This window comes from Adiantum capillus-veneris, chromosome 22 (assembly GCF_014529385.1).
Source record: "Adiantum capillus-veneris isolate H3 chromosome 22, ASM1452938v2, whole genome shotgun sequence".
NCBI classification, from domain to species: domain Eukaryota; kingdom Viridiplantae; phylum Streptophyta; class Polypodiopsida; order Polypodiales; family Pteridaceae; genus Adiantum; species Adiantum capillus-veneris.
Genome location: NC_140952.1, coordinates 71,189,437 through 71,261,525, shown reverse-complemented (window position 1 = coordinate 71,261,525; position 72,089 = coordinate 71,189,437). Strand labels below are relative to the sequence as shown.

Below are 72,089 nucleotides of genomic sequence, written 5' to 3'. Positions count from 1 at the left end.
ACCAGCTTACAAACTACAATATGACATTGAGCTTGCTACTATAAACTTGAAGCCATAAAGAAATTATCGGCATCATCAAGAGAAAGAGGCAAACACTTGGAGAGGATATTTGCCCACAAGCTAAAGACGATATTGTGAAGACACAAGGAGTACAGGTGCAATCTAAAGAAGGTGATGAAGCTATGGTAGAATGCTCCCAATCTTCTTGGAAGGTAAGACAAGTGAAATTTGTTGATAATAAGGAAGAAGCTCAAATAATTCCTAGGAGCAGCTACTACAGAGACATTGGTCAAGGTAGGTGATCTTGAAGAACCATTTTTTGCCCTAATTGACCATGGTTTTAAATAAATGTAATGTCAAAAAGTCTCTACAACAAATCTAAAATGTCCAATGGACATAGAACATGGTTGGATGGTCAAAGTGGCAAATAATTCATCAAGTGAATTGTATGCAGCATGTCCAAGTGTAAAGGTGACAAAAGGTGATGTTAAGGTTGAACAAGATTTCTTTATATTGGACACATCTTTATATTATCTTATGCTCAATAGCATCACCCTCGTTGCAACCAAGTTTGAAGAATCTAAAAAATATTGGACACACCATCACAAAAGGATTCTTTTGAGGAGTTGCATATTGGTTGCAAGGAGTTTCTAACATAGGAGGAGACAAAGTGCTTCAAAGAAATGTTACCATATACATGTGGTAGTGATGTGTGTGAACACACTAGGACCGCCGGGGCATTTTTTCCCTCTTTAGGAGGTTTTTTCCCCCGTGCATTGTATATACGCCCATCACTCTAGGGCTATCTATCTTTCCATTGCACACTAAGTAACACACTCTCTATTGTGTGCCTTGAGCTTCCTTCGTCTTCTCCAAGCTGTGTGTGTTTCTCTGCAACCCTAATTCCAACAATTGGTATCAGAGCAGGTCACGTCCTCTTGGGCTTAGTCGCCAGCTGCTCCAGCACACGCCTGCTCACTTTCTCCGATTTCAGTGAGCTTTGGCAAGCGTTCGCAGGTCGACAAATATTTTGGGATAGCTCGAAGAGCTTGGTCTGCTCAGAATTTTGATTTGAGCTCATTTCGGCCTCCGTTTCCACTACGGGCAGTACTGCACAGGCTATTTCGTCATTTTGTGCAGATTTTCTGTCAGTGCCGTTTTCTTCATAACAGGTGCCTTATAGTCTTCTACGGTTTGTGCTATATAGCACAAGTTGTTCCCGCTCCATTTCTCCTATTTTCGGGCAGTTTTCACATCAGGTGCAGCATTTACCATGGCTGACAACAACAACACAGATGTGTTCAAGATGTTTGCTGCTGAGGACAGGTTGGATGGGGACAACTACCCTATGTGGGCTTATATGATGCAACACGTTCTTGTGTCAAAAGGTGTCTGGAACATTGTGCAGGGCATTGATGTACGTCCTGGTTCTGAAGATGTAGGCGATATTGAGGATGTTGCAGGTCTTGCTGCAAGGATTGCAGCTGTTAGAGTTGTTTTGCCTACAGCAGAACAAGCTCGTTGGGATGTTAAGGATGCGCAGGCTCATGCATTGATTGCGTTGTCTGTGAAGCGAACCATTATTCCTCACATCCGTTCAGCAAAATCTGCAAAACAGGCTTGGGATATTCTAGCAGGTCTTTATGCAAGCCGCAATGAGGCTAAAATTGCTTTGCTGCGTAAAGAGCTAGAGTCGAAGATTATGCATGAGGAAGATGATATGGACACTTTCCTTGCTAGTGTCAAGGATATCAATGAGCAACTCATTTCTGCAGGTGAAGTCATTTCTGACAGTTCCCTTGTGCAGACTGTTCTTGATGCCTTACCAGATTCCTACCAGACTTTTGCTAGTACTTGGAGACTGATGACCCAAGGAAATCCTGAAGTTGTCAAGTTTGATGCATTATGCACATTGCTGTTGCAAGAGTCACTTTCTAGAAAAAACAGGACTAGGCAGCGTGCAGTTGAACAGGCTTTTATTGCTTCTCAAAGAAAGGGTGGTAACAGTAATGCAGCCACTTCTTATGGTTCTGCTGCGAGTGGCAAAAATTCTGTTCCTAATGCTTCTGCTGGCAGCACTTCGTCTGGCAATTCTGGTGATAAGGGCAAAAAGAAGATGCGTTGCCATTATTGTAAAGCCAATGATCACTTGATCAAGTCGTGTCCTAAGTTGAAGGCCAAAGAGGCTAAGAAGAAAGAGGGTAGTTCCACTGCAAATGCTGGTTCCACTACAAATGCAGCCATTGTTGAGTCTTCTGTGAAAGGAGATTGTGATGTTGATGTTGATGCAGAATGGGCTTTTAGCGCAGAGTGCACTTACAATCCTGCTGTCCATGATGCATGCTTGTCAGTTGCTGCAGATTCACATGTGTGGTATTTCGACAGTGGTGCTACAAAGCACATTACCTCACATCGTGAATTGTTTACCTCTCTCGAGTCTGTCCCTCATGGGAATTCAGTCACTTGTGCCAACAACACCTCTTATCCAGTTCAGGGAGTTGGAAAGATTGTGCTCACTGCTGCTAATGGCAGTTCCTTCACACTTGTTGATGCACTTTATGTACCTGGGATCAAGAAGAATCTATTGTCTGTATCCGCACTTGCTAGACTTGGACTTGTAGTCAAATTTGTGGATGATAGATGTACAGTTCATGATCTCAGTTTTGGTGATGAAATTGTTTCATCTGGGCTTTTGTGCCGTGGGCTGTATAAGCTCACTTTGTATGACAAGTGTGGACAAAATTTTGCAAATGCTGTTGCAGATTCAAGGGCTATTTCAGATGCAAAACTTTGGCATGCACGTTTTGGTCATCTGAATTTTGCCAGTTTGCTGCGTTTGCAGAAATCTGATATGGTTGCTTCTTTGCCGCCTCTTGAAGCACCTATCAAACATGTTTGTGAAGGCTGTATTCTGGGTAAAATGCAGCGTTCTAAGTTTCCAAAGGATGGTTCAGTTAGGGCCACATGCAGGTTGCAGCTTGTGCATAGTGACGTTTGTGGGCCCATGCAAACTCCGTCCTTGGGCAATTACCTGTACTTCGTGACTTTCATTGATGATTACTCCAGGCATGCATGGGTATATCCGCTTAAAGCGAAGTCCGAAGTTTTTATGTGCTTCAAACAATTTTTGGCTATGGCTGAAAATGTCTCAAAATGTACTATGGGCACCCTCCGTTCCGATCGAGGGGGGGAGTATATGTCTCATGAATTTAATGCATTTCTGGCTAGTCGTGGGATAAAACACCAATGTACAGTGCCTTATACACCTCAGCAAAATGGTGTTGCTGAGAGGAAAAACAGGTCACTAACGGAAATGGCACGATGTATGGTCAAAAGTCAAGCTTTGCCGCATTCTTTTTGGCTTGAGGCCATCATGTGTGCCACTTATGTACTTAACAGGTGTCCTACGAAAGCTTTGCAGTCTATTACTCCATATGAAGCATGGCATGATAGAAAACCTTCTATTGAGCACATGCGTGTTTTTGGCTGTTTGGCATATGCTTTGGTGCCACAAGTGCAGCACAGAAAATTGGATGATAAGGCTGTCAAATGTATTTTTGTTGGTTATAGTGCTGAAAGCAAAGGTTACAGGTTGTATCATCCGCAAACAAAACGTATTCTGGTTTCACGGGATGTAGTGTTTGTGGAAGATTCTGTTCAGCCCTTGCTGTCATGTACTAGAGACAGTAATGTAAGCTCACAGGACATTTATGACACTTTGTTGCCTCTTTTCAGTGGTGGAAATACGAATGTAAGTTCCAATGAGGCAAATGTATAGCCTATGGGGGTTTCTGAAAATGTTTTAGAACAGCCTATTACTGATGCAGATGTACATGATGTACTTGATGAGGAAAGGGCTGAAAATGAGCAGGCTAGAGGTATGCCAAAATGGCTGGTGCACACTTTGCGTGACAGTAAATTGGATGCACCTTTATCTAGTCGTACTCGTTCAGGCTCTCGCCATGCATCTTATGCATCAGATTGTTATGCTTTGGCTGTGTCTAGTTTACATGATGTTGAGGAGCCTCTGTCTTTTGATGAAGCACAGAATTCAGAAAAATGGATTGCTGCCATGAAATCAGAATATGATGCACTTATAGAGAATGACACATGGACTTTATGTGATTTGCCTCCTGGCAAAAAGGCCATTGGTACGAAGTGGGTTTACAAGTTGAAACGCAAGCCGGATGGTGAGATCGATCGCCATAAGGCTCGACTTGTTGCAAAGGGTTATGCACAACAAAAAGGCATAGATTATGAAGAGACTTTTGCTCCCACTTGTCGTATGACTACTGTGCGTTTTCTATGTGCATTGGCAGCTCATTTTGGTTGGGATGTACATCAATCAGACATTGTTACTGCTTTCTTGAATGGTGACATATTTGAGGAAGTTTATGTAACGCAGCCTCGCGGTTTTGTCATAAAAGGACAAGAGGACAATGTGTGCAAATGTAAGAAGGCTTTGTATGGGTTGAAGCAATCTCCTCGTGCTTGGTATGAGAAAGCTGACACTCATTTGGTTAAACGAGGCTTTCGTAACAGTCCAACAGAAAGCACATTGTATGTAAAGCGTGAGGATGATGTATTTCTCATTGTGGTTCTTTATGTTGATGATTTGCTGATCACTGGACCAAATGAGAGACATATTGCTGAATTTAAGGCTGATTTGAATGCTACTTTCAAGATGAAAGATTTGGGGCTGTTGCATCATTACTTGGGTATACAGTTTAAGCAGTGTGATGGTGGTATTGCCTTGTGTCAGAAAAGCTACATAGAGACATTGCTATGTAAGTTTGGACTTGAGGATTGCAAACCTATTGCCACTCCCATGGAAACAGGTTTGAAGTTGAGTCTACATGATGCTGGCGATCCTGCTGATGTCACTCTTTACCAAACTGCTGTTGGCTGCCTCATTTATGTATGCAACACGAGGCCAGATATTCAGTTTGCAGTCTCGCAGGTCAGCAGATTTATGCATAGCCCAGGGTCTAAGCATTGGCAGGCTGTCAAGAGGATTTTCCGCTACCTTAGTGGCACTTTACATCTTGGCTTGTTTTATCCCAAGGGGGGATCATTGCCGCCAGACTTACATGCTTTTTCGGACTCAGATTGGGCTGGTTGTTTTGACACGCGAGTGTCCACAAGTGGTTTTTGTTTCATGCTTGGCAGTTCATGTATATCATGGTTGAGCAAGAAGCAACCTACTGTGGCCACTTCGAGTTGTGAGGCTGAGTACAGGGCAGTCTTCACAGCTACGGTTGAGTGTGTATGGCTCAGACGCCTTATGGCTGACTTGGGTGTTGGACAGGACACTGCCAACACTATCTACACTGACAGTCAGAGCGCATTGGCAGTTGCGAGGAACCCAGTTTTTCATGCTCGCACAAAGCACATTGAGGTGCATTACCACTATGTCAGGGAGAGGCTCTCAGCAGGAGAGATCAGCTTGGCTTATGTGCCAACACAGGACAACCTTGCAGATCTTTTCACAAAGGCATTGTCTCGTGAGAAGCTTGAAGCTTTTCGCAAAGCTTTGGGCTTACTCCCCTTTGTGGACTGATCCTGTCCTCAGGGCATGGCACTTCCCTTTACTCATGTGCCAGCTCTCGTTCACCGCATCACTCCAGGGGGGATTTGTTACCATATACATGTGGTAGTGATGTGTGTGAACACACTAGGACCGCCGGGGCATTTTTTCCCTCTTTAGGAGGTTTTTTCCCCCGTGCATTGTATATACGCCCATCACTCTAGGGCTATCTATCTTTCCATTGCACACTAAGTAACACACTCTCTATTGTGTGCCTTGAGCTTCCTTCGTCTTCTCCAAGCTGTGTGTGTTTCTCTGCAACCCTAATTCCAACAAGAAATGCTTTCAAAGCATGGTAAGGTTTTTGCATTTGAGCCACATGAGATAGGATGTGTTGATCCTTTTATTGTAGTTCCTATGGTAATTTTTACAATACCTCATGTACCTTGGAATCTACAACCTATTCCGGTTTCAAAGGCTCATTTTCCAAAGTTAGTAGAGCTATTAAATGAAAAGATCAAAATGGGGATTTTGGAGCCTTCTTGTGCTCCATACTCAAATGGGTGGTTCAGAGTCCCAAAAAAGAATGGTGTTTTACGCTCCATCCAAACTATGCAACCAATGAGCAAAGTGACAATTAGGAATGTAGGTACACGTCCAATTGTGGATAAGTTTGTAGAGGCATTTGCAGGGAGAGCAATCTACTCAATCAAAGATCTTTACTCAGGGTACAATTAATTTCAACCTGCAATTGAAAGCAGAGACTTGAAAACCATGATGACACCTTTTGGTTTGGTAAGAATGTGTACCTTGCCGCGGGGAGCAACCAAGTTACTCGGTTGCACATATGATATATAGGATGAATAAGGTCTTACATGACTTTATTTGTCAAGTCACAATGCCTTTCATTGAGGATTTTCCTATCAAAGAATGTGAAAAAAAGGTGAGAAAGATGAAGCTTTGAATCTCAGGGGGTGTGCCACAGGTTTGTGGAAAATCACATAAATGAACGTGATAAATTTTATTTAGGTTGGAGGAAGTGAATCTTACTTTGTCAAAGAAAAAGTTTACGTTTGGTGTCAATGAAGTGCTCATTGTGGGGCACATGTGCAGGCCATATGGTAGGAAACCTTGTCCAACAAAGGTAGATACCATACAAAGAGTGTAAAAAATAAGCTCGCATTAGCATCACCGAGATTAGCAGGTTTCTGGGAGCATGTGTCTTTTATGTTATTTGGATTCCACATTATGCACATGTAATTGATTCTCTATCAATTTCTTAGAAAAAATCAAAAGTTTAAAGGGAAAAATGCACATGTAAAAGCCATGAAAAAGCTAAAGGAGTCGCTTCAGTTGGCACCAACTTTAAGAAAGGTAAACTATGAGTGTAAAGGGCCAGTAATTGTGAACTGTAGACACCAATCCTACAGGAATTGGATGGGCAATAGGGAAAAATGATGAAGAAGGACACAGGTATGGGGTGAGATTTGGAGCAAGGGCACTAAGTGCCAAAGAAACTATCCACAGATAAAGAGAGAGTTGTGGGGTATGGTTATAGCTTTGAAAAATAGAAAAGAGTAACTAATTGGTGCATGTGTGGCTGTAGAAGCACATTGTCTACCACTTCTTGGAATGATTACACGCAGCTCGATGCCAGAAATTGCGGTGGATTGCCTACATTAAGTCCTTAAATCCTAAGTTTAAGCACATTGCAGATAAAGACAATATAGTGGAAGATATGCTATCAAGGGCAAGGTATGAAGATGAGTCACACATGATTGATGAGGGTGAACAAAGTTCTATTCCATCTCTCATGTCAAAGTTTCTTCTGCAAAATTGTAGATCACATCGAAACGGAAGGGAACAGCAGGCAAAATTTCCAAATCTGTATTCTACAAGGAAAAAAACGATCTGCAAAATAGTGTTACTGCGCGCACACTGTTTTTATTGTTGGGAAATAAGACGTAGCTAGATAGATTTTTGAGTAGATTACTTAATGGAGAGAGATAGATTTCATACACAAGAGATTATAGAGTAGAGAGAGAGAGAGAGAGAGAGAGAGAGAGTACACACGATATACGTGGTTCACCCAATGTGGGCTACGTCCACAGGAAAGCAGCCACTCAATGGCTTTAGCACTTCAAAAGAAGAAGTAGTTTACAAAGGGATTAAACCCTTGATAGAGCTCCCGCCTTGCTTCACTCTCACCACCTCACACTCACCTTGTTGCATCAACTTCACACTATGAAATGTGTGTAGAAATGGCCTCCTTTTATAGGCCAAAAGAGCTGCCCTCTCTTATGAGAGACAGCCATGTGTAGCCGCCCTTGTGCGAATAAGTCCAAATCGGACCCTCCAATCCACCCATGTGTGGCCGCCCTTGAGAAGACAAGTCCGCTTTTGAATTTGGCCACCGGCCATTGACTTCTGACCACCGGCCATCGGCCATTGACTACCGGCCACCGTCCAACCGACCGGTTGTTTTCCGACCACTTTCCGGCCGCCGTCCGGCCATAATATTCCGGCGAAAAGGAATATTCCGGTGGAAAAAAAGTTTCCCCTGATTCTTGTCAGTGAAAATTTTGGTTTCCGGTAAGTGATTTTCCTTCACGCACGATGGCTTCTCCTCATAATGGGGGCCTTACAAATGTGCGCTTTCACCACAGAAAATTACAAGGGTAAATCAGGCTCCATACTTAACAATCTCCCACTTGGAGACTGATCTCCAAACCAAACCTGTGACTGCTTTCCATTCTGGCTTCTTATCCTTGAATGCCGATTGAAGATGAGAAAAAGCTCAACTTCTCCTTGTTGACCACCTTTGTAAACATGTCTGCAGGATTTTCACTTGTATACACCTTTCCTAGCTTTAGTTGTCCCTCTTCCAAAAGAGTGCGTATGAAGTGATATCTCACCTCAATGTGCTTTGTCCTTGAATGAAAGGCTGAGTTCTTCGCAAGATGGATAGCGCTTTGGCTATCACTGTACAAGACACAATTGTCTTGTTTGAATCCAAGCTCTTCTAAGAATCTGTGAAGCCACAGAATTTCTTTGCTTGCCTCCGTCATTGCTACATACTCTGCTTCCGTGGTAGAAAGTAAAACCACTTTCTGCACCTTTGAAGCCCAGCTTACTGCTGTGCCTCCAACCGTGAACACATAGCCAGTAGTGCTCCTTCGAGTTTCTTTGTCACCTGCCATATCTGCATCAGCATACCCTTCTAGAAAAATATTAGTTCCTCCAAAATACAAAGCATTTGGTGTTGTCCCTTTTAGATACCTAAGTATCCACTTCACAACTTGCCAATGCTCTTTACGTGGGTTGTCCATGAACCTACTCACAACTCCCACTGCATGTGTAATGTTTGGCCTTGTCCAGACCATAGCATACATTAGAGAACCTACCACTGCAGCATATGGAACTTTAGACATATAGGCTATCTCCTCTTGTTTCTTTGGACACATATCCTTCGTTAGTTGAAAATGACCAGCCAAAGGTGTAAAAACTGGTTTTGCATTTTGCATTGCAAACCTTTCTAGTACCTTCTTGATGTAATCTTCTTGAGATAGCTTTATTGTCTTCTTCGTCCTGTCCCTTGATATTTTCATACCAAGTATCCTCTTTGCAGCACCTAAATCTTTCATTGAAAAAGATTTGGACAGCTCCTCTTTTAGGTCTTTAATGTCATGCATGTTAGCACTTGCAATCAACATGTCATCAACATACAACATTAGGATGATGAATTTCTCATCTCCCAAATTCTTCGTGTAGACGCAGTGATCCAAGTTGCATCTTGTGAATCCATGATCCAACATCCATCGATCAAACTTCAAGTACCATTGTCTTGATGCTTGCTTTAAACCATACAAGCTCTTCTTTAATCTGCAAACCATTTTCTCCTTACCTTTTACTTCATACCCCTTTGGTTGAAGTATGTAGATTTCCTTCTCTAAATCACCGTGAGGTAATGCCGTATTTACATCCATTTGCTCGAGATTTAGATCATGAGCAGCCACAAGGCTTAAGACAAGCTTAATTGAGTTCATTTTTACAACAGGAGAAAATATTTCATTGAAGTCAATACCTTTCTTTTGAGAAAAACCTTTTACCACAAGCCTAGACTTGTACCTTTTCTTCCTACCTTCTTCTTCCTTCAGCTTGTACACCCATTTGTTTTGAAGTGCCCGCTTACCTTTAGGCAACTCAACCAACTCCCATGTTTGGTTGCGATGTAGTGAGTCCATCTCCACTTGCATGCTCTTCGTCCATTCTTCTTTGGATTCATGTTGCATAGCTTCTTCGTATGATTCCGGCTCTCCAGAATCTGAGATCAAGAGACGGTTGAAGGAAGGAACAAACCTTTCTGGAGGTCTACTTGCTCTTGTAGATCTTCGGGGAATAGGTTGAGGCTCCTCATTTGGTTGACGTTGTTGCACATTGTCACCGTTTGCAGTCCTTGAGTCTTCACCGTCCTCAAGCTCCATGTACTCATCACCTGTTTCTTTTGTTTGTTTTCTTTCCAAGTAATCTTTGTACATATTTTGTTCGTTAAAAATTACATCCCTACTCCTTAAGATTTTACCATCTTCAGGATTCCATAGGCGATACCCAAAGTCTCCTTCTCCATATCCAATGAACAAACACTTTTTGGACTTTGCATCTAGCTTTGATCTTAGGCTTCTATCTATGTGCATGAAAGCCTCACAGCCAAACACTGTGAGAAATGCATAATTCACCGGTTTACCTGTCCATGCCTCTTCTGGAACTCCCCCATCCAATGCCGTTGAGGGTGACCGATTGATTAAGTACACAGACTTACTTACAGCTTCCGCCCAAAGCTCAAGCGGTAGGCCTGCATGTAGCCGCATGCTTCGTACTCGCTCCATGATTGTCCTGTTCATCCTTTCCAAAATCCCATTTTGTTGAGGTGTCCTTGGGGTTGTCCTTTGCCTCCGAATGCCATTGCTAGCACAAAAGCTTTCAAAAGCTTGGCTACAATATTCACCTCCATTGTCGGATCTGAGGCATTTAACCTTGGTACTTGTTTCATTCTCCACAAAGGCTTTCCACCTTTGAAATATGGAAAATACATCGGATTTATTCTTCATGACATAAACCCTTGTTTTTCTAGTCGCATCGTCTATGAATGTTACATAGTAAAATGAGCCACGAAGTGATGGTGTAGTTGCAAGACCCCAAACATCAGAATGAACCAACTCAAGTTTTTTATTTTATTTTTCATCTCCTGATTTTTGAAATTTTTCCCTCTTTTGTTTACCATAAACACAATCTTCACAGAACTCTAAGTCCACTTCTTTCAAACCTGGTAGAAGCTTCTTTGTTTGAAGGATTTGCATTCCTTTGGCACTCATATGCCCAAGTCGATAGTGCCACACCGCACTGTCAACTTCTGTAGTTGCTGCACAAGCTGAAGGTTGTGTGCTAACAGTACACAAATAAAGTGTACCGACTTTTTCTCCCTTGGCAACCACCAAAGATCCCTTTGAAATCTTCCACCGTTTGTTTCCGAATGCAATGTTGTGACCTTCATCGTCCAATTGTCCTGTAGAGATAAAAATTTTGTGAAGAGAAGGAACGTGCCTAACATCTTTAAGCTTCCATTCATTTCCGTTAGTAGTTTTGACAGAAACTGTACCTTTGCCGACAATCTCACAAGCTTCATTATCTCCCAAGTATACATACCCAAAATTACCTTTGGTGTAGTCTTGGAAATGTTGCTTGTGTGGTGTCGCATGGAATGAAGCCCCGCAATCTACTATCCAGGAATTAGACACATTGTCTAATGAGAGAATTAGAGCATCTTGCTCTACTTTACTTGCCACATTGGCCTCCGATGTTGGCTTGTTGTTTTGAGACTCTGTCTCCTTCTTCTTCTTGGACCAGCAATCCTTCTTGACGTGGCCCTTCTTACCACAGTTCCAACATTCAAGAACTGACTTTGTGCATGACTTGCTTTGCCTTGAGCGATCACGACCCTTTTGGTTTTTGAACCTCTCCTTAAGCTTCCTCTTGTTTCCACTGATAGTGCAGCACTTGAAGATTCTCTTGTGCTTCTCCTTCGCATTTCCTCGCTTAGGAGAACACCCACAACATCATCAAACTTAAGAGTATTCGTGCCAGAGATAGAATTACTTACAGCCATCACAAGGCTGTCCCAACTATCCGGTAGAGATAATAGTATAAGGAGAGCTCGTACTTCGTCATCGAAATTGATTTTCACTGATCGAAGTTGACTTATGTTTGTGTTAAAGTCATTTAGGTGTTTTGCAACTGAACCATTCTCTGCCATCTTTAAATTGAACAAGCGCTTCATAAGAAATACCTTATTGGATGCCGATGGTTTCTCGTAGAAGTCGTCAAGTGACTTCATCAAGTCCTCCGTGGTCTTCATCTCCGAAACATTGAAGGCCACCGTTGACGCCAAGCTTAACCGGATTGTTCCCAGTGCCTTTCGATCAAGGACAATCCATGCTTCATCTGCCATTGTTGCGGGCTTCTTCGCAAGACCGCCTAGTGGCAAATAGAGGTCCTTCTGGTAGAGATAGTTTTCAATCTGCATCTTCCAATGTTGGTAGTTTTTGCCGTTGAACTTCTCAATCTTGAGCTTCCCTTCCTCCGCCATAACTCCCACTCAATTCAAAGAATCCTTTCCTTGAGATAATTTAGCTACGAGCAAACCTTGCTCTGATACCAGTTGTTGGGAAATAAGACATAGCTAAATAGATTTTTGAGTAGATTACTTAATGGAGAGAGATAGATTTCACACACAAGAGATTAGAGAGAGAGAGAGAGAGTACACACGATATACGTGGTTCACCCAATGTGGGCTACGTCCACGGGAAAGCAGCCACTCAATGGCTTTAGCACTTCAAAAGAAGAAGTAGTTTACAAAGGGATTAAACCCTTGATAGAGCTCCCGCCTTGCTTCACTCTCACCACCTCACACTCACCTTGTTGCATCAACTTCACACTATGAAATGTGTATAGAAATGGCCTCCTTTTATAGGCCAAAAGAGCTGCCCTCTCTTATGAGAGACAGCCATGTGTAGCCGCCCTTATGCGAATAAGTCCAAATCGGACCCTCCAATCCGCCCATGTGTGGCCGCCCTTGAGAAGACAAGTCCGCTTTTGAATTCGGCCACCGGCCACCGGCCATTGACTTCCGACCAACGGCCAACCGACCGGTTGTTTTCCGACCACTTTCCAGCCGCCGTCCGGTCATAATATCCGACGAAAAGGAATATTCCGGCGGAAAAAAAAAGTTCCCCCTGATTCTTGTCCGTGAAAATTTTGGTTTCCGATGAGTGATTTTCCTTCACGCACGATGGCTTCTCCTCATAATGGAGGCCTTACAAATGTGCGCTTTCACCACAGAAAATTACAAGGGTAAATCAGGCTCCATACTTAACATTTATGACAGCACCTGCACATACACATTATTATCTACATTGTCTTCTGAGCTTCCACAAGAGCATGGATCACTCTCTTTTGAGCTCACATGCTCCCATTGCGTTCTCACAAAGCTTCTAACCTTTCTTGATCTCTCCACCATATCGAGAACAAGCAAGCTACCACCTCGGAGCTCTTGACACTGCCATACTCTTCGTCATCGCCATGCGCTCTGATACCAATTAAAAAAATGTGCGAATGTGGTGCGTGGAGAGATCAGAGAGAGAGAGAGAGAGAGAGAGAGAGAGAGAGAGAGAGAGAGAGAGAGAGAGCAGTGTGGAGTGGAACAGAGTGGCTTAAAGCAGCACCCACTCCTTATTCTCTATTTATATAAAGAATAACTGAGCGGGTTAGTGAGGTCAGTGGACGACGGACACTGGACGTCCATCCTGGGGCAAGACACATGCCGCCTTTACTTCAATAGAATTTACAAAATGCCGCCAATATTTCCAAATTCACATCGGTCCGCACTTACAAGATCATGACTCCCATATATTTCAAAGAGCACTCATGGGTGAAGTGGTTAGGGCACCAGGCTGACATCCCAAGTTCAAGATCTTTAGGGGTGAAGGTCTTTAAAGGGGCGGTGGGATGGTGGTGGCAGTGATGTTTTTTTCTTTTGGGGGGGGGGGGGGGGGGGGGAATTTTACAATTTTTCCGAAAGTTACAAGGCTCATTTGAATCTACAAAAGTGCATTGGACGGCACTCACACTCTCAACAATTGATCCCCTCCCCTCATGGCCATGTGAGAGTGTTGTGGGTGAACACATGCAAAGACCTTTGTTGAATTTTTATTGCTAGACTCATATCACGCCATAGCCTCACACTCATATTTAGTGGCACTGTGAAAGATAGCATTATACTCATACTTAGTGGCATTCTTCAAAACTTACAAAAGATCACCTTATTTGTAGCTACAAAAACCAAATTTGAAAGAAGCTTTCAAATATTTCTCTCTTTGTATACTCCTTTACAATTTTTCAGCTTTGTTAATGTTGAATGCCTGTAAGTTCTTTTAATAAGCCAGACAATGGTGAAAATCATATAAAAACAGTATTGTGCATGTTTGGCCATTTGGAGTGCATGAAGACATTTTCATTGCAATGGAAACTTCATCTTGTATGATTGTGAGAATCAATGACTTGAAGTTTTTGACTTCATAGATATCAGAGAGACAGAGAATTGAAGACATTCATAATGCTTGTTTTGGCAAACCCACACCTTCCATATATCACCATCAATTTGTTTAGGGTTCAAAATTTGACCCGATAGTCGCAACTAGACATGGACGCTGGGCTTATAGCAGAGAAAACTCTCAAAATTTTCCAACCCTCAGAATTTATTAGAATGCTTGGCACCTGTAGTAAAGCTTGGTTTTGAAATGCTTATTTTGGTGATATAATGCACTTTGAGGTTTGCTTTTTTCTTCCTGCAGAATGGCATCATCATAACGAAACCATTGAATACTGTGCAAGATTATACCAAAACTAGTTTTAGGTGAGTTTTAAACAAATGCACGAGTGATGACCACCTAACGGCGGGAACTTTTCACACCCATTCGTAGAGCTGGTTGCTTGATAAGAAAAGACCAGGAGAAAGTCAAAGTCATTTTGTGGTTAAGAATAGTTTGTTTTTAGCACATGGACATAAGAATGTCGTTTATTGTCATTATTTCTTGGCGTCAGTATGTATACATTAAGGCCCACTACATGGAAGAGGATTTTGTGCAGGTATTGAAACCCATTGGACACACACCAAGGTGTGCATCATCGGACACCCACATCTTGGCTCCATCCATCAGGGGCAAATATATGCTGACATGATCTTCTCATTGTGACAATTTTGGCTCACTTGACGCACAGAGTAAGACACGACATATTTCCCTCCATAACTTATCAATATATCAGCTGCTATCTGCATTCTGAGGACTCATATGGACATTGTGTACAGTATTTATCAGCAAATAGCAATCCCCAAGGGCTGCCAGCACATTTCATCCATCGTCGCACTGATCGTCATCATCGGTGGGCACATCACAAGAGCATGGAGCTGCATCCTTAGTTCCACAACAAGCGATAGCATTTCATCACTTGGATTCTCTCTGGCATCAATGAGGGCTGCCACATACTTCTTCCTTATCTCCTCTATGTGCTCCTCTTCCACGCCATCGATGTCATGTGAATGCATGTCATCGGCATGCCTGTCCACCTGCATTACCGTCACCAAGATGAAAACCAAAATTCTCAGGTGTATTTTGACACAACATGACTATAAAAGTATCTTTCAATGGTGGGTTTCCCCCATATCAAATAAAAGTTCAAAGCAACCATCGTTTCGTGCAAACTAGTTGAAGGAGAGTAAAGACTTAAAACACTAGAAAACAACAGTACTTGCTTGAGATCCACATTTGTAGGGAAATTGAGAACCTCATACACACCAGACTTCATAAAAACTTAAGACACAAAAAATATCTAGAAATGCACGCATATCACCTCATAAAGATAGCGGTCCATAAGGAAATTTTTTCAAAAAAAAAATTGATTTATCGAAATTGGACTTCTTTATTAGAATGTGACAATTTTTTCTTATTTTGAAGCTATGTAGAAACTTGTGTGTGTGTGTGGGGTGTGTGTGTGTGTGTGTGTGTGTTGTGCATGCGAACGCGCGTGTTTGGAGGAGCATACAGTATAACTTAGTCATATAAAATACTAATGGCCTCTCATATGACATTCATGGAATGTTGTAATATGTATATACCTTACGCATGTGATGGAACCGATGTTATAGATGGAGAGCCGGAGCTCATGTGTCTATGGAAGCATGCAATAAACCCTAGTTCTACACCAACTTAAGGCCTCTCATAGGACATTCTTGGGAGGTTGCAAGAAGCGGTAGATGATATGCATGATGTGCCAATGTTATTGATGGAGCTGAGGGTTATGTGGTACTATCCATTAGTGCCATGTTTTTTTAACACAGATTTCCTTTTTAAGCTGAAATCATTAATGCACCGTCACAGTCACTGGTTGGCCTTTCCCGCCACCAGCCACAGCCGACAGCCAGTTATCCACTCCTGCAACCGGACATTTATTACGCCTTCTGATATGTCAGCCCTCCACTCCCCAAAAAAATACCTCTGCTGTCATGGCGCCCTCCCAACGACTGTGACGGATAGGCCATTCTGCAGCAGGCTTCTGGCTTCTGCCAGTCGTCTGACCTGGAGAATGGTCCTCCCAAGGGCCATTCCCTACCACATAATCTCAAACAAACAGTTCAACCAAAGTGTGAAGTTGATCGAGATTAGCCCATTGATTGGCTTTTTAGCTGATGTGGCATATTTTTAGTCAAGGTGGCTCATTTATTAGCACAGAGCTCAAAAAAAAAACAAGGAGCTCACCATTGCTGGCAAATCACTTTCAGTTGAGCTGATAGGCTCTTCCACGACTATTTCTTCAATTGCTGGTGGTGACTCTGCACCCTCTGGTGGCGTTTCGACAACTCCATCTTCTACCAAACCTGAGATTTGACTTTGAACAAGGAAAAGGAGAGTTCCAACTTGGTTTCGCAGTCCACCCAACTCCTCTTCGAGGCTGGCTGCTTTCATGCTTGATGCTTGTACATTTACTTCTGACTTCTTTACAAGAGACTGGAGGCTAACAACCTCGAGCTGCAGAACCATAAAGTGGTTAGAAATCCTTGTAGCCAAGAGATATCATTGTAGATCACCTGAATTTGAAGCTATGTCATTACTAATGCCTTCTTGACATCAAAGTATTTATAACAAGTGATGAAATCATGAGGCCTGCCTAGCTTTTGTAGGCTTAAATAAAATCTAAACTCCTCTAAACTCTCCCCCCTTACTTTACAAAAAAAGAGAGAGTACATTTTCATATCTTTACCTTCCCAATCTCCCTCTTCAAAGTGCCACTGGTTGCAAGGCTATTTAATGAGCGTGTGACGAGTTTTACAACCAACCGACAGGGTTTTTTCCTCCATGACAACAAATTTTAGGTAGCCCAGAAAAGTGAAGCAATGCTATGACCTTGCCCTTTTTGCATTATGCAGAGAGACTGACTTCAAGGCATTTGATTTCAGAATCCCAAGGCTCACAAGCACAAGCCAGAAAATAACAATTCAAAGATAAAAAGATGAAGCTTCACATAGGCACTCAAAAACAAAGTGCAAAGAAAGTCAAATGGTCTTTATGGAGGGACCCGTTCACTACTAAACGATTGCACACAAACATTCCACTCCTTTCTCTCTTCTCCTCTAAGCCTCTTCAAGGCATGTTTTGGAATGCCAAAAATATCTACATGAAAACAAACAACCAAACCAGATTGAGAATCAACGGTCTTCATGAGGACACACTTAAGTGATTCATCCTGTTTTACCCTTAGGGTACCTAAGAGCAACCAGGCTAACTGAAGACCCTTTACTATGCTGTTACATGCGTTCAAATAGTATACTTACAACCCCTATAGTTACATATTGTGAGGCAATAAAATGCCCACTCTTTTAAACTTACGGTTTTTTTAAAATTTTCAATTTAAAAACCTCTTCTGCAAGTAAAATAATTTAAAATAAATAAATCTTATGAATTAAAATACCTGTCCCTTTAAACGCATGTGGTACACTAACATTTTTTGAGGTGCAACAACATCCCCACCCCCCCAGCACGAGTTTTACCTGTCTTTCAAACAGTTGATTTTGAACATTTTGAATAGCCTGATCTTTCTGCTGAATTTGGCTTTGCAACCTCTCGACCGTGGCATTGAGCTGCAAGTGAATCTGCTGAGCAGTTTTTTCTGCAGCTTGCAACTGGCATTCCTTTTCTGAAAGCTTCTGCTCCAACTGTTGTACCTGCCTACGCAGCTGGATAGTCTCCAAAGTGGGCGCACCAGCTCGGTTTGCTCGTTGGTTGGAAGGATAAGGTAGCAGAGGAATCTCCTCTGCATAAATGTGATCATCATGCAGCATGTTCTCCGTGTTATCCCATAGAGACGACTCCCTAAGCTCAACTCTTTTACTTGAAACAAGCTGCCCTCGTCCTGGTTTCCCTCTGTTGGAGTGGTCCACTGGCTGCAAAGACTGCAATGTTTAAGACATCATGACTGACTTTAATGGATGCAATAGACATTAAGGACCGATTGCAGTGTATACATACATACATATATGTATAGATATACCTTAATAGTATGGACAAGATGGACAAAGCACTTGCACAAAACACAATCAAACACAGACATAAATGGATAAAGAAGCAAGACTTAATCACTAAATTCCTTGCTTGTTTGAATAGAAATTGAAGGCCGAAATATAGACGATTGTGAGGGCAGAAGTGAATGTAATGGAATGCATGATGCAAAAAAGATTAGAGGATGCACTTGCTATGTTTGAATCCTAGAAATCAAAAAAGGAAGAACACATGAATGAAAAGGATGCATGATCGAAGCACTTCAGGGAGACCTCACAGCTTGCAAAAATACCCCTGCAAAGGAGAGAGAAAATCAACCCTCAATGATAAAGGAGCTCGAAACCATTAAGGAGCAGGTGAAAACTCTACGGGAAGAGGAAGAGCAGAAGGCGTGAACAACCTCTTCATGGGCAGAGTACCTATTCAAAACACAGGAGAAGGTTGATAAAGCTAAAAAGTGGATCAAGGATGCGCAAAGAAAGGAAAAGATAAGATGCTTCAAGCCACAGCGACATCCACTATCATCAATATGACAATTGAGGAGGAGAAAAAGAGAAAAACTAGATCCATCATGTGCGTGTTACAGGTCTCAAAGACACTGGAAAAGTAGAAGAAGAAGCTCTTGAAGCGCATGGGTATTTTTTAGGTGCTTGGAGAGTTGGTAAGAAGGGACGTGATGAGAAAGGAAGGCCCAAGGAAAGAGCACTCATTATACATTTCCCTACGCTGGAAGCTAGGAAGGAAGTCCTAAAGAAGAGACAGGCACTCAAGCAAACTGGGATATAAATGGGTGATGACCTCACTCTAACACAGGTAGCACACATGCAAGAGCCGATGCCGGAGATCAAGGCGGCGAGGGAGGAAAGGAAAATTGCTTTCTACAGGGAAGGGAGAGCAGTGGTGTTGGAAAAGCGCACCACATGACGGTGCGGGACCTATGGACCAGCCTTAAAATGGTAGAATGGAATTGTAATGGATCAATGAAGCTAGATGTAGGCGCTTTCAAGGATAGCTTTAATGGAAGAGACAGTATTTTTTACTCGGAACGCATAGGACTCCTGGCGGCATATTACCTAGAGTGACCGGATACCATTGGGAGACTACTTGTAGGCAGGATGTGAGATCAACGCGTAGAGGACAGGGGTTAGGAGGTGTGCCAATCCTATTCAGGGAGGAGCTTCAACCCCTCATTTGTATTTTTCGAGGAGATGAGCAGGACAAATATATGTGGGTCAGAGTGAGAGCGGAGACAGGGAGGCCACTCTACATTGCAATATGCTATTTTGCCCCCAAAACCTCTCATTATGCATCGCCCAAGGGGCAGTCACCCTACATGATATTGGATGAGGACATATGGGAGTTCTGTAGGGATGGAGATGTCACTTTTTTGGAAGACTTTAATGCCAGGACGGGCCAGTCTCGACGGGCTAGTTTCAGACAGCTTTCTACGATACCTCAGAGGAAATGTTAAGAGAATTGGATATCAATGATATGGAATTGGCTAGGTGTTCGCACGATGAAGAGCACACTAGATATGGGGGATATCTAACAAATTTGGGGACTGCACATGGACTAGCCATCTTGAATGGCCTCCAGAGATTTCCAACGTCGAGTGGGTTCACATGTTTTCCTCATAGACATGGGGCTAGCACAATGGATTATGTTTTGGCTCAGCCCAGTTTCATACCCTCTATACAGGACTTTATAGTCGGGCCCAGGACTATTGGGGTAGCAGTAGATCATGCTCTCCTCACGTTTACCGTCTCATTCCAGTTCAACACAGCTCGACTGGCATAGACATCTATGCATACCCGATACACTTTTACTTCGGAGACTGATTCTGTCTTTATAAATGGTATCTACAGACGGTTATGCATAGAGGACCCGGGGAAACCTGTAACAAACTTGGGTACCCAAAGTCAAGATTCTACTGCGACGGTCACAAAGTGATGACGTGGCGGACAACAGAAACCCTAATTTCTGCCAAAAACCCTAAAATTCCTGCAAACCCTAAATTCTGCCAAAACCCCTAATTTCCGGAAATCACGGAAGCGGATTTTTTTTTTTTTTTTTTTTTTAAATTTGGGAAATTTTGAGCGACGCAAATCTCAGCTTTTCGCTTTGATTTGGGAGAAAGAAAGAGAAAAAGAGAACTTGCTTTTTACTGACTCTCATTGAGAGAGAGAGAGAATCTGCTTTTGCTTTGAAGCTTTTGGGGCTCTGCTTTTGGGCATCCCTTGTAACCTTTAAATTAGTGGTGAGGGCCTCACTTCTCAGAGCATCTGGACGCAGAGTCTAAGAGTGAAACCCTAACCGCTCTCTTGTACTTTGATGATTGATTAATACAAAAAGAAATACCGAAAGGGGCGCCAATCTTTGGGGCCAATATCTCTAGGCACGGAACTCCGCCAGGCCAGTGCAAATCTATTGTGATCTGTGAATTGTTTGAAGTGGTTATTTGGTGCTGTCGTGATTGATTCTTGACTTGGAGTGTCCAAGTCTGTTACAGTGGTATCAGAGCACGGCCGATTTCTCTTCTACGGGAAATCCGATCCCCGAAATTTTTTTCCGCGGCACCTATGGCTTCAGGCAATGATCAGTCGACTCCCTTTGCATCTGGAGATGCGGGCAGGGATCACAACGAAGATTCTGGCCGAGAGTATGGCCCGCCTTGGCCTACTTAGGGGGAGCGGCGAGAGATGGAGCGTCGCCAGTTGATCGGCGATGCAACAAAGATGATGCTCAATTTTGCCAAGGACCCGAAGATGGCAAAATATATGAATCAGACCTCTTTGGAAGAGGTACAGATGGAGTGGCAGAGAACCACAACACCACTCCCGAAACCCGCTCTCAAGAAACCTTCTGCCTCCAAGAAAATATACGGAGAAGAAACTGGAGAACGTGGTTGATGCACGGATTGCTCACCTTTTCGACGTGCAAAAGAAAGGAAAAAAGCACGGCAAAAAGCAAAAGAAAGGCACTAACTTCCCGGGATATTTGGGTCGTCGGTCGACATTTGACAATGCAAAGAAACTAAAGAAGCGCGTCAAGTTTGAAGGCCTACCGAGTTCTTCTTCTTCTTCTTCTGATAGTTCTTCTAGCTCCTCGGATTCGAGCGAAGAAGACAGAAAAGGTAAAAAGCGAAGCAAGAAACAAAGCTTCAGAAAGGGCAAGAAAAAGGCAAAGAAGGCTACATCTCGCCCAGAGACTGACAGTTCTACAGAGGACTCGTCTACAAACAGCTCAGATTCCGATGACGGAAAGTTTTATGCGAACAAGAAGAATTTTTACAAAGCCAATCAGTATGACTTTCTCGAAGATAAAAGCAAGAAAGTCCGAGAGTTTAAGGAAGGTGGCCACTCGATCAAGTTTGATACTTTTCATGATACTCAGATGCTTCGAAGGCTTTGTCTTTTATACAGCAGTTTGACATCGCTTTCGCGGGAGGACGCTATTCAGAGCACTCCAAGATTCGGAGAGCTACCTCTTACCTTAAGGGGAATGCTGGTACTTGGTGGTCCACGCTTCTTTTAACCAAGACTGCGCCAGTTAAACGGCTGAAATTTAACAAGCTTTTTATTTCTTCTTGGTTGACGCAAGAATATGAACGAGATGTACGAGCTGCTTGGAACCATCTTCGGATGACCAAGAAAGATACAATCAATGCTTATTGTGAAAGATTCTGGAGCTCTTTTCTACCCGCCTCTTCATTCAAGAAGATCTCGTTCAGAGAACGGATTGAGCGGTTTACCTTGGGTCTACCTACAGAGATCCGAGACCACTGCTTGGAACAGAAGTCAGCTTCTATTCAGGAGTTGATGAGTCATGCGAAGCGGGGGTTTGCCATTCACTTTGGCAGTCTAACCTACCCCACAGATGAGGCCATGACACAACGAACCGAACAGACTTCTGGGAATGAAAGAAGAAAGAAAAAAGAGCAACCCAGAGAAAAAGGATGCACGACCCAAGCTTACGCTTGAGGAGAGAGCTCGCTTCATCAGAGAGGGGAAGTGCTTTGGATGTGGGGAACACGGACATATCTCCGCGAAGTGCCCTAATAAGGCACAGAAAGAACAGAATGATAAAGACGACGACAGGTCTGAGAGTTCGAGAGCAGCTAAGGAATGTGGAAGAAAAGGCAGATAGAAAAGCAGAACTGGTACCACATGGTGTGGGACTTGCACCGAATCTAATGAATGAAAGTACAAACTTTGCCGCTTTTGGGGCAAAGTGAATGATCAGGAAGCTCTTTTGAAGGAGCCAAGGCCAACTTCTTTTCACTTGGAATTGGCGGCTCGATTTGGAAATTACGCCCGACAGACTGACGCCATAGGCGGAGGTAGTTCGATTGGCACCCGGATGGGATGTTGCCATTACACCGAGCATTGGCAAACTTTGTTTGCAATGATAGGGGTGTTCAGGGCACGCGAGTGACGTTCTACTCGGGATCCCTTGGTACCACAAGAACTACGCCGTGGTTGACTACCGGGCCGAGAAAGCGACTTTGATAAATGAAGGGCTTAGAGATTGTACTTGATGAACTTCAGTTTCTTACTCATTCTTTTGGGAGAGAACTAAACGATGGATAAAGGTTGAATATGTTTTGACCTGATCAAAAGAACGCCAAGATTTTTCTCCACACTCATGCCGATTGCTTTTCAGAGGGCCCGAAGATCAAACCATTGATCTGATACTTGGAAGCACGCCACCGAATCGGCCACCTTACCGTGTGAACCGAGTACAGAATGAAAAGATTATGAACCCAGTGAAACACCTCTTGGAAAAGGGTCTTGTCCAGCCTAGTACTTCACCGTATTGCTCTCCAGTGTTGTTGGTTTTGAAGAAAGAAGGATCTTGGAGAATGTGCATCGATTATAGCACTCTCAACGAAATCACCATCAAGAACAGATTTCTGATTCCTAGGATCGATGATATACTCGACAGGTTACAGGGATCCTCGTGCTTTAGCAGGATTGACCTAAAGAGTGGATATCATCAAATCAGGATAGCACCAGGAGATGTCTACAAGACGGCTTTTCGGACGACTTTTGGGTTATTTGAGTTTTTGGTGATGCCTTTTGGCTTAACCAATGCTCCTGCGACATTTAACCGGATGATGGACAGGATTTTTCGAGAGTACAGGCTATTTGTTGGCACTTTCTTTGACGACATCATTGTTTTCTCCAAGAATGAGGCAGAACACAGAGATCATCTGCTTCAAGTCTTTCAGGCATTACGAGATCACACGTTAGTGATTAATGCAAAGAAAAGTGAATTTTTCCTACTAGAGATACACTTTTTGGGACACATTGTGTCAGTAGCAAGAGTGCAAATGGACCTGGCCAAGATAGAGACTATCCGTGATTGGCCCGATTTGAGGAATGTCCATGAAGTTAGAAGCTTCTTGGGACTGTGTTCGTACTACAGGTGGTTCATACGAAAGTTTGCAGAGGTTGCTCCCCTTTGCATACCTTGACACAGAAAGGAGTACCTTTTTCGTGGGGACCCACAGAGGTGACTGCCTTTCGGACATTGAAAGAGAAATTGACTACGGGACCTATTTTGGCTTTGCCGGACTTGCAGAAGTCATTTGAAGTATATTGTGATGCTTGTGGTCGTAGTCTGGGTGCGGTCTTGATGCAAGAAGGCCATGTCATAGCTTACGAGAGCCGTTTGTTCTCTAGGCCGGAGATGACAGCACAGATCTATGAGAAAGAGCTTTTGGCGGTTATCCATGCTCTTACTCAGTGGCGGCATTAACTACTCGGAGCGGATTTTACTGTCTTTACAGACCATCAGAGTTTGCGCTACTTCTTGTCACAGAAGGAGCTTTCGGAAAAGCAAATGCGGTGGGCGAACATCTTGTCACAGTTCCACTTCCAGATTGTCCATGTGCAGGGACAGAAGAATGTGGTGGCAGATGCTTTGTCTCAGAAACCGTTGGTTCTGGCTATTTCCGCGATACATCATAGGAGCTTCAAGGATATGGTCGATCAATATGCCACAGATACAGATTTTGCAGATATTTTCACACGGATACGGGATGGGGAGACAGTAGCGGGATACTCCCTTCGGGAAGGCTACTTGATGAGAAAGACTATGTTGTGCGTTACACAGCCGTTGAGGGATAAGGTTATGACAGAATGCCACTGTCCACCTTTTACGGGTCACCGCGGCATTGCTACCACCATGAAAGGGGTAGAGAGATACTTCTTTTGGCCGTGACTCGAGAAGGATGTGGAAGAGTTTGTGCGCAGTTGCTTGGTATGCTAGAAGGTCAAGTTTGACAGGCATAAGGCACAGGGATTGTTACAGCCTTTACCCATATCCACCCACCCCTGGGAAAGTATTGCAATGGATTTCATTTTTGATCTCCCAAGAAAACAGAATGATCACAATGATTTTCCGATTACATGGCACATCTGAGACGATTGTCTCCGCAGAGACCCCACATTTATGAGTTTGTTTTGGAAGGCAATTTGGGAGAACATTGGCACGCGGTTGCAGTTCTCGTCATCGTTCCACTTGCAGACTGACGGGCAATTTGAGATTGCCAATTCAGTGATTTTAGATTTATTGAAGTCTTGTACCTCGGATCAGAAGACTCAATGGGAAAAGAACCTATCTTTGGTGGAGTTTGCCTACAGTAACACGATACACTGTTCGACGGGGAAGACGCCATGTGAGATTGTTGAAAGTGCTGTGAAGGTTCCATCCTTCTTGAGCACGAAAGATTAGATATTGGAAGCGGATGAATATTCGCGAGATTTGGATACGGCTTTTGCCAAGGTTCACGAGACTTTGCAGGAGTCTCAAGAACGACAGAAAAAGGCAGCGGATCGCCATCGTCGCAACTTGAAACTGAAGGAGGATGATTGGGTGCTCTTACTTTTGAGAAGGCACGCCTACGAAAGAAAAAGGGAAAGGAGAGGCTTTTTCCAAAGCTTAGTATGCGATACTACGAACCTTTCCAGATCACTGACAAGATAAATGATGTCTCCTTCCGATTGAAACTGCCAGATACTTGGAGGATTCATAATGCATTGCATGTGAGTCTCTTGAACCCTGTTAAGGGTGATGTGCCTGATGATGGGGAGCCTGATGAGCAACCCGAAGTGAAAGAAAACGAGGAGATCCTTGTTCCTGAACAGATTTTGGCACATAACGATACGAAGAAAGGTAAATTCCGTAGGCAGTTCTTGGTTTAATTCAAGAACTTTCCTGCATTTGATGCGAAGTAGATGGAGGAGGAGGACCTAGCAGATACTCCTCGGATTGTGAAACTTTACCTCGATGTTTTGGTTTAGCATAGTGTACTCCAAACCGAACCCAGAAACTCGGCTTGGCCGAAGATCTGGTGCAGTGGGATGCACAAGAGGGGAGTTACTCCGCTCCTTTGTCAACAGATGCCTTGATTTTGATACTAAAGTCACTGATGTCTCTTTGAGCTTCAGGGATACTGAGAGCTGACAGTACTCTGTTGGATGACTTTATGAAATGGAATTCCTGATTATGATAATGATTTGTTCTTGACTTCTTGTGAGTGCAGGAACTGATAGACGAAATGACTGCAGCATTTTGGTCTGATTGATCTCGAATAGACATGGTTGCAATAGGGGTTAGTCAATCGGACATCGATGAGGTCCCGATTTGACCTAGATGTGATTGCTAGCTACATTGCCGATATATCATGGTCTAAGATCCGAATGAATGTTGAATGTCATGTGATGTCCTCTGATGTTTGGTGATGTCCTGTGATGTCGTGTGATGTGACTGTCGATTTTGTACATGTGCTAGATGTGTGTTCCTAGTACGTAGGTACTAATGGTCAGTGTCTGCTAAGACGGTTTATGGCTTTTGTCGGTTTTGCAGGCGTAATCACGGTCGATTACAATGCTTTCAAGAGGGGGGTATGTCACAAAGTGATGACGTGGCGGACAGCAAAAACCCTAATTTCTGCCAGAAACCCTAAAATTCCTGCAAACCCTAAATTCTGCCAAAAACCCTAATTTCCGAAAATCGCGGAGGCTTTTTTTTTTTTTTTTTTTTTAAATTTGGGAAATTTTGAGCGACGCAAATCTCAGCTTTTCGCTTTGATTTGGGAGAAAGAAAGAGAAAAAGAGAACTTGCTTTTTACTGACTCTCATTGAGAGAGAGAGAGAATCTGCTTTTGCTTTGAAGCTTTTGGGGCTCTGCTTTTTGGCATCCCTTGTAACCTTTAAATTAGTGGTGAGGGCCTCACTTCTCAGAGCATCTGGACGCAGAGTCTGAGAGTGAAACCCTACAAAAAGAAATACCGAAAGGGGCGCCAGTCTTTGGGGCCAATATCTATAGGCACGGAACTCCGCCGGGCCAATGCAAATCTATTGTGATCTGTGAATTGTTTGAAGTGGTTATTTGGTGCTGTCGTGATTGATTCTTGACTTGGAGTGTCCAAGTCTGTTACAGCGACACAACAAAGATTCACTTCAAAACAATTTACAAAGACGACACGGCCCGGCCTTGTTCCATGCCCAGAGATATTAGCCCTAAAGACTGGCGCCCCTTTCGGTATTTCTTTTTATATTAATCTGTGTTCAAAGTACAAGAGAGTCGGCAGGCGCTCACTCTCAGACTCTGCGTCTAGATGCTCTGAGTAATGAGACCCAACCCACTTATTTATTGGTACAAGGAATGCCCAAAAGCAGAGCCCCAAAAGCAGAGCCCCAAAATCCTTTAACTCAAAAGCAAAGTTCCCCAAAAGCAATTGGTCTTTCCAAAAGCTTCTAAAAACAGCCAGCGCAATTTACGCAAAGCGTACGGACTGCCACATCATCAGCGTAATTTACAGAAGCACTGTACGGACAGTCTAGCGCAATTTACGACGGATATTCCGGGCTGCACGTCAGCATTCGGCCACGTCATCAGCCTTTCAGCGCATTTCATCGGGAGCCCCTCATCCTGTGGCTAGAAGGTGGTGCCACGTAACCAGTTTGTGACATACCCCCCTCTCTCAATTACGCCTGCAAAACAGACAGAGGCCATAAACTGTCTTAGTAGACACTAACTGTTAGTACCGACGCACTAGACACAACACATCTAGAACTTGTACAAATCCACAGTCACATCACCGGACATCACAAGACATCACTTGACATCACACGACATTCTGCCGAGGCTGATCTGACGTGTCTTGTTGTTACCGAGGCTGATATGCCATGCAAAAACGCCAAGGGCTGAATTGCAATGGAAAAACGTTGGGCTGTCCGTAGCAAAAACGCTAGGTCCTTGCTGATGGGGGTCTTGCTAAGAAGTTGCCTGTTGAGCTAGTGCTCCTGCTGCCTCTTCTGCCAGAAAGTGCTAGCACTAGGTTTCTATTTATACAAACTCAGCAAAATTGCCCTACCTACTTTCCAACAAAAGTCACTTAAAAATAATAAGTGAAAAATGTCAAAAATAGGGAAATTAGGCTAAATGCACTGGAAAATTCTATTGATGGGATCTTACTGGAATCTGATGATCATGCGGTGTGCAACAAGAGGATATGCATCTAATCTAAGTGTTTGGACATGCACGGTCTGCGAACAAACTCACAAAAGTGCCAAATCACTTCCTATACTAAACTGACTTGACTGACTAAACCTTGGTCATGCTGTAGCTTGTCCACGGACACATAGGGTTGGATGTTCACTGACATGATGGGTGGTTCTGTGGCTTTTTGCCACTGGGTGTGCACTTCTGCGATGGATTGCTGAGACAAAAATTTTGCAAATTTCAGATCCTTCTCAATTTTAATCATCTGCTTTGTGCACTCGTCAACCTGCTGTCGACGTTCCATCTCTTTAAGTTCGTACTGAGTAGGCCGAGGAGGCCTGTACTCTTCCTTTGTTTGATCGTGTAAAACTTCTTCATGATCTCCTCCCGCATTCGCAAAAGTCAATTGATTCTTGTCTGATACCACTGTAACAAACTTGGGCACCCCAAGTCAAGATTCTACTACGACAAAACAGAGATTCACTTCAAAACAGTTCACAAAGACGACACGGCCCGGCGTAGTTCGGTGCCCCCAAGACTGGCGCCCCTTTCGGTATTTCTTTTTATATTAATTTGTGTTCAAAGTACAAGAGAGTCGGCAGGCGCTCACTCTCAGACTCTGCGTCCAAATGCTCTGAGTAATGAGGCCCAACCCACTTATTTATTGGTACAAGGGATGCCCACAAGCAGAGCCCCAAAATCTTTTAACTCAAAAGCAAAGTTCCCCAACAGCAATTGGTCTTTCCAAAAGCTTCTAAAAACAGCCAGCGCAATTTACACAAAGCGTACGGACTGCCACGTCATCAGCGTAATTTACGGAAGCACTGTACGGACAGTCCAACGCAATTTACGGTGGAATTTCCAGGCTGCCACGTCAGCATTCAGCCACGTCATCAGCCTTTCGGCGCATTTCATTAGGAGCCCCTCGTCCTGTGGCTAGAAGGTGGTGCCATGTTACCAGTTTGTGACAAGACCTCTCGGGTGCTCACTTATATATTGACAGAGACACTACACGATGCAGCAACGGAGGCATACCCACACACTGAGTCTAGGCAGCGACGACGTTCTGGGAGCATACCCCAGAATAGCTGGTATGATAAGGAGTGCAGAGAGACCAGAGCCCGACTTCAAAGGGAGGTACTTCTAGTAGTCATTACTCACAGGAAGTCACGGATTGCTTCTCGACGTTTGGTATGACGGAAGAAGAGGGCGTTTCTAGCTCGTGTCACAAAGTGATGACGTGGCTACGGACAGCAGAAACCCTAATTTCTGCCAAAAACCCTAAAACTCCTGCAAACCCTAATTTCTGCCAGAAACCCTAAAATTCCTACAATATGAGAAAGAGAGAGAGAATGCTTTTGCTTTCAAGTTTTGACTCTCTGTGAGAGAGAGAGAGCAATTGCTTTTGATTTGAAGCTTTTGGGGCTCTGCTTTTGGGCATCCCTTGTAACCTTTAAATTAGTGGTGAGGGCCTCACTTCTCAGGGCATTTGGACGCAGAGTCTGAGAGTGAAACCCTAGCCACTCTCTTGTACTTTGATCTGATTAATATAAAAAGAAATACCGAAAGGGGCGCCAATCTTTGGGGCCAATATCTCTAGGCACGGAACTCCGCCGCGCCAGTGTACATCTATTGTGATCTGTGACTTGTTTTGAAGTGGTTATTTGGTGCTGTCGCGGTTGATTCTTGACTTGGAGTGTCCAAGTCTGTTACAGTGGTATCAGAGCACGGCCGATTTCTCTTCTACGGGAAATCCAATTCCCATTTTTTTTTCCGCGGCACCTATGGCTTCACGCAAGGATCAGTCGACTCCCTCTGCATCTGGAGATGCAGGCTGGGATCACAACGAAGATTCAGACAGAGTATGGTCCGCCTCGGCCTACTCTGGCGGAGCGGCGAGAGATGGAGCGTCGCCAGTTGATCGGCGATGCAACGAAGATGATGCTCAATTTTGCGAAGGACCCAGTATTTGCAAAATATATGAGCAAGACTTCTTTTCAAGAAGTGCATGAGCAGTGGCAGAAAACCACTACACCCACTCTCAAGAAACCTTCTGCTCACAAGAAATATTCAGAGAAGGAATTAGGAGAGGTGGTTGATGCACGGGTTGCTCAGCTTTTGACGCACAAAAGAAAGCCAAAAAGCACGGCAAAAGGCAGAAGAAAAGCACTGACTTTCCAGGTTATTTGGGTCGTCGGTCAACTTTTGACAAGGCAAAGAAAAAGAAGAAGCATGTCAAGTTTGAAGGCTTACTCAGTTCTTCTTCTTCTTCTTCTGACAGTTCTTCTAGCTCTTCAGACTCCAGCGAAGAAGACAGGAAAAGCAAAAAGCGAAGCAAGAAACAAATCTTCGGAAAGGCTACATCTCGCCCAGAGACTGACAGTTCTACTGAGGACTCGTGTACAGACAGCTCAGATTCCGATGACGGAAAGTTTTATGAGAACCAGAAGAATTTTTACAAAGCTAACCAGTATAACTTTCTCAAAGATAAAAGCAAGAAAGTCCGAGAGTTTAAGGAAGGTGGCCACTCGATCACGTTTGATACTTTTTCAGGATACTCAAATGCTTCGAAGGCTTTGTCTTTTATACAGCAGTTTGACATCGCTTTCGCGGGAGGACACTATTCAGAGCACTCCAAAATTCGGAGAGCTGCCTTTTATTTTAAGAGAAATGTTCGTACTTGGTGGTCCACGCTTCTTTTAAACAAGACTGCGCCAGTTAAATGGGTGAAATTTAAAAAGCTTTTTCTTTCTTCTTGGTTGACGCAAGAATATGAACGAGATATACGAGCTGCTTGGAACCATCTTCGGATGACCAAGGAAGATACAATCAATGCTTATTGTGAAAGATTCTGGAGCTCTTTTCTACCCGCCTCTTCATTCAAGAAGATCTCATTCAGAGAACAGATTGAGCGGTTTACCTTGGGTCTACCTACAGAGATCCGAGATCACTGCTTGGAACAGAAGTCAGCTTCTATTCAGGAGTTGATGAGTCATGCGAAGCGGGGCTTTGCCATTCACTCGGGCAGTTTGACCTACCCCACAGATGAGGCCATGACACAACGAGCCGAACAGACTTCTGGGAATGAAAGTAGAAAGAAAAAGAGCAACCCAGAGAAAAAGGATGCACGACCCAAGCTCACTCCTGAGGAGAGAGCTCGCTTCATCAGAGAGGGGAAGTGCTTTGGATGCGGGGAACAAAGACATATCTCCGCGAAGTGCCCTAATAAGGCACAGAAAGAACAGAATGATAAAGACGACGACAGGCTAGAGAATTTGAGAGCAGCTGAGGAACGTGGCAGAAAAGGCAGATAGAAAAGCAGAACTGGTACCACATGGCGTGGGACCTGCACCGAATCTAATGAATGAAAGTACAAACTTTGCCGCTTTTGGGGCAAAGTGAAGGATCACGAAGCTCTTTTGAAGGAGCCAAGGCCAACTTCTTTTCACTTGGAATTGGCGGTTCGATTTGGAAATTACGCCCGACAGACTGACGCCACAGGCGGAGGTAGTTCGACTGGCACCCCGATGGGATGTTGCCATTACACCGAGCATTGGCAAACTTCGTTTGCAATGACAGGGGTGTTCAGGGCACGCGAGTGACGTTCTACTCAGGATCCCTTGGTACCACAAGAACTACGCCGTGGTTGACTACCGGGCCGAGAAAGCGACTTTGATAAATGAAGGGCTTAGAGATTGTACTTGATGAACTTCAGTTTCTTACTCATTCTTTTGGGAGAGAACTGAACGATGGATAAAGGTTGAATATGTTTTGACCTGATCAAAAGAACGCCAAGATTTTTCTCCACACTCATGCCGATTGCTTTTCAGAGGGCCTGAAGATCATACCATTGATCTGATACCTGGAAGCACGTCACCGAACCGACCACCCTACCATGTGAGCCGGGCACAGAATGAAGAGATTATGAACCAAGTGAAAGACCTCTTGGAAAAGGGTCTTGTCCAGCCTAGTACTTCACCGTATTGCTCTCCAGTGTTGTTGGTTTTGAAGAAAGACGGATCTTGGAGAATGTGCATCGATTATAGCACTCTCAATGAAATCACCATCAAGAACAGATTTCCGATTCTTAGGATCGATGATATACTCGACAGGTTACAGGGATCCTCGTGCTTTAGCAGGATTGACCTGAAGAGTGGATATCATCAAATCAGGATAGCACCAGGAGATGTCTACAAGACGGCTTTTCGGACGACCTTTGGGTTATTTGAGTTTTTGGTGATGCCTTTTGGCTTAACCAATGCTCCTACGACATTTAACCGCATGATGGACAGGATTTTTCAAGAGTACAGGCTATTTGTTGGCACTTTCTTTGACGACATCATTGTTTTCTCCAAGAATGAGGCAGAACACAGAGATCATCTGCTTCAAGTCTTTCAGGCATTACGAGATCACACGTTAGTGATTAATGCAAAGAAAAGTGAATTTTTCCTACCAGAGATACACTTTTTGGGACACATTGTGTCAGCAGCAAGAGTGCAAATGGACCCGGCCAAGATAGAGACTATCCGTGATTGGCCCGATTTGAGGAATGTCCATGAAGTTAGAAGCTTCTTGGGACTGTGTTCGTACTACAGGTGGTTCATACGAAAGTTTGCAGAGGTTGCTCCCCTTTGCATACCTTGACACAGAAAGGAGTACCTTTTTCGTGGGGACCCACAGAGGTGACTGCCTTTCGGACATTGAAAGAGAAATTGACTACGGGACCTATTTTGGCTTTGCCGGACTTGCAGAAGTCATTTGAAGTATATTGTGATGCTTGTGGTCGTAGTCTGGGTGCGGTCTTGATGCAAGAAGGCCATGTCATAACTTACGAGAGCCGTTTGTTCTCTAGGCCGGAGATGACAGCACAGATTTATGAGAAAGAGCTTTTGGCGGTTATCCATGCTCTTACTCAGTGGCGGCATTAACTACTCGGAGCGGATTTTACTGTCTTCACAGACCATCAGAGTTTGCGCTACTTCTTGTCACAGAAGCAGCTTTCGGAAAAGCAGGTGCGGTGGGCGAACATCTTGTCACAGTTCCACTTCCAGATTGTCCATGTGCAGGGATAGAAGAATGTGGTGGCAGATGCTTTGTCTCGGAAACCGTTGGTTCTGGCTATTTCCGCGATACATCATAGGAGCTTCGAGGATATGGTCAATCAGTATGCCATAGATACAGATTTTGCAGATATTTTCACACGGATACAGGATGGGGAGACAGTAGCTGGATACTCCCTTCGGGAAGGCTACATGATGAAAAAGACTATGTTGTGCGTTACACAGCCGTTGAGAGAAAAGGTTATGACTGAATGCCACTGTTCACCTTTTACGGGTCACCGCGGCATTGCTACCACCATGAAAGGGGTAGAGAGATATTTCTTTTGGCCGTGACTCAAAAAGCACGTGGAAGAGTTGTGCGCAGTATGCCAGAAGGTTAAGTTTGACAGGCATAAGGCACAGAGATTGTTACACCCTTTACCCATACCCACCGCCCCTGGGAAAGTATTGAAATGGATTTCATTTTTTGATCTCCCGAGAACACAGAATGATCACGATGATTTTCCGATTACATGGCACGTCTGAGACGATTATCTCCAACAGAGACCCCAGATTTATGAGTTTGTTTTGGAAGGCAATTTGGGAGAACATTGGCACGCGGTTGCAGTTCTCGTCATCGTTCCACTTGCAGACAGAACATTGGCACGCGGTTGCAGTTCTCGTCATCGTTCCAATTGCAGACTGACGGGCAATCTGAGATTGCCAATTCAGTGATTTTAGATTTATTGAAGTCTTGTATCTCGGATCAGAAGACTCAATGGGAAAAGAACTTACCTTTGGTGGAATTTGCCTACAATAACACGATACTCTTCGACGGGGAAGACGCCATGTGAGATTGTTGAAAGTGCTGCGAAGGTTCCATCCTTCCTGAGCACGAAAGATTAGATATTTGAAGCGGATGAATATTCACGAGATTTGGATACGGCTTTTGCCAAGGTTCGCGAGACTTTGCAGGAGTCTCAAGACAACATAAAAAGGCAACGGATCGCCATCGTCGCGATTTGGAATTGAAGGAGGATGATTGGGTGCTCTTACGTTTTGAGAAGGCACGCCTACGAAAGAAAAAGGGAAAGGAGAGGCTTTTTCCAAAGCTTAGTATGCGATACTACGGACCTTTCCAGATCAGTGACAAGATAAATGATGTCTCCTTCCCATTGAAACTGCCAGATACTTGGAGGATTCACAATGCATTGCGTGTGAGTCTCTTGAAACCTGTTAAGGGTGATGTACCTGATGATGGGGAGCCTAATGAGCAACCCGAAGTGGAAGAAAACGAGGAGATCCTTGTTCATGAACAGATTTTGGCACATAACGATACGAAGAAAGGTAAAGTCCGAAGGCGGTTCTTGGTTAAGTTCAAGAACTTTCCTGCATTTGATGCGAAGTGGATGGAGGAGGAGGACCTAGCAGATACTCCTCAGATTGTGAAACTTTACCTCGATGTTTTTGTTTAGCATAGTCTACTCCAAACGGAACCCAGAATTCAGCTCGGCCGGAGATCTGGTGCAGTGGGATGCACAAGAGGGGAGTCACTCCGTTCCCTTGTCAACAGATGCCTCGATTTTGATACTAAAGTCACTAATGTCTCTTTGAGCTTCAGGGATAATGAGAGCTGACAATATTCTGCTGGATGACTTCATGAAATGGAATTCCTGATAATGATACTGATTTGTTCTTGACTTCTTGTGAGTGCAAGAACTGATAGACGAAATGACTGCAGCATTTTGGTCTGATTGATCTCGAATAGACATGGTTGCAATAGGGGTTAGTCAATCGGACATAGTTGAGGTCCCGATTGGACCTAGATGTGATTGCTAGCTACATTGCCAATAAATCATGGTCTAAGATCCGAATGAATGTTGAATGTCATGTGATGTCCTGTGATGTGACTGTCGATTTTGTACATGTGCTAGATGTGTGTTCCTAGTACGTAGGTACTAACAGTCAGTGTCTGCTAAGACGGTTTATGGCTTTTGTCGCTTTTGCAGGCGTAATCGCGGTCGGTTACAATGCTTTCAAGAGGGGGGTATGTCACAAAGTGATGACATGGCTACGGACAACAAAAACCCTAATTTCTGCCAGAAACCCTAAAATTCGTGCAAACCCTAATTTTTGGGAATCGCGGAGGCTATTTTATAATTTTTTTATTAAAAAAATTTGGTGAGCAACGCAAATTTTGCTTTTTCTCTATAATATGAGAAAGAGAGAGAATGCTTTTGCTTTCAAGTTTTGACTCTCTGTGAGAGAGAGAGAGCAATTGCTTTTGATTTGAAGCTTTTGGGGCTCTGCTTTTGGGCATCCCTTGTAACCTTTAAATTAGTGGTGAGGGCCTCACTTCTCAGGGCATCTGGACGCAGAGTCTGAGAGTGAAACCCTAGCCACTCTCTTGTACTTTGATCTGATTAATATAAAAAGAAATACCGGAAGGGGCGCCAATCTTTGGGGCCAATATCTCTAGGCACGGAACTCCGCCGGGCCAGTGTACATCTATTGTGATCTGTGACTTGTTTTGAAGTGGTTATTTGGTGTTGTAGCGGTTGATTCTTGACTTGGAGTGTCCAAGTCTGTTACAGCTCGACTAGAGCAGGATTTATATCAGTTGTTTTTGAGCCAGGATTCGGGCGAGGCATGGCCACTCTTCCATGAGCACTCTCTCCCACCAATCATCACTTCTACAAAGGTACGGGGTCAGTATGCATCATCCCTATGCACAGTCTCGGGGCAGCCACCTCTTCCAGATCCACCAGAGCCATGCCCACACACATGTGCTTGCTTTATTACCGAGATGGTAAAGAAACCCATTGACAAGAAGAAGACCAGGAGAGCATATGATCATGATGGCCTGGTAGCAAAGCATTTTATACATGCCAGAGATCTGCTTGCAGAACTTCTAACCGTGATGTTCAACCGTGCCATGTGCAAAGGCCTACCTGATACTTGGAGTTTGTCCACTATCGTACCTATCTTCAGGTCAGGGACACACATTGGCACGGTTGTACGCATCCATCCTTAAGCAGTAGTTGAGTAGATGGGCAAAGAGAGAGGGTGTACGGGCAGAAGGACAGGCGGGTTTCAGGAAAGGTTTCTCTACTCTTAATCATATTCTAACACTCAAAGCCATTATTGAGGAGGGGAGATCACGTGGGAGACAGCTCTATTGTTGCTTTTTGGATTTCCGCAAAGCCTTCGATACAATGCCCAGAGCTAGATTGATGTGCAGATTGCAGGAGATGAGGGTACCCAAAGAGTTGATTTGAAGGATCATGGCTCTATACAAGTCAGTAGTGGGGCATGTACGCACTCTAGAAGGGATTTCTGATTTGGTTCACTCTACTATTGGGGTGAAACAGGGCTGCCCGCTATCTCCTACACTATTTGGCATGTATGTGGATGAGGTTGCTTACTACATTGAGAGGGATGGTGATAGAGGAGCACAGTTGGCACGGGCATGAATCCCACTATTGTTATATGCTGATGATATTGTGTTGATTTCTGACTCCCCGGAGGGGATGCAGCGTCACTTAGATGCTTTGTACACATGTGCCCACATAGTGGATTGTCTGTTAACCTAGGGAAAACCAAGGTTATGGTGTTTAACACCACACCACAATGGGTTAAGAGGTCAGCACCCACTTTTACATATGGAAAGGAGACAGTGGAGTATACAGATGCATACACCTATCTTGGGGTGGTCTTCAGTGGACCAATGCTTTCATTGAGGAGAGCAGCAGAAACTAGTTTGGCGAGAGCTTATGCAACCTTGGAAGGACTAGAGAAGATGTGTTCGCAAGTTCAGTTTCAGGAACCTCGAACAAAGTTGTGGCTTTTTGACACTAGTAGTTTCAGCTATGCTCTATGGGGTTTAGATTTGTGGACCCTCTGTGGACCACTATGGCAGATCCGGTAGCACTGATGGATGGAGATGTATGGAGAGGCCTCTAGTCTCTATGATCTCTCGGATGATTTGGGTTAAGGGTCGAGGCCCTTACTAGATCAGTATCCTTCATGTATAATTTATGGGACCTTCCCAGAGACAGATATGCTCGGCTAGCCCTTGAGTCATCTCGACAACTAGCGCTATAGGGGGACACAGCATGCTGGTATGGGAAGATGACATCATGGTTTCAATCACATGGCTTCAGCATGGATAGACTGCCTCCGTTCCAATACTCCTTGGATGCACCCTCCCTATCTCTCACACGGACAAATATCACTAGACTCATACGTCAGGATTTAATTCAGCTAGATACTAGGAGCACATGGATACAGCCAACATAGGAGTTGGGCCACGAAGATGGCTTTCTATAGAGAGCATCTTCTCCAACTAACAGAAGATGGATATGTGATCAGACCGGCCTATATGGACACTCATTTATCCTATGGAATATGATGTGCCATTGGTCAGATGCGCACATCATCGCATCAGCTAGAGATTGAGATTGGCATCATTGTCCAGTATACTATGAGATACGAGGCCGCTTTCATTGTCTCTTCAAAGAGGGCTTTGGACCATTGGCTAGAGTCATGAGATATTAGGATCAGAGATGCCTCGGGTTGTTTTTGCTAGAGCTACGCAGACACAGGGAGAGTCCCTTGAGGAGATTAGGCAATGGGAGACATTCATAGAGGGACTGACAGGGAGATTACTGACTTCTTTAGAGCAAGGACTCAGCAGCTAAATGAGCATGCTCTGCAGCAGACTTCAAAGCCCACTTATACCAGAGGTATATTAGTTGACAAAGCCATTGAGCTCGGGAGAGTTAGACATCCATGTCTATGAGGGTGACCTGGACATCGACGGAGGCTCCATCAGAGGATCAGGACTATTCTAGCACGACATGGGAGACACCCAGTACGACTATTTACAAAGGTGGACATTGACAAAGCTCTTCAGCTACCGATGCATTACTTTCTCAGACAACGCCTGATGCCGAGCATCCTCAAGTGCTGATGATGATGATTTTAGTCTTTCACTTCACTTTAATTTTTATTTTTGTACCCAGACATTGGATTAGATCCACCAAGATTATATCAGTTTGGTCTCATAGGTCATTTTAGCCTTTTGAAGACGTTTAATTTGGCATTTCATCTCTCTCTCTCTCTCTCTCTCTCTCTCTCTCTCTCTCTCTCTCTCTCTCTCTCTCTCTCTCTCTCTCTCTCTCTCTCTCTCAGGAAATAAAAGGAACCACCTCTTGTGCTAAGTAGCACACATTAACGCAAGGATAGAAGTAAAGATTTGTGGAAGTGTGAAGTCTAGAACTTGTCACCATTTCAATTCCGTTGCACCTGACATCTATGGTACAAGCATTGGATTTTCATCTAATGCTGCAAACAGGGGAAACAGGAGACCAAAGCTAGTGTGTGCTTCGACGAGTAATGAATCCTCAAGCGGCACAATTGTAAGCTGAGAGATACTTTTCCCGAACATACGCACATTGTGTCACATGCCATGTTCGCAAGGAAACGCTTGGACAAAGCCATGGCATGATGTTGAGCAAGGGAATATCATCCATAAGGACAATGTGATCGTGGTAGAAGAAACGAGCCACCCCTATCCACGTCTTCCTTTCAATCTTGGATTCCAATTCTCTTTGAAGGTGGATTGGGGACATTTGGCAATGGAAACACCTAATGCATAGGGAACATGATGATGTGCTTGAGAGCTCAGACGTTCCTCAAAATTAGAGCCATCCTCCCGTTCCATCAGCACCGCCAATTGCTCTCTCGATCTTGTCATGGTGGAAGGATAAACGGCAACACGTCAGCCTCTCTTTGCCCCCTTAGTGGCCTCAAACACCTTGAGCTTCTCAAAAAGCTTCACTCTTTTTTCGGGGGTGACGCACATGCAAAACCTCACCTCTTGACTGTCTTCATGCAAAAAGTGAGCGTGCACTTTGTTGGCACCGGCAGTCCTCTTGTAGTTGCAAGCTTGCAAGTCCAAGCTCTTGCAGCACCACATTGGCCTCGACCATTGGAATTCACCTCAGCCCACCATGTCCATGTTTGCATGGCGGAGCGTCTTCGAGAGGTGCCAGGTTGAAAGGACGTCAGTGATGCGAAATCCCGCGAGAGTAGATAGAGAGACACTAGAGTAGAATAGATAGACTGTCACACATCAGCCCTAAAAGTGAGGTGCATAACACAAATCAGCCCTAAAAGTAAGGCGCATAACACAAATCAGCCATTAAAGTGGGACGGCCTTCTTTTCAATCATTCAAGAGAGAGTAGATAGAGAGATCAAGGCCCAAGCCTTAGGCCTTGAGAGCTTGAACTTTGAAGCCTTGATGCTTGAGGGAGAAGAGAGTAGATACTAGATACAGAAAAGTAGATAGAATCTGGAGAGATCAAGCGTTGGGAGCTTGATGCTTGAGCCTTGAGAGAGTACGGGGTGCTTAAGAGCTTGCGAGAGTAGAGAGAGGGAGCAAGTGAGGCTTGAGCTATAGCATAGGACTCAAGTGACAAGAGTGGAGAGCGTGAGGATAAAGCATTGAGAAGGCCTTCTTTTAAAGGCCTCCAAAACTCTTAAAAGGGCCCCTTGGCCTTGAGTAAACGTGCCCTAAAACCCTCCCACAAACTAGCTGTTTATAACCGTTGGGCACCCATTCTTTAAAAAAAATTATGCTCGTTGGCTGTTCGGCTCCTGTTCCAGAATGGCGTTCTGAAGAGCTCGGCCTGTCATCCGCCGGGAAAAAGCCTGGCCCGCCCATCCCCGTCTCTTTTCCCCCGTTCATGCCATCCCCCGTCCCCTTGTTTCTATGGGCCTATAATACCCAAGGTAGAAGTATGTCAAGTTGATCATCTATACAACCAGTATAGTCTGATGTGTTCTATGTAGCCCGTTTTACGCCATGATGGAATTCCTACTAAAGCGCAGCTGGATCGATTATGGATCAGATGGGCTTAAGTTACAGCGGTTTGCCGTTCGTGTTCTTCGCCAAGCCGTGAGCTCCATTTGGTTGGAGCAACTTTGGAGTGTGTACAGCCACATTGCCTCTAGGAAAAGGAACCCTTTTGGAGTCCAAAGGGCCAATGATTTAGTGTTTGTGAGCGCTAACTTGCACATGCCTTGTAACGAACAGACAAAGAAGACAGATCCCTTCACTGAGTGGGAGATAGCCACAAGATGAGGCCACTTTTTGGCCAATGAGCATTCAGAGGACGAAGCAAAGACACAAGCAGAGGCAGAGGCAGAGGCGGCTCCTCATCTCAGCCTTGATGACTTCGACTCTCAAGATGTGGAGATTAATATTCCGCCTTCTCATGAGGCAAGCACTTCCATGACTTTGATGTGTCATTGTGGGCTCAAACCTCACCCCCTCTCTAGTTAGGCTTTAGCTTGTTTTAACTTTTTGCCTCTACGGCCTGTACTTATCTACTTGTATTCGCCAAAACGCCATTGATGTTTTAATGAGTATTTTGCTATTATGAGTCATGTTTCTTGTCTTTTTTGGTGCAATTCAATGCTCAAATTGGTCTTAACACTAAGATACATACGTGTAGCTCAAAAAAATCGAGAAAAAATGAAAAAAAAATTGTCATCCGGGCCCTGACCCCATTCCCTGACTTTTGCCGTCCCCGCCCTGACCTCGTTTCATGTACCATGTTTCTATGTATAGGCCACAGGCTTTGTCTTTCGCAAATCTATCTCTTTCTCACTCCCTTTGATGTGAGACGGGGAGTTGGGGCAATGGAGAAGAGTCCTATCGACTATGCACATTATGCTCACTGCAAGTTTGATTGTCCGAGTACAACACACTACTAGAGTGCTCGGCTTTTCCTCACATCCGAACTAACTTCCCTCACATTTTCAGCCATGACCTAGACCTACATACTTTCCTCGACCTACATACTTTCCTCGACCACCCAGAGTATGGGCTCTCCATTCCAATTCACCACCATCCTTGAGCATCAGAATCACTTATTAGCCCGCATCGCATGTATCTATGGTCAATAGGTCATATTTGACCTCCGAGGACGGTAATAAAATCTATCTAACATCTAGCCCCAAGTAGAATTAAATGGCATGGTTAAGTAGGTTGAACCGAAGAAACATAGACAACACACCTTTTTAAAAGGCCATGCCTCTCTGGATGGTGTTGGGGTGTACACAAGGGAAGCATGGCGAGGGAATGATTTGGTTGTCTGCTGGTCCTGCTACAAAAGAGTGAAGAAGAGGATCCACAATAAGCACACCCTCCAGAATGAAAACAAACAGAAGCAAGAAAGATCTGAAGTTGCACACCAAAAGTTGTTAACATAATTCAATCTGTCACTGAATCAATATAGCGAATTAGTCAACATAGCAAATTCTTAGGGATAAGTATTCTTTACAATTGGGCTCAACAAACTGATTAACTTGAAATTACATAGAGATTAACATATGGGTTCAACAAACTGATTAACTTAAAATTAAACAGCAATTTAAACTGATAATGATCTGATTTTATATGCAAAAAGGACCCATTTTTGCATCATGAAAGATGGGTAGAATACCATAAATGACTCAACAAGAGGAATCATTTCCACGAGGTTGTGATAGAGCAACTTGTCCACAGAGTCATCGTCACCAGCAATAATCGATCCATTATCCCTGAAATTGTGCAAGTGTATTGGATATGGGATTGGTCTCCTTCCCCTTGCATAATACTGATGACCAGCTTGTCCCATCTATGGGCTCTCCACCTTCATCAAAAGCAGAAAATCCTCTTGGCAATTAAGGAATGCATCTAATTCAGCAGCCACATCTCAAAGCTGCATTGAGCGAGATGTATGAAAGAAGGCACTGCGACAACACTATGCCTGAGGAGATGGAGCTTGACAGAATAGGCAGAACCTCTTATAAAAACTAGGTTTTTGTGGGCGGAGCAAATACTCCTGTGTGTAAAATTGGAGTCTCTGAGGCAACTAGACGCCTGAAGAGTGCCCTGGTTTCAAGCGCGCGAGGTACTGTTGAGTTGATGCACGCTGGCTTAACGAACTCGCATGTAGAAGGTTTAACTACAACCATAAAAAGACAAGTAAACTTGGGCTGGTTACACACGACGGCAGTCCTGGCCAAACATCCTCACACGCCATTTCCTTGCTGGCAGCCAGCTCGACGCCAAAACGCAGGTGGATTTGGAAGGGGTCTCGTGGTTGCCCAAATATGGCATGGACGTCGCCAACCTTCCTTTTTCATTTCTTAAAGATGGCAATGTGTAATAACCGTCACTTAAGCCCCGCCCGCCATTTTCAATTGGCCGCCATGTTTTCAATGGGCGCCCATTTGGAAATGGCAATGCACATATGTTCAATGTATAGGGAACCAATGTGTAGAGGAGAAGAGAGAAAGGCTTACAAAATTTTGAATCTTTCTATTACCTTTGTTTAGTTTCTAAATATTATTTAAACTCTTTCAAAAGTAAATTTATTCATTAGAGAGACATACTCGTGCTACTTTAAAAAAAGTAATGCTATTACTCGGGAGATTCTCTCCTAAGCTAAGGTAGAATTTGACCTACCACTCCATCTGTGCCTCCGCACTTCGCCTCCTCAACACCCCCTCTATCTCAACCTACTAGTCCCCCTCCCTCCCACACCAGCACGAAACCTTCCCTTTTGCATCAGGTGAAAACAACGCAGAGCTTCGTTGATTGTTGGTCTGTGAACGCTTGAGAGAGAGAGAGAGAGGGAGAGAGGATTCGTGGTACAATGGGAGGAGAGGTCCTACTGCCATCCACTATGGCAAAGAGAGGATGCACAGCAACGGGGCGCGCAAACAAGGGAGAAGAGGTGCTACTACCGTCGACTATGGAAAACAGAGGACGTACATGCACCAAATCAGGTTGGCATTAGAGGAATCGACATGCAGCAGCACATACGAAAGCAAAGGAGGTCCATCCGAGAGCGAGAGAGAGAGAGAGAGAGAGAGAGAGAGAGAGAGAGAGAGAGAGAGAGAGAGAGAGAGAGAGAGAGAGAGAGGCAATCGCATGAGAGCTGATGCGAGAGCTGCCAGTTCTTTCTGGAAAGAACACTCACTAGGCCTAGGAGTCCCAAAATAGAGAGAGAGAGAGAGAGAGAGAGAGAGAGAGAGAGAGAGAGAGAGAGTCGTTGTCGGACATAGAATCTGCAAAAGATTCTGCATAGTTTTATTTCTCAAAATCGTAGGTACATACTCTTTCAAAAGTAAATTTATTCATTAGAGAGATTCTCACCTTGTTCCCTTTGTACCCCACCCCCATTCCCTCCAGCTACATGACTTTGCTTGTGCGAGAGAGAGAGAGAGAGAGAGAGAGAGAGAGAGAGAGAGAGACTTCCCCCCTCATTCGCTTTACCAGCATTGGTGGCCAAATCTAGAAAAAGCTCAGCAGCTGGCATAATGAGATAAACGAACGAGAGAGAGAGAAGAGAGAGAGAATCTTCAAAAATTTCTTGTCTTTTTTGGTTTAGCCCAGTCTCTCTAGACCAAAGAGTGTAAGTGCTTTCGGAGAAAGGGTCGGTTTTTCCATTGTCAATGCGGACATCCTTTGGGTCCTCAAATTTAAGGGTTCATGACTTCCTTTTCACGTTTTTGTTTTAAAATGTCTTTCTTAAGTTTGTAAATTGTCCCTTGGTTTTAAGTTTGTAAATTGTGGCTCCGTTAGGAGCCGTAAGGATTTCTTTTCCTTTTTTTTGTTTGTCAGCAAGCCTTCACCTCTCACCTTATCGTATGAAGGTAAAAATTTTCATGAGTATGTATTAGAAGGGCTTGTTTAAAAATTGTCCTTCTATAAATCGGCCTCAAGCTCACAATTATATATTTCTTGGTGACTTTTTAATACAATCACTCACAATTGTGAGTTTTGCACCATATATATATTTATTTATTTATTTATTTTAAAGGGGAATAAAATAGGTTGCCTGCCAATGGAAGGGGAGTACTTAATATGTCCATCTAATTTAGAAAACATGAACATGCCAAAAGTAATATGTAAAATAGTAGCCTTTCTCGTCTTCATGTATTTCCAAAATTCTAGTGAACTCGTAAATGCAAAATCACTTATATTGTTCATCAAAACATGCTTCTCTCATATATATATATATTACACCAAACATGTTGCTAAGTTACAAAGATTGACTCTGTAATTTAATAGCAAGCTTTGTCAACATAAGGGCAAGATGAAACAATGCTCTTCCATAGGGAAGGGTACTACTTTTGAGTGCATGTCTTTTGGAAGAATAGCGAACCCTTCAAATCCGAACACTGACTTGGTCTAGCTGCACGATTTGGGCAAGGGGTTCCAACTTGGGAGTATTTCTTCTCTTGTGGACATCAATCTCTACCAATTCGTTTCCGCCAGCACAATGGTGCAAAATAAAAAGGGAAAGAAAATTCCCTCCCACTTAACCATACCACATGTGTGAAATATCACAAGAAGATTTAGAAGTTTTCTCGTGTAGGAAAACGGAGTCTTTTCAAGTGTTTTTCATACAATGCATAACATCATGAGCTTATGCTCGAGAGGCACCACATACCTAGCTAGGTACCATTGGGGGTAGGGGACCACCGGCCCCCCCACCGGGGTCCCCTGCCCCCAATCGTACCTAGCTAGGTATGCGGTGCCTCCCTCACACAAGCTCATGATGTTGAGGTTAGTCGCAATGTGGGAATTATTGTGAGAATTTGTCCAAAACTTCTTGTGTATAGACCTGGTCCTGTGTATAAAGCTGATTTACGTCTCAAAAAATTACAGTGAAGGTCACCTTTGAGTGAACAATCTCTCTCTTCGAAAAACCTTTTGGTTTACTAAAAAAGGGACCTTGGCATTGTTATTCTAAATAGCAACTAATGTTGTGCTTTAGGGTTAGATTTGGCATGCGAAAGCGAAGCTCCATTAGAGAAGTAGCCTATTGTAGCATATGGGAAGCCATCTTTGCAAGATTATGTGCAGAGCTACCTTTCCTTTTGCTTCTATTTATTGTCACTTTTGAAAGATTGTCATAACTCATAGGCCATAACTTGTCCATGTCTGTCAGCATTTTTTTGTCAAGCAATGCTCCAAAATAACCTAGGTTTAATCCCCCCTACAAAATTTAAATTTTACCACTAAATTTTAGATTTGAAGGTGATAAAACCTACAAAGTTTAGAGAATTTGTTGTAAAACCCTTCAAATATACTCAATTTACCTCTTTAAATTTCCATTGTGTAGGTTTTTCAAGTATTTGAACATTTTGATCAATGTTGTTAAGATTTCTAGAAAATAACACTGACGGTCAATTATCTATGACTAGTCTGCAAGCTCTCTCTCTCTCTCTCTCTCTCTCTCTCTCTCTCTCTCTCTGAGCTGCCAGTGGGGACACAAGGAGGGAGGGGCTGTCGGAATCCCTTCCCCCTTTATACATAGTACAGATTGCAAGAACATACTATGCAATGATCTCACAATTCTTGCCACATAAGCTCAAATCTGATGCATTTTAAATTTGTTCAATAATTCAAGAAAATTGGCTGGCCTATTTCTCTCAGAAAATACAATATCCTTTGGTCGAAATTGTCAAGGCCTCTGTCTGGCTTTGTTCGATTGTTTGAATTTCGGAAAAATTCAAATAAGAGTTTGAAACTTCAAAAAAATATTCCTTTTTAATAAGGGATCTTGCATGTCAAAAATACATTGTCACCCCAAGAGAAGGAAACTAAGACAATTGTATCCACCATGAGCAAAAATGTAACTCTGTGGAGATGGCTTGGAAGGACAAAGTAGTACTAAATTATTAATGAACGAGAGTTTCTCACAAAAATACTTTTGTGGGTGCCACTGTTCAGTTTAAAAATGCTAAAGCACACAAAAATTAATTATTCCCCTCAATTCTCGATTTTGTGACAGCAATACTAATTATCAAAGTGGCCACGGTCGCTCAAACCCATTAACACGTGGTGTTTTTTCCGTGCAAAAGTGCTTTGAAGTGTTTGAGAACCCCATTTCATTTTACTAATCCATCAGATTACAAGTTTTGTGCAACAATTGAGCAAACATAATCGTCAAAAATTAATTGACGTTAAGCAGAAATTACTTCAAACACGCCACATCTAATGCAACCTTTCATTGATGCAATGCTTGAAAAAAGCTCTTGTTTGGTGTAGCTATGAGATTGAGAGGGAGGAAGCCTTAGGGCCAATGTTAAAGAACAAAGTCAGTGTCTTGACTGGGTAATTAAGTCAACTCATTGCAATGTACAAGTGGTCATATATTCACATAAATATAGATATATGTCTTTTTGCATCCACACAACACATCCACTTGCAATTTCAGTGTTTGAAGGGGAAAAAACATTTTCATAAACATACCTAATTTGTTTTTATGCCTCACCTAGAAGGAGATTTTACAAAATTGGCCATAATTCTACTATTTTTACTGTAATTTTGTGGAAGATTTAAGAGGATTTTCTCCCTTTCCTCTTCCTCTTAATGGACATTATTTCATTTCTAGAAAGCACATGTAAACTGAGACACATTTTTCCCGAACATTCTTTCCACATCTTCAATCGACATATTGGGGTATGTACCTAGACGAATCAATGATACACCCTAACTCACCTTCAAAGAAAGTGCACGGTATAGACTCATGGTATATCCATAAGACAAAATAACCATCAGCTCCATCGTTCATAATACTGACAAAACACTGCAACATTCCCACCATCCTACAAAGGCTGGCTAATGGTAAACCATACAAAGGCTCGGTAATGGTAAAATGAGCTGCCCTTTTACCATGGTAGCCATCGAGGTGCTTAAGCAAAGGCCTTTGACATCCTGTCAGTATCTTGGAGTGCCCACATTAATGGATATGTTGGATATGGGCCTAATAATCAAAATTCAAGCTACTTTCTCTAGCTTTGGTCGCCTTAAAAGCTTTAGGGAGCAATCAAGAAGAGAGAGAGAAACGTGTTGAGGTCAACATACAAGGTCATTACCAAAATGACAATGCTCTTGTCACAATGTGATACAATGGAAAAACAAAGACATTCTCATAACGTCCCATTATATCTTATGAAGGAATGCTTTCATCATCGTGACTAGGGTGTTTGCAAGTCAGAATCAAACCTTATTCAACTTCTTCCACCAATACAACAACATAATTGCTAGTGAATCTATTACCGAAAGCTAGCAATTCAGACAGTCTAACCACAAACTTCTTGCGATTCCTAATGGATCACCACTCATCACAAATTTTCCCCCGAGCAAGAAGCAAGCTCAAGCAATGTTGCAACAAAGCTCATTTCCATGAACAATGAAGTGGTCAATAAGACATTAGTACGATCTTTTGTACTTGAAGAGCATACACAAGAATCCGATTATTTCTAGTAAATTTATTTCCATTGTGAAAAGCTTGGAATTTAATCCATCCAAGGATCTTTTGGATGAGCATACCAGGCTAGATCAACAAGAATATTTATTATCCATGAAGAAAGGAGCACCACAATTTGCATTAAAAAGGAAGCAAGAAAAAATAAGCCACTTATAAAGGCATTGAGAAAGAAGCTTCTTTGCGGACATCACGCGAGAAAGGGAAATTCAATCTAAAATATGGAGGGTATTTTTGAGTCCAAAAATTAAAGTGCGTGACCTTTCCATGGTGCAATTACATGTGGCTAGAGAAAGTCTCCACGACTAGGGGGTAATATTCATCAATCAAATTGTAATGTAGTTTATCAAAGTTAAAATCTTTAGGAATTTCAATATAGACAATCCTTTCCTTGAGCATCACAAGGTAGACGAGGCATAGGATTGCTATCCTCCCTGACAAAGTGCCCCGATTAGCACCAAACTAAGAATATAAAACAGCAACCAACCGTACTCTCCTCTCCACCTTGCAAAATCAGCAGCAGATCACAAACTCCTCGATTTGTCATTCCATGAATCTAATACCCCTCTTTGACACTTCCCAGTTGTCCATTTCAAACCCTGAAGCAATGAAGCCCATTCATCTTCCAAATGGAAACATGTCAATGTGGCAGCGCACAAATGACACGAAACCATAGTATTGTGGTGCATTACTGCCAGCAGTCTCTACCCGAACACTCTCTCTCTCTCTCTCTCTCTCTCTCTCTCTGAGAGAAGCAGGAGTGGAAGGAGAAGCAAGAGGCCAACAGCCAGCACAAAGGAGTACCCACATTCAAACCAAAGGCACCCTCATTGACAGGGCGATTGATCTTAGGAAATCGAGACGACCACACGACCGAGATGCAGAAGCACACTTCACCAGAGGAGACTACAACAAAGGATTAGAAGCATTCTAGCCAGACACCCAGAATGCTCCTAAGAAGTTTATTTATTTAATACTTTGTATTTAGTTTTTCACATTTATTTTCACACTTTCACACTTTTCACACTCAGTACTTTAGTACTAAGGTACCCAGACATTGTAACAGATTCACCACTTTTGTATCAGTTTGGTCTCATAGGTCATTCTGGCCTTTTGAAGGCGTTAATATAACATTTCATTTCATTTCATTTCTCTCTCTCTCTCTCTCTCTCTCTCTCTCTCTCTCTCTCTCTCTCTCTCTCTCTATCCCCCTGAGAGATATCATTGACACAGAGAAGGTCAATGAGCCTGACATTTCACTGAACATGACACTACTTGTTTCTTGTTGTCATGGACTCTTCGAGGGTTATATGTCATGTTCAGTTGTTGCTTGCAACAACTATCCACATTTGCTTAAACTCCTTACTGAGTACTCTACTAACCGGTTGCAGTGGCTGTTTTGTGTAATTTGCTCCATTTGCCACTCTTCCAGCTTGATAATTGCTTGCATGCCATGTCAGCTACAGATACATAACCATGTTGTGCCTCATCAGCCCAAGGTGATAATTCACACCTTATAACTTTCACAATGCCGTAGGGACTGTTGGCTTTTGTAGGACTGCGTCGGACGTTTCGTTTGCCAAATTGCAAGGGAAGGTGTGGTTGTCACGAGCCGGGCACCACGTGCCAACGGAAAAGAACAGACTAAGCAGACTTTTAGCACTTCAATAACTGAACTGAAAGAGAGAGCACATGCGACACGGAGTGGCGGAATTCCACCCCAAAGAGTACTGTCCCCCTTTCGGTATTTCTTTATATTACTTGAGCTCGGTACAATGCCAATACTCACGCTTTGCACCTTCACCCAGAAGTGTGCCAGAGAATGAGCCCTCTGCACATATTTAAATTTTAAAGGCACTAGGCCTTGGAATGCAGTTACATGAAAAGCATTAAACTCAAAAGCATCTGGTCTTCAAAAGCTGCTGCCCAAAGCTACTCGACGTAAATCACGGAAATCCGTACACCTGCCACGTCATCAGCTCTCTGTGTGTGTATGTGTGGGCTTGCTTTATTTTTAATGCTTTTATGTTACTTGGCCCCATCGGACGGGGTCCCATAAGTTGGTGGGAACTCTTCTTTTAAAAAAAGGCCACTCGGCAAGACTTTGTAAGTCTGTAAAACTTCTTCTGCTACTTTGCCTTCTCCTGCTTCTTCTTCTTAGGGTTTAGGCCCCTCGGCCCGGATCTGTAGGTTGGCTCTATTCTTCAGTGGCTTGACACGTCAGCAATTTGTGACAACCCCCCTTCTTGAAAGAAAGTAATCGTCCGCGATTAAAGCATATTTGCAAAACAACTCAAGTTAGCTCAAAAAAAATTCGGAGGGTCATTCCGAGAAACAATCAATTTTCTCATTCCAAATCGGAGCTCTTGATTTCCTGGGTCGTCGGCTTCCCAAAAGAATCTCATCCAAAAAGGAATATTCAGTGATTGGCACATCACAATGCAACACAAATGCTCACATATGCATGTTACTTGGACACAACAAACAACGCCGCTGAGCACTCCTCCGAGACGGACAGTCTGCGGTATAAAGCTACTCAACAACTACCTCGTCATTCCCCCCAGATAACCTAAAAAGGTCCAAGCCATGAGTTCAGAGGACTAGTACAACCAACGCTCCCCAGACCGCAGTCTGCATCGCTTGGAGGTTCAAGCATACAACCAAAGGCTCCTCAGACATCCCGTCAACGTCGTTCAGAGGTTTTCCAGCATATAACGAAACGCTTCTCAGACATCCCGTCTGAGTCGTTCCGAGGTTCAGACAATACCAAAACAGCATTTCTCACTACTCCACCCGGGAGTAAATTAGCAATCAATGAAACTAGTATTTAAAACTAGAGTCAAACAGTTCAAATCGACACCAAGACAGGTTTAAATCAGAGACCATCCATTTCAAACAAATTTCAAACAATACTTCCTCAAACAAAGTTCAAAAATATCTAACAACTCGAAAATTCATTCAGGTTTTTGTTTGGACAGCCGAACTTTGAGCACGACTGGCTTGTCCTTCTGCATCAAGGTAATGGTTTGGTTCCGAATGTGGAGAATTGCATCATTGTTCTTGTGCCAAGGCATGCCCAAGAGAACGTTGCAATTGCCCGACTTCATAATGTGGAAATCGGCTTTTTCATGATAATCTTGGATAGTCATTGGAAGAGCACCAATGAGCAGTACCACTTTCTAAGTTTGCCCCGTGGCTAGCTCAGCTTCCACCCTCTACATCATAATCAAAGTGCATCTGTTTCAAGAATTCTGGATCGATGACGTTCTTTGTAGCTCCGAGGTCGAAGAAAATAAGGGCTTTCAAGCCGTTGACTTTTGCCATATGCTCGACATAATTCATTTGTACTTCCAAGGCGTATGCCATAGATAGCAGGGACTAGTCCAATAGCGGGTCTAGCTCTCTTAGCTAGAGGTGGCCCTGCAGATCGTTCTGTTGTGGGAGCAGAAGGTTGCTCTAAAGAGGTCGAGGCTCGCTCAGAACATGTAGTGAATGTATGCCCTGTTTGAAAACATTCGAAGCATCGGGCGTCTTGTAAAAGGGTTTCTCGATGACGTTGTGTCATACGAGGCCTATGAGGTTGGGTTTCACGAGACTCCCAAGAATTTGTTCGTTGTTGCCAAGAGGTTTGGTTGGTGGCCATTGGCCAGAGTTGGTTTTGTGGAAAACTCCAACTTTCACTTCATCAGTTGGAAGCCAACCGCGGCATGGTCCGTAAGTTCTTGCATGGTTGAGACTTGCTTGGAAAGACAATATTCCTACAACGGTGATGGTAGTCCAATGGTCTATTGCTCGCATTAGTCCTCCAAGGAAATGAACTTAAAGAAGGACACCGGAAGGTAGACGTTGAGAAACCTTTGGTTATAGTCGTCCATGGTCTCTGTGACAAGCATTTCAAGTTGCCCCATTCTGCCAAGATCCGAACTTCAAAGAGAGAAGTCATATAACTGCATGCAAATATTGTCTTGAAAGCTTGCCAGGTCCTTGGAGCATGCCGTTGCGTCGCGATGGAACTCCACCACTGCATGGCATTATCTTTAAGAAATCCCGCTACTCCAGAAATTTTGGATTCTTCTGTATAGTTTCCCAAAGCATAGATGTTGTCGAATTGCAGTAGGAATTGCAATGCTTTCTTCTGACCTTTCATCCCAGAAAAGGTGAAAAATTTGACTGGCGTACCACAATCCTTGAAATCTTTTGGTTGGTAAGACGCGTATCCCGTGTACGGATAATAAGGGTATCCATATGGGCTCCAACCATTGTAGCCTGGTGACGGTGGTGGTGGGGGGGTAGGGGCAACGGGGGTGGCAAAGGCAGTTGCACAGGATCCGGGTCACATGGCTGCACCATATTCCTAAAGGCTCCCAGATTAGAACAAGCAGCTGGGAAGGTTGCCGATTAAAAGCTCTCGTACTTTCTAGTGCAAGAGGAGATACCACTTGAGGCATCAAAGGGGGTACCATGTAATTCAAAAACTGTTGAAAACTTTGCAGCATCGGAAGGTTCTGCTGAATGTCGCGAAGCTCGTCGAGGAGAAATTGCAAGTATTCTTTTGAATCCATGAACGCCATGTCTTGGGTTCTTTATAGCTTATGCCCTGTAAGACAGAGCGGTGAAGACGAGAGCGCACCCGATGCGCGATGAAGTAAGGCTGGGAGTGGCTTAGAGGTCCGGGGTCGGGACACAAAGATTCTTCAAACAAAATTCCACTAGACTTTGGAAGCGCCAGTTTGCTTTGTCTGCTCTTTGGTGGGATTGGTATGCTTTCAAAAAAGCACACGCCTAAAGCTCTGATACCACTGTCACGAGACGGGCACCACGTGCCAACGGAAAAGAACAGACTACACAGACTTTTAGCACTTCAATAACAAGAACTGAAAAGAGAGCACACGCGACATGTAGTGGCGGAATTCCACCCTAGAGACTCAGAGAGTACTAGCCCCAAACCTTGGCGCCCCTTTCGATATTTCTTGATATTACTTGAACTCGGTACAATGCAAGTACTCACGCTCTGCACCTTCACCCAGAAGTGTGCCAGAGAATGAGCCCTCGGCACATATTTGAAGGCCCTTGGCCTTGAAAAGCAATTACATGAAAAGAATTAAACTCAAAAGCATCTTGTCTTCAAAAGCTGCCGTACAACGCTGTTCTTGTGGTACCAAGGGATCCCCAAAAGGACGTCACACCCCTCCAGAGACATGATGTAAAAGTCCTCATGCCCTAAATACCCCTAGCAATGCAAAACCGAAGTTTGCCTATGACAGGTATAATGGCAAGATCTCACCTTGGTGCCACTAGAACTGCCTCCATCGATGGTCACATTTCTTTTGGTGTGATTCCAAGCCAAGCCACCAATTTAATCAAGATGAAGTTGGAGGGCCTTTGCTCCTCCATCGAAGAAGATAAGGACTTCTTGACGACCTACTTTGCCCCACGCTCTGCGAAGCTCCATACTCTCATCTATCTGTTCTAGGTTTGTTCCCACGAAATCTAGAACCAGTCTTGCCTTTGTCTTTGCTTTCTTTGTACGCTCCTCTGCCACCTTAGAACTCTCTCGTCTGTCCTCTGCTTGATCTTTTGACGCTTTGTTAGGACACTTTGCGAGAATGTGCCCCTGCTCTCCACATCCGTAGCACTTGCCCTCTTTGTAGTACTCAGTACGTTGCTTAACTGGCAGTCTCAGGCCAGTTGGCTTCTTCTTATGTTGTTTCCTCTTCTTTGTTATTGTTGAATGGTGTTTGCCCCCGTTGAGCGGACACTTGCCTGTCCGCCGAGGTACGTAAGGATGCTAGCATGCATACCAAAGCCTTGCTTGGCATGACCCATAAGTCTCTGAATGGAGTCGGACTTCTTTTGTAGGCAGTAGCATCGTATTTCTTTGGGTAACCCACAACAAAACCGCTCAACTTGTTGCTTGAAAGTAATTTTCTTGAAAGAAGCAGTTGGTAGGAAAGTATCCCAAGAGGTCTGGCAATGGTCGTCCAAGGTATCTCCTTAGTCACTCTCAGATGATTCCAAGCTCTGATCACATCCTCTTCGTATTCTTCTGTGAGCCAAGCAGAAATGAAGATGTGATTGAATTTTAACCACTTTGTAGACGTTTCCTTGCACGAAAGTAAGGTCGACCACCATGTCTGTGTCAAAGTCGACGATGCGGAAGCATAGAGACCAAGAAGAGTGAGCGAGGAGAGAGAGAGAGAGAGAGAGAGAGAGAGAGAGAGAGAGAGAGAGAGAGAGTCTCTTGAACCAATCAACCTTGGCAATGAATAGTTGAATATGTAATACAATGGAGGCAAGGGGTTGCATATATACCAACCTCAGTAACTTGCCCTACCCAAACTTTGACAAATAAGTAAAATAAATACCTGAAAGCCAAAATAAATAATGGGTTCACATTGGGCAGTTCACTTGAGATGCAAAAACTCTAACACCCTCTCTTCAGCTCATAGTAGACATAGATAGTGAGACCAAGTCGAGGAAGAAGCTACCATGGACACCCCAGCAACACCGGTCATGCTGGATACACCTCTGATTTGCTACCCTCAACTTTGTACCTTAGAAGAATGCCATCTTGAGCATTGGTTGCCTTTTAGAACATTTGAACTATAGATCACACTACGTCCAAAAATCCCCATTCGTGAACTGTAAACACATCATGTCCAAAAAATAATACTCCAAGATAATGAACTGTGGAGCACATCTTGTCCATGATTCGACCAACAACAATGGATTGGTGCACTCATCCATAGTGTTTTAGATATATCTGATTGGTTCCTGCGAGATGCATTTGCCTTGAACTCCGACCTATAGGTTCAAACACCGATAACTTAAACTCCAACACAAGGGTCCAAATTATTACATGGAGCACTTCTTGCCCCTCTCTGCCACTCACAAGCCTCTCTCTAGCTGAAGCTAGTGGCGGCACCAATCTCCATGTGACTAGAAGGCGGGAGTCCGTGTCATTGTAGTCACCACCACACTAGCAGCCTCTTTGATGTCCTTCCCTAAGTCACTATCACTCCTTTCCTCCTGATGCTTGCTTTTACCTTTGTCCTTTGTAGAATCTATGTCTTTGCCTTTGGATCTGCAATCCTTAGCTAAATGACCCACAATTGTAACAATGGTTCTTGATCTTCTTTCTCGAATCTGAAGCAGCAAGTGCTTCACCACCTTTCTCAAAAATCTGAATTTTGCCTTGAGTTATCAACACGGCTTCCTCCTCGATGAGAAAAGAGCTGAGATCATCAAATTCTAGCTTTTCCTTCCTAGACACCGTTTCATACGCCTTAGGCAACTTCGCTAGAACAAAGAAGCTAACTGAGTACTCGTCAATGCACTTTTCATAGCCAATAGTTGATCATGAATAACTTTAGCTTTCATAAGAAATGATTGCATGGAACTTCCTCGTGGATACTGGATGGTAAATAACTATCCAAGAAGGGTGACTACTCGCATCGTAGAATCAAGATAAAACATTCGGACGAGCTTTAACCACATGTCGTTGGCAGTCTTCAAAATCAGCATGGCTGAAGAAATGTCCTTTGTAACAGATTCCGCAATGGCCTACATTGCCTTTGCATTAGCCGCATCCCAATCGCCACATGATTTGAGATATTCGTCCTCTTGAAGGATAGTGTACCTGTTGTTGAGATCCCTCGTGGGGTGAGGCTCCGAGCCGTTGACAATATCCCATAAGCCTTTCCGTGAGAATGGAGTCGCATGATCAAATTCCAATGAGCGTAGTTATTGCCGTTCAATTTGTCGTTAGCGCTCGAGCAAAGGGGGGGGGGGGGGGGGTTCTAAAGTTGCAAGATCTGGAAGTAGGGAAGCCTTCTCGCACTTAAGGGTGGCCGCAAAATCTCCAAGTTGATCCACTCCCCTGCACAAAGAGCTCCACAAAGTGGGCTCCACGCTTTGCTTTTGCAGGATTGCTCCGCAAAAAGGTGCTTTGACGCCCCTCTATTGAGATATAGAGAAGACACTTACCACTTGACCTCGACACATCGTATCACTTGCCAACACAGGCGCATCTACATGGACTTAGGGAGAGGATCTTCAATCTCTTCTTGGACAAGTTGTCACAAACTAGTGACGTGGCTGCTCATTACACACACACCCGCCCTGCTGAAAACTTGGCTGGCGTGGCAGCTGCAGTGTACGGAAACCCGCAAAACCTGGCGCATTTCGCGAGAAGGCTGACGTGGCACTGGTTGTACGGAAGTCCGTGTTTTTCGGCGCTTTTTACGGCAGTTCTCGCAACTTTTGGCTACGTGAAACTCTACGCAAGAGAGAGAGAGAGAGCCTTAATTTTAAGTTTTGCTTTATTTTGCCAAGCAATGGCTTGAGAGAGAAAAAAAGATAGCTTTATTTTTTAAGTGCTTTTAATTGGCATCTTTTGGGGCTCTGCTTTTAGAATCCCTTGTAAACCTTTATATTAGTGGCTTGGGCTCCCACTTCTCAGAGCATCTAGACGTAGAGTCTTGAGAGTGTGACCCAACCACTCCCGTGTACTTTGTGCAATAGATTAATACAAAAAGAAATACCGAAAGGGGCGCCAGTCTTTGGGGCCAATATCTCTAGGCACGGGACTCCGTCGGACCGTGTCGAATCAATTGTGAACTGTGAATTGTTTTGAAGTGAATTCCTGTCGTGTCGTGGTAGAATCTTGACTTGGTCTATCCAAGTCTGTTAGTGGTATCAGAGCGCGGCCGATATCTCTTCTACCGGAAAATCCGATCATTTCTACGTGGCACTTATGGATTCAGACAGAGATCAATCGACTTCCTCTGCATCTGGAGATGCGGGAAGAGATCACGAAGAAGATTCTCACAAGGAGTATGGCCCGCCTCGGCCTACTCAGGCGGAGACTGAAGAGATGGAGCATCGACAATTGATTGACATTGCAACAAAGATGATGTTAAATTTTGAGAAGGACCCGAAATTTGCAAAATTTATGACCCATACCTCCTTCGACGAGGTGTACGCACAGTGGCGGCAAACCACAAAACCACCCCTCAAACCGGCACTCAAGAAACCTTCTACTCCAAGGATGTTTACTAAGCAAGAATTAGAAGAGGTGGTTGATACACGGATTTCTCAGCTTTTTGACGCGAAGAACAAAGTTGAAAAGCACGACAAAAAGCAGAAGAAAGGAACTGACTTCCCGGGGTTATTTGGATCGTCAATCTGCTTTTGCCTTGGCAAGAAAGCCAAAGAGCATGTCCGATTTGAAGGAGTATCCAGTTCTTCTTCTTCTTCGTCTTTTGACAATTCTTCTAGCTCTTCGGACTCAAGCGAAGAAGACAGAAAAGGGAAAAAGCGAAGCAAAAAGCAAAGCTTCGAAAAGGGCAAGAAAAAGGCAAAAAAGCCTAGATTTCGCCGAGTTTCTGACAATTCTACAGAGGACTCATCTTCAGACAGATTGGACTCCGATGATCAAAGATTGTCACGTGACACATCCAACCCTATGTGTCCGTGGACAAGCTTCAACATGACCAGGGTTCAGTTCAATCAAGTCAAACTAGAATAGGAAGAGATCTGGCACTTTTGTGAGTCTGTTCGCAGACCGTACATGTCCAGACACTTAGATTAGATGCATATTCTCTGGTTGCACACAACATGACCGTCAAATTTCCATCAAAACCCATCAGGAGCATTTTTACAGTGCATAGACCTATTTTCTCTATTTTTGACATTTTTCACTTATTATTTTTAAGTGACTTTTGTTTGAAAGTAGATAGGGCAAATTTACTAAGTTTGTATAAGTAGAAACCTAAAGCTAGCACTTTCTGGCAGAAGAGACAGCAAGAACTCCGCGTTCAACAGGCAACTTCTCAGCAAGACCCCCATCAGCCAACCTAGCGTTTTTGCATCACAGCAAAGGCCTAGTGTTTTTCACCCATAACCAACCTTGGGGTTTTTGCATGACAGATCACCCTCAGCAACAACAAGAGACTGCAGATCAGCCCTAGCGTTAGCAGATTCCACAGCACCACAGCAGATCAACCCTAGCGTTAGTAGATTCCCCACAGCAGACAGTTCTCAGCCCTAGCGTTTTTGGTTTGCAGATCAGCCTCGGCGTTTTACAGATTCACCGCAACAGAACACCAAGGAACACCAGCGTTTTCAGTTTTCAGCAGTCAGACATCGCATTAAAAGTCCCAAACCTCACACATCTCACCTTCCCGCAACAGATCCTCGCCACACGGTCAAATCCTGCGAAGTTTGTAGTTTCAGCCCGAAAAACGCAGATTTCAGCGTCTGTGTTTTCAGCGCGTCGTCGTCGCATCGTCGTCATCGACATCGTCAGCGACATAGTGTCAAAATTCAGCAGATAAAGATTTGTAGATTTCAGTCCTTAGTATTTTCAGATTTCAGCCCGTCTCGTCGTCGTCCTCATCGCCGTCGACATCGTCGGCAAGTCCAAGCATTGTAGAGATTTGTGCAATCAATACTAGACCGCTCTCGCCATAGAGAGTGGGGCCTTCGGAGGAGGGTTTTACAACGTCTCTGGTGTCGTATTCTCTTCTCTATTTCTCAGTCTCATGCACCTTCATTCACAGTGTCTATTCACTTGGTTTGTGTCCATTGCACTCTCTCACTAAAGGAATGGAAGGCTCTCCCTTCTATAAGTAAAAGGAACCTTGAGCACAATTTGGAGCACTCATCTTGAGCAAAGTTTAACATTCATTCCGCTGCACCTTACACAGATTCTATGCAAAGAAGAAGAATTTCTGTAAAGCCAACCAGTATGACTTTTTGGAGGATAAAAGCAAGAAAGTCTGAGAGTTTAAAGAAGGTGGACAGTCAATTAAATTTGACTCGTTTTCTGGATTTCGAGATGGTTCGAAGGCTTTGGCCTTCATACACCAGTTTGACAAAGCTTTCTCTGGAGGATATTACTCAGAGCACTCCAAGACCAGTTAAATGGCTGAAATTTAAAAGGTTGTTTATTTCTTCCTGGTTGACTCGAGAGTACGAACATGACATACGAACTACTTGGAACCATCTTCAGATAACCAAGAAGGATTCATTGGACGCATACTGCAAGAGATTCTAGAGCTCTTTTCTACGAGCCTCTTCATTTAAGAAGATCTCGTTCAAAGAACAGATTGAGCGGTTTACCTTGGGACTTCCTACAGAGATTTGAGATCACTGCTTAGAGCAAAAGTCAAATTCCATTCAGGAACTGATGAGTCATGCGAAACACGGTTTTGCCATTCATTCATGTAGTTTGACCTACCCCAGATGAAATCATGACACAAAGGACCGAACAGACTTCGAACAATGAAAGTAGAAACAAGAAGAGCAACCCAGAAAAGAAAGAATTTGATCAAAAACTTCCCCCTACAAAAAACCAGAGAAAAACAAAGGATCAATGGTCAGAAACCAAACAAAACTTTCCAAATTAGTTCGGTATTCGCATTCAGTTACCCCAGTGGTAAACTACATGGTTGTCGCCCAATTTGGAGTCCTAGCGGCAATTCTAGTAATTCCCAAATAAAAGCAATGCAAGTCCCAATGGCAATTGACTACTTTGCACATGAAGTTGTGTGTGTGCATGAGAGAGAGAGAGAGAGAGAATTGGGAGTACCATGAGTGTCTCAATAAGCGGCGCAAAAGGGATCATCTCAATGCGGTTGTGGCTGACTACAAGCTTATTCACAGGGTCTTCTCTGATTGCCATATCCATCAGCGGCTCCCTTTCTCTCCAGTCATAATCATCTTGAGCTGTTTTCCTCTCTCTTGAATACTGTTGGCCTGCCGTAGCTTGCCCCATGTCTTTATTTACACAAGCAGCACATAACCTAATGGGTCGAATGACAGGTTATGGGCAAGCATTGGCAAGCATTTGAAGCTTCATGTTACCCATGAGATGGCATATCCTCTCTGCTGAATCGCGCTCCAAACAATATGGCAAGAAGTTTATTGTATCCTCACAGAGACATGAGAGAGAGAGAGAGAGAGAGAGAGGAGAGGAGGAGAAGAGAAAGAACCCATCTCTGCGATTACCTTATTTGAAGCCTCGCACCCCCGCAATATTCTGTGAGGTCAACACGCCACACGGCCTGCAAGTGCTCCACCTTTACTGCATCTCATCCCCACCTTCATATTTTATAGGTCCTCACGCATTAGTATCCATTTTATACTGTAGTCTGTATGGATTATGCATATGTTGTCACTTGCTATGGTATGAAGGGTTGCTTTTTAAATAATAGGGGCAACAAACCTTGGACGTCGGGTGCATGGAATGTACAGTGATTTGCCTAAGCCCTGATAAATCCAAGCTCAGTTTATTCAAGCTGAATTGTCACACTTAAGAAGCATGGAAGACGTGCCCAAACTGGACTGTCCACAAAATACTGTAATTTAATTGCATCTTCCTCTTATAATCCTCAACCTCATAACCATCAATCAAGCTTTAATTGATCTAAAAGTTCTTTATTGAGTGCTATATTTTTGGAATACACTTTGGAAGATTCTAATTTGTATAGCTCCTCAGAACGACTGTGAGATACCTCGCGCAAATTGCCCAAAAACTACACCATTTTGATTTCGATCGAGACAAGTGGTGAGTGACAATTCAGCTTGAATAAACTGACAAATCCTATGTAGCCATTAGTTGTTCAAGGGATGCACTAATGTGCATGGAGATGCAAGAGGCTATTAACGATGTAAGATCAAACCTAGCGTATCCTTTGTTACGTGACAACACATTGCTGAGCAGACAAATGAAAAATTTGTCAGGAATGCATGATGTAGTGGGGATGTAGTTAATTGGAGGGTAGGCAGGAGGGGTTCCAAGAAGAGAAGGAACAAAAATATTGTGTAACACTCATACCAAACTTAAAATTTTATTGGTTCAGAAACGTACACAGCTAAGCAAGAGAACCAGACACAACCACAATCAACGAAAGAGAAATTGGAATTGCAAGGGGGAGAAATGAAATGAATTGTTATATTAAACCATCTTCAAAAGGCCAAAATGACCTATGAGTCGAGACTGACACAATCCTTAATGATCTAATCCAATGGCTAGGTATTAAAATAAAATGAAGTAAGGTGAAAGACTAAAATTAAAAGTCTAAGAATGTCATACTAAAATCATCATTGTCGTTGTCAATTCTTGTGGATGCTCGGCATCGATTTTCTAAGAAAGTATTGCAGTGATCGTCAAAGAGCTTCCTCAATGTCCGTCGTTGTAAGGAGTCGTGGTAAAAGGGGGAAGAGAGATAGCGAAATGAAATGAAATGTAATATTAATCGTCTATAAAAGGCCTATGGGATCAAACTCATACAATCCTTATGAATCTAATCCAATGCCTGGGTACAAAATAAAATGAAGTAAAATACATGGTAAAATGAACATCAATGGCTGAGATGGTCGGCGTCGGCGTTGTCCGAGAAAGTATTATAGCGATCGCTGTAGAGCTTCGTCAATGTCCGCTTTTGTACCTTTTGTACCTTGGGGGGGGGGAGAGAGGGAGAGAGAGAGAGACGGGGGGGTCGTAATCATTTGTTGAAGAACTTCAATAGTGTCCGCTTCTGTAGGTGGTGGTATTGGAAGAGGGAGAGAGTGAGTCTGATGGCGGTTCTCTTGGAAGCTCAAGCGGACGGCTCACTTCTCATATCCAAGACCCTAAGATTAAGCAAGGTCAATTGAATTTGAAAGTTGATGGTAGGTGTTAATAATGGCGTACGATAATTGCAGTCAGAGAGAAAGAGAAAGTGTGATATGGTTTGATTTGAGTGCGTGTGTAGATGTGTGTGTGGGGGGACTATGCCTTAAGGGGCACCAAAAAGTATGAGACTGTGGTGGCTACACAAAAACGAGAGAAAAGGACTGGTTGTAGAGAATTGAAACTCCCCGCTCTGAGTTCTCTGTAAGTTCATCGTGCGCTAACTGAAGCCAAAGGGAGAGTAAGATAGAGATAGAGTGACTATGGTCGCTAGAGAGAGAGAGAGAGAGAGAGAGAGAGAGAGAGAGAGAGAGAGAGAGAGAGAGAGAGAGAGAGTTTTTCAAGGTGTGTTTCTGTGCATGCCTCCCTACAACAAAAAATGGCTGTTGTGTGCATGCGGCATGCCCACCAAAAAGTAGTGAGAACTTCCATTATTGGATGATGGTGAAAATTAAATTGCAAGAAGATAAAAGTAATATTGTAGTTGGGCCGCCAACACCGACTGCATATCGATGAGCGGCTTCGGAGCCAAGCACTAGTGGATGCATGTCGTTGCTATAGCGAGCACTGAGTCTACATGGGAAGGATATTCATTGGCCGTATATTGGTGCCTCTGTTGGCACAGGTTGAGGCAGTTGGTATGGGATCAATTGACGGTGAAGCGTGGTATATCGGGGCTCCATGGTACATCAAATCGTACCAACGGTGTAGATGAGCGGTGTTAAATACAGTGATTGTTTTGTGTACAAAGTATTGCATGGTGAAGCACTGAGGCTACGGCCAACAACACTACTTCGGAGCAAAGTGATTATGGGCACCTGCCTTTTGTGATTGAGAACAATAATTGTTATTGAAGTTACTATAATGTTTTAGTATTACCTTGAGAGATACCCCTCCCCAGGGGTCTATGCACAAAATATACAATTTACACATTTATACAAATTTCAATATACATCAGAGTTGCGGAAGCGTTTGCATAGGGAAGGAGTTCTCAGCGCCCGACCAAGCATGGAGTTTAAGCCATGAGCCCGACTGCATCCAGAGGCACCTAGCGGTTAGTACGACCCCCAAATGGGTGTGATGAATGAAATCCTACTCAAGAACAAAATAACATTGTGGAGGGTGAATATATTTGTACACCGCATTGCAAGAAGAGAGAGAGAGAGAGAGAGAGAGAGAGAGAGAGAGAGAGAGAGAGAGAGAGAGAGAGAGAGAATATAGTGGAGGGTGAAATAGAGTGCATAGAGACATGAGAGAATGACGACAAAGAATCTTTAAATGCCCCATCTAAATGAAACAAGCAACAATATATTAACGCAATGACAAAATTTGAGTATACCATAACATCAAACAGTATATGACAAAATAACTAGCAGAGCAACGGACCCTGTGTAGAGATCGACCGATCCACCCATGCACTTCTGCTCTACTACAGACAGAGATAATTTCACGTCGTCGGGAGCGAACCAAAACACCTCCAACCTACCTGAGCCAAACATAAGCTGAGGCCGCTTCGCCTCCCTCCATGAACTCAAGCTCTGACAGGATCCCAAGTACCAATAGGTGGTAGGGTATCAACACCAACTATACCAGTTTACGTGCCACACCTCTTCGATGCCCAGCACTGGGTGTTTAGGCAAAAAATCCCCGACGCGTTAGCCGTGTAGGTCATTCAAACCTCGACGCAGTAATCGTGTAGATGAGCCTAACAAAAAAGAAGAAGACCTAGCAACACCCCCGATCCAGCAAATCCCCAGGTCAACGACGCTTTTATCTAAGGCTAAGCAATGTAGGTGATCCTAGCCTTGTAGTGACGCTGCCATGAGAAACATAACACGTGAGTCCAATCACAATAGCACTTTCCATATGCACAAACAATCTTTTGCAAGCAATTAGACTATAGAGGGTCTCTACTCTTACACATCTACCATAAACCATCTAGATCACTTCATGATCTAATCCCAAAATCATAAACCATTATCCAATCACATCATACTGGTGAACACTCCACCCAACTCGGGTGAGGCACAACCAATCCTGCATAACCACTTTAGAACATAACATGGTTGCAAAAATTTCGGTAGCATAAACAGATCCCGAAAAAAAAACCAAGAGCCACACTGGCTTCCACCATAAAAATCACAACCATAATCCACAAGGGATCTCAGCCCTTAACCACAAATCATATTCACACTGAACCAACTCCCACACTTGTAGTTTGACATATCCACTACAATTAATCGGAGTCCACACACATGACTCTTAAGACATGAGCTTTTCATGCATAAAATAAGTACGACCAGCAACTAAACATGATATAAAAATCCAATTTTGACAACATCCAACCATGCAAAGTTGATGCATCATATTTGCACTTCACCTCTCTATCACATAGAGCTAGTTTTGACCTAGAAATGTGGAAAGCAATCACACCCATGCACATGAAGCATCCACATCAATCCATAAGGTTCCATACATCATACGTTAACATTTCATCACCATAAACATGATGCAAAACAGCTCCAACATGTCGGTCGACCATAAATCATAACTTCACACAAGCCAAAAACAATTTTTTGCCAGTTTCGGGAGCATGCATAACATGCAAATGGAAGGATTTGACCTCAAACCAATGCATCAAGCTCAGCTACATAATATAGACTAACACGCTATCACATCACTTTACCCATATGATACTCATACAACAAACGGTAACACAAAAAGAAAGTTGCCTTATTCATATCTGCCAGTGCGGTTCGGGTTGACTAACCATATACCCTCATGTGAGTTTATGGACATCTAATAACTGAAATCAGCTCACCAAAATAGACCATATATCATACATAAACAACTCGGTCAACTCCCGACGTCATATGGTACTTCCCCTAGGTAGCACCCCTACACGCGTAGGTAGAACCGGTTACGGAATGATTAATAACTCGCATACCCAAGGTGATAACGGAGATCTAAAGACATTTATCATCAAGTTTAATCAAGCTTTTCAATTGGCTAAGTGGGTTTGCCCATCCGGTGAATCTATATAGTGGTTCTCCAAGGAGCCTGGGGTCCAAAATTTTCATTATGTAGTGGGCAACAAGCTATTTTTTGACCATATCTCTTAACTCGTGCGTTGATTTTCACATGACACCTAAGAGAGAAAATGTTCTAAATGATGTGTTTTATCTTTGGTGTAAAGGGTTCGGGTTGATTCATAACGGTTTGTGAGTTATGACCAAAACAATGTTCCTACCGCTTCTATGACTTGAAACGAAAAGCGCTTTATGCACACACGTAATGATACACACATCGTGTGCATAAATCAGCGGGTTAAACATGATAAAATAATTATGGGGCAACTTTATACATACTCGACAAATCCATACATGCACTCGTACATGAAAAAACAATCATCGAGAGGGTGACTTCAAAAAAAGGAGAGAGAGAGAGAGAGAGAGAGATGATAGTGGAGTTTAGAGCTTCTCACTGTGCTTTAGAATTGATTAGGGGCTGTCGAAAGGCTTCTTGCTTTGCCGCAAGAGAGCGGTGATGAGAGCTACGTAGAGATATTCACCACGAGAGCTTTCGAAGAGCGCGTACACCGTGAAATGAGAGAGGAGATAGTAAGCAAGTAGAGAGAGAGTATCCTTCTTCTTATTCTTCTTCCTATAAACAAGAGAGAAGATCTTATGCATTAGGAGAAACTTGGACTCAATTTTGGGCCCTATAAGAAACGCCAACTCAGCATAGAGAGAGGTAATTATGGAAAATGCAAAAGTTTTTTCTTGGAGTTCTATTTTTCATAGTACATACGTAAAAGTTTTCTCAATCACTTAAATTCATGCTCATACAAAATGCTTTTCGAGAGCCCAACTTAAGTGTACACAAAAATCAATGTCTGTGAATCATAATGAGTGATGTGATGTGCGATGAGAGAAAACACATAAGAGTTGTTTTCAAAGTACAAAAATAATACCATGGATGCATCTGGAAGGTCCAAAAACCTTAGGATAGCTCTTTAAAATGCTTAAATCTGACGTCTCTAGCTCAAGATATAGCATTTTTAAGCCTAGGGCCTCATTAGGTCAGTACCAAGCGAAGATATAGCATTTTTAAGCCTAGGGCCTCATGAGGTCAGTACGAAGCGAATAGAAGCCCTCCTCAGCTCAAGATATAGCATTTTTTAACCTAGGGCCTCATGAGGTCAGTACCAAGCGAAGATATAGCATTTTTAAGCTTAGGGCCTCATGAGGTCACTACCAAGCGAATAGAAGCCCTCCTCAAGGGTCGCTAGAGACGTCAGATTTAAGCGTTTTAAAGAGCTATCCTAAGGTTTTTGGACTTTTCGAATGCATCCGTGGGCTTAAAAAATGCTATATCTTAATCCTAGGGCCTCATGAGGTCACAACCAAGTGAATGGAGGTCCCAGAGACCCCTCAAGAGCCTCCATTCGCTTGGTTCTGACTCCTTCATAGTCTTAAATAGTACCTATCAATTACTATCAAGTACGATCTGTTCGAATTTAAATTGCGAGTACTTCATAAAAGGGGATTGATACTTGTGCGAGATGCACAAGTATCTGTTCGAATTTAATTTGCGAGTACTTCATAAAAGGGGATTGATACTTGTACTTGTGCGAGATGCACAAGTACAAGTACTTCACTTTATAGGATAGCAACAGTGGGTCATAAAAAGGTGTTCGGCGCTTGTGCAAGATGTCATTATCAAGCGCCTTAGTTTTTCAATGATAGTGACAATTTCACCAAAATGGTTTTCATGGACATTTTCAAAATGAGAAAAAGGTTTTTTCAACATAACGTTAGCATTCTTTCTATTGGCTAAGGAGCATTCTCTCACTAGAGCTAAAAGGCCCAAAAATGAGTCCATTTCTTTCCTAATGGAGATGGTGATGAAGAGCTTGCACCACTCCGTATAATAGGTAAGTATTGCCTTGCGATAGTAGACGCAACAGGTGGCACTAAAAACTGAGCACTGCAGATGAATTTATAGGCACTGGGCAAGGCTGGAGTGAGGCCCAAACAAAAAACTAGTGCTAGTTTTTGAGCCAGGAATAGCTGCAAGCTTTTGGGAACATTGCAAAAAACATGGCTTGGCTTTTGGTGGTCAACTCTCCCACTTACCATCCATTTTTTACAATAAAATTGGTCAATTGAACAGTATCCGATCAACTAATGAAACCTTGGCTAGGCTATGCCGCACCGTGATGTCTCGATATAATTATGACTTTCTGTACTATCCCAACGTATTTACGTTACTGCTTTTTATAGAAATAATTTCCATAAAAATCCCGTTTAATCCCGTTTTTGCTCCGTGTGATCATTTTTTAATGTGATTGAGATTAAAATTAATATTTTTATGTTGAGGTCATTCTAAAAAGCACATGCTTCAAAAAGCACGAAAAGTTGAAAATAGCGTAAAAAGCAGCAAAAAAAAATCTTAAATTGAACCACGGGTTCCCCTTGTCCACTGGATTAAGAAAGCGGACTCGATTTTCACTAAAAATCATGAAAAGCTAAAAATAGTGTGAAAAGCGCTCAAGAAACATATTTTTATAAAATTAAACCATAGCTTTTCCGAAACACGTAGATTAAGGATCTGACCCTGCTTTTTGCACAAAAACACCTAAAAGCATAATAAACCATGAAAAAGCTAAAAATAGCAAATTTTCTCAAAATTGAACCAAATGTCCGTCTGACCTACTGGAACATGGAAACAACTTTGCTTTTCACTTTAGAACCTTACAATACTGTCAAGCAAGTATTTTAAACCCGAATTTGACAAAATAGTTATTGAAAGCTATTTTTCTTATTTTTAAAAGAGACCCAAAAATTGGGGATCTTGCATCCTCCCACACTTGAAAAATTGGAGGTGTCCTTGTGCCCGGGACACTCAAGGTGACACCTTCACCAAGAGGCCAAGGGTCCGCAACTTAGAACAGGTGGGCTGAGAGGCTCGCGTCTAGCTGACTTGAGTCCTCTTTAGCGGCTCGTTGATGGGCTCGTCTAGAAAACGGCCCGAGATCATGTATAGCTCGATGTGCACGGGAGCCTTCTTGGCACCGTGCGTTCATGAAGTTTAAGTTGAGTGCAAAAGCGTCTTTAGGATCATGTTGAGCGAACGAGGCTATTCGGGCCTTGAGCACATGTCTAAGAGGTCCCTTTGAAACTCTCTCTCAGGCCACTTTGGGCTAACTTGAAAATTCACTGAAAATGCCCCGGACCGCCTCACCTCGGGCCGAATCTGCCTATAGCCGTCGCTCGCAAACGAGGAGCGCCTTGGGCGCGTTCATGAATGTGCAAGCTGAACTCGAAGAGGAAGTCAAGGCCTCCGCGTGGAGTTCCTAAACATCCAAAACGGACAACCCATCCGCGTGTAGCGTCGAGCCGACGCTCGTCTTGATGAGACCCATCAACGGCCCCGAAACTGGGTCATGGAGTCGTCGTGCAAGGGGGACTCCCCAATACCTCCACGTTGTGAGGTGGAGGGGGACACTCCCGTTAGTGGGCGCTCTCAAACCCACTCACGCGTCCGTAGTGTTGGGGTGTAGGCCAGGTGGCCGTGGGAACCACCCTTGTACACTTGTTTCACCTAATCAATATAGGGAGAAAAAGAGAGGGTTGACTCTTCTCTTTCTTCTCCACTAACCTAAACAGAAGCTGTATGTGTATCATCCCCTTCCCCATTCTCTTCTTCCCCTCTCTTGCACACACCCCGTACACGAACACATCAATTGGTATCACAGCTGCAGCGGCGACGAACCACGCACGCAACTTGATTGACTCGAAAACAATGGAGCTCGGAGCTCAAGTTTGAGCTCAACGATGGTGGTAGACGTGACACAGATCATGGCTTGAACGGAAGAGATCAGAGATCTCGGACATCGGCGGTTCAACTCCGGTGTGTGCAACCCCTCTCGGCTTGGAGGGGATCTTGGAGCTTTTTGGCAGGTCTGCAGAAAAACAGAAGCAAGGCCTTTGAGAAGAGCTTTGGGAAGCTCACCAAGGCAGACAGAGACTCGGCAGCAGGTCACGAGAGGAGCAAATTACACACTCAATGGCAAGCAAATTGGAAGCATTGCAAGCTCGAAATCGAAGCTCGTAGCAAGGCAATGTGTGAACAGCCAGCGAGAGCAGAAGGTAGCATCATCCCAGCAACAAATAGAGAAGCTGCAAGGCAGTATCGAAGCTACACAAAGAACTAGATCAATTTGAATAGGCAATAGAAAGCATTCCAGAGCTTGAAATCGAGGCAGGTCGGCATCGAGCAGTAGATCTTTGAAGAGCAATCAATCGAGTAAGCCCCCTTGTGTGTATTCGGGCAACAAGCATAAAACACACACTCCATAGCTTGCCGTGAGCTTTGCAAGGATCACACACACACACACACACACACACACTCACTGTGTGTGTATAAGCAACAAATCGGGTACTGCAGCAACAGGAGCAATGCTAAGCAACTAGGAGAGAACGAGAGAGACTCTCGGAGAGAGTTGAATCTTGAGGCAGCACTAGCTTGCAGCGTTGCTAACGAGCTTGTGTGGTGGTGTTGCTCACACACACACACACACACACTCAATTGCAGAAGAGCGAGCAGCAGGTTGCAGTGATTGGAAATTGCAAGGCATAGCCATGTCAAGAAGCCGACAACACACCCCGACTCCCCTCAAACCCCGACTCCCCGAGCTTGGAGATAGAGAGACAGGGACACATTCTCTCATTGCAGGAAAAGCTTGTGAGATTGAGAGAGAGAGAGAGAGAGAGAGAGAGAGAGAGAGAGAGCTTGAGCGCGGACACATTGTGTTCGGCCACAGGCGGCGACTAAGTCCGGACATCACTCGACATCGGCCCATTTCCTCGGCATTTCTCAGCACCGTAGACTCTCGCCCGGCGGGCGGGAGGCGGCATCAGTTTTTGACACTGATTCGACGATTTCCTAGCGTTTCTCCTCCACGGCTTCGAGCACCGTCTATTGGCATCATTTTACGACACCATTTCTAGCGCATCGGCTCGGCATTACTTACTCATTGCGGTGGATCTCCGATAGCCAACCCAGACACCGGGCGTTTCCCGAGACGAGCGCGTTCCCGCGATCGACGACCGTGCTTGCGACATGCGCGGTGAGGTACCTCTGTCATAGAGGAGTGACACTCGGCATCGGCATCGAGCGCACCGATCGCATTGTACGACATAGTTTACGGATATGATACCTTTGGCGGCTATTCGACTAGCATATTTCTAACCGGCGGCAGAAATCGGCACATAGCGACACCGGCATGCAGGTTACAGGCTACAAGGGGTTTTTCAGCCCATTCACTCACAAATTCTCCAGATTACCAGACACAACGCTTTCACAGCCGATTTGGCAGTCATTTCGACAGCAGATTCTCTACGGACAGATGTGTTGACAGATGCATTTTGTTGTGAGCACACCTAGTGCTACTGAGCTCTTTTGAGACGAGATACTCGCAGGGATCACTTTCACTGCATGCAACAATTCTTGGCATCTGTTTGAGCGCGGTTTTACTCATGTACGTTGAGTTGCAGACACTGCCCACTAGACTACGTGTGGAGCCATTTTTTGGCTATTTTGGCAGTCTTTCCCGGCCGTTTCTGAGACTTGGACCAGAAAAGCTCTTTCTGAGATTGTGGCTAGTCCATTTGTGTCTGCATTAACCTTTGGAGGGTCGATAGCATGAGGTTTTCTTTGAGCTGGGGTGGGCTCGAATGTTGAGACACCTTCGGTGATATAGGTTTCTAGAGTTTCCCTTTACGGTACCCTCACCATAGGATATGTATCTGGATGGTTATTTATGCTTTTGACGCTGAGTTGGCAGTCACACAGCAGTGGTTTTGTGCAGCAGATGCCCAATTAGTGCAGTTGGCACATTTATGTGTATTTTGAGTTGAGTTTTGACTCCTCATACAAAGGAGGCTCTATCGGATTTCCTTCCCGTGAGTTGTGACTTTCATTGTTTGTTGGCACTTTTGAGTCTATTTCGGTTGAGATTTTACTCCTGATACAAAGGTTACTCTGCCAAAATTTCTACAGCTTCTCGCCATAGTTTGGCACCTCTCAAACCCTCTTGTCAGCGATGGCTTCTTCTTCAGAAAAGGAGGAGTACTTCATTCGCAAGTTCGATGGCAGCAACTTCACCATGTGGAAAGAGCGCATGAAAGATGTTTTGATAAACAAAGGCCTCTCAGAACCGTTGAAAGAGCGCGCAGGGGATGATGACTATACGCAAGCTTAGTGGGAGCTTTTGGATGCGAAAGCCATGGCTACGATACGTCTACATCTAGCCGAGTCAATGTTCTTCACTATAATAGGGAAGACAACAACCAAGGAACTTTGGGATAGCTTATGTTCAACATTGGAGAGCAAAAGTGCGTCCAACAAAGTTTTTCTCATGAAAAAGCTTATGAAGCTCAACATGAAAGAAGGTAGCACAATTTCTGGTCACTTAAATGATTTAAACTCCTTGTTCAGTCAGTTGACATATCAGGGCTTTAAGGAGTTTGACGATGAACTCAATTCTATATTCTTGTTATGCTCTCTACCCAGTTCATGGGATATGTTTTGCACAACCATTAGCAATTCGGCTCTGAATGGCAAGTTAGAGTTCAATGTTGTCTCACAGATGCGTTGCTCACTGAAGAGATTCGTTGTAAATCTCTCAACGGTGCTAGTCATGGAGATGCATATATGGCTGGTAGTTCAACAAAGGCAAGAGGCCGCGACAAGAACAAATACAAAAGCAAAAGTAGAGAGCGAAATCCTCATAGTCCTAGCAGACATAGGAACCAAAGTAGAGACTGCAATGCTAGAAATGTCGAGTGTTACTATTTCCACAAGAAAGGTCATTACAAAAAGGATTGTCGTAGTTTCCTACGAGATTAGAAAAACATGCAAAAGGATAATTCTGGCAAAGGTAAAAGTACAGTAAAGATTGAGGAGCTCAATGTTGTTGAGTCTCCCATACCTACCACTATAGTAGAGGATGCTCCTCCTCCACTGATGATCATTATGCCCACAGAGATTCATGCCGAGGTGACAGTAGACCCTTCAGATGTTCTCATTTTCACTTCAGATCTCACTCCAGATGCTTTAGTTGCATACGATGAGGGTTATACATAGAATTGGATTCTTGATTCTGGTGCAAGTTTTCATGTCACACCGCATAGAGAGTGGTTTTCCTCTTATGCATCCATACATGGCATAGTCAATCTTGGTGATTCCTATGAGCTTGACATTATTGGAATTGGTGATGTGAAACTTCAGATGCATAATGGCACTACTTTTGTGTTGCAGAATGTCAGACATGTACCCAAGCTTACAAAGAGCTTGCTTTCTATATGACAATTGGATGATCTTGGCTACACTACAGTTTTTGGTAGTCATTCTTGGATGATCCTCAAGAACAACCTTATCATGATGAAAGGTAGTAAAAACGGATCCCTGTACTCTTTGTTTGTTTCAAGTGTCGAGGAACACTCTAACTATGTTGCCGAGCTGCCGTCTACTGAGTTGTGGCATAGCCAGCTAGGGCATATTAGCCAAAAGGGAATGAAAACACTTCAGTATTTTGGCTACTTACCTGTGTGAGATTACACGGACTTTCCATTATGTGAGCATTGTCTATACGGCAAACAGACTAAGTTGACATCTTTGCCATTGAACATGAAACTAGGCAAACCCCTAGACTTGGTGCACAGTGATTTGTGTGGTCCAATGCCACATAAAACTCTAGGGGGGGCAAACTACTTTCTAACGTTCATAGATGATTCTACCAGAAAAGTGTGGGTATATCTCCTTAAGTGTAAGGAAGAGGTCTTTTCAACATTCCAAAAATTCCTCGCCATGGTTGAGAAACAATCGGGAAAAAAGCTCAAAGCTTTTCTCACGGACAATGGTGGAGAATACGTCTCCACGGAGTTCAAGGATTTTTGCAATAAAAGAGGCATTCGGCGGCAGTTTACTGCTCCATACACACCTGCACAAAATGGGATAGCTGAAATAATGAATCGTACGATTCAAGAGCGAGTTGTCTCTATGATGTCTATGGTGAAGCTTACTCCAGAGTTTTGGGGGGAAGCTCTTCTTACAGCAGTGCACATTATCAACAGGTCACCTAGTTCTCCTTTGAATTTTAAAATTCCACAGGAATTATGAACTAGAAAAACGCCAAGCTGTGAGCATTTACGTGTATTTGGATGTGAGGCATATGCACATGTGCACAAAGAACTTCGTCGAAAGTTAGATCCCAGATCACACAAATGCATTTTTATTGGCTATGGTGCAAATGGAGAGAT

The 72,089-nt window shown here is 43.6% G+C and overlaps 1 protein-coding gene across 12 annotated transcripts; it reads right to left on the bottom strand.

Annotated features, from left to right (window-relative positions):
- Positions 1–14,592: 14,592 nt before the first annotated feature.
- Positions 14,593–59,209, bottom strand: LOC147429564 (protein MICROTUBULE BINDING PROTEIN 2C-like). Of its 12 annotated transcripts, XM_086495812.1 has the most exons (6): positions 59,097–59,209; positions 58,678–58,973; positions 40,830–40,919; positions 17,685–18,086; positions 16,396–16,665; positions 14,593–15,206 (listed from the first exon to the last, which is right to left on the bottom strand). In XM_086495812.1, exons 2-6 carry the CDS (start codon positions 58,861–58,863, stop codon positions 14,955–14,957), a joined length of 1,200 nt encoding a protein of 399 aa, XP_086351938.1. In that variant the 5' UTR covers positions 58,864–58,973; positions 59,097–59,209; the 3' UTR covers positions 14,593–14,954. The 12 variants fall into 12 exon arrangements, with proteins under 12 accessions (XP_086351938.1, XP_086351937.1, XP_086351939.1 ...); XM_086495811.1 differs by having other exon boundaries at positions 58,678–59,173; XM_086495813.1 differs by having other exon boundaries at positions 40,830–40,916; positions 58,678–59,173.
- Positions 59,210–72,089: the final 12,880 nt, after the last annotated feature.

Bases quoted from the DNA above. Each gene is read 5' to 3' on its own strand.
- LOC147429564 (XM_086495812.1), bottom strand. From the start codon at position 58,863: ATGGGGCAAGCTACGGCAGGCCAACAGTATTCAAGAGAGAGGAAAACA. The intron at 40,920-58,677 runs GTACTCCCAATT...ACTCTTTTGTAG, and splicing joins CGCTTATTGAGACACTCATG to CAGGACCAGCAGACAACCAA. The intron at 18,087-40,829 runs GTGTGTTGTCTA...TAAACATTGCAG, and splicing joins AGGCATGGCCTTTTAAAAAG to TCTTTGCAGCCAGTGGACCA.